The following is a 72,089-nucleotide window of genomic DNA, read 5'->3' on the forward strand; positions in this document are numbered from 1 at the left end:
GAAATGTTGTAAAACTGTGCAAAATTCACTTAACAAATGTCTTGCTTAGCAATAGAAATTTTGGGCTTAATTGTGGTGATAAGTAAAGGACTACCTGTACAAAATAAAGATTTAAAGATGTTGGCTTCAGCTATTCAATAACTTTTGTTATCTGAAGTCTCCTTCTCATTTTCAGAAGGTCTAAAGAAATAGCCTGATGATGATGATGTACCAATTGTTACTTAATGATGATGATGTACCAATTATTACTTAAACAATTTCTCCCCCCCCCTTTTAATCTCACATTTTAAGGGATGCAGTGGCTCAGTGGCTAAGACACTGAGCTTGTCAATCAGAAAGGTAGGCAGTTTGGCAGTTCAAATCCCTAGCAGTGCATAAAGGAGTGAGCTCATGTTACTTGTCCCGGCTTCTGCCAACCTAGCAGTTTGAAAGCATGTAAAAATTCAAATAGAAAAATAGGGACCACTTTGGTGGGAAGGTAACAGTGTTCTGTGTGCCTTTGGTGTTTAGTCATGCCGGCCACATGACCACAGAGATATCTTCAGACAGTGCTGGCTCTTTGGCTTTGAGATGGAGATGAGCACCACAGAGATGGAGATGAGCACCACCCACTAGAGCCAGAAATGACTAGCACATATCTGTGAGGGGAACCTTTACCTTTACACTTCTCTTAATTACCAATAGTTTCTAAGTCAAAGTGCAGAATTTTCTTACTTGTTCACAGGGCTGTGAAATTTGCTGTGCACACCCATCTCTGGTTTAGTGAAGGGGAAATTTGTCCCAATACATCAAATGACATTACCGTGATGCCATGAGTTTGACACCCCTGCTCTATCATATCACTCAAACATTCATTGTTTCTCTTTTTTAGCCTGGTTAATTTTGAAGTACTTTTTTTTTTTTGCCCTCAACAAAAACTGTGTCACCTATTTGAAACCAAGAGAGAATCAATTAATCAACTAAACATAGACTTGAGATTAAAAAATCAGGGAATAATAAATAAATAAATGAATTTCCTTTTATTTAATTTGCATTTAAATCTGATTTGATAGGATTGAAATAGTATAGCATTTATGTTTCATTTAAAAAAAATCTCAGAAATTATATGACTAGTATATTTCATATTAAAATTATCTAAATTGAAGACACAACTTCTCTTAGCGGCTAATATATAAGAACTCGACAATACACTAGGGAAAATGCATTTGAATAATTATTTTTATTGATTGCTGCCCATTATTTAGCCATGATGAAGTTTCAGAAGGCCAGAAAGCCTGTATGGATCAAGTATAAACCATGAAAAGTGACCTTCATTGCATTGTAGAATCACTACTTCAATAACTGAGGGAAGAATAGATTTAGGAAATTAAAGGAGGAGACATTACATTCGCGAAATACAAATATTGGAAAGGAATATTAAAAAGGGGGCAGTCTTTATTTTTTTCTATGCTAATAGAAAAAAATAAAATAATGTAAACATAATTTAATTATTTCATTTTATTAGTTGGTGTCTGCTATTTAGTTCACAATAATGAAGTATTTTGGGAAGAAGATACATCCCAATAACCCAGCACTGGAAGAAGAAGATGGAAAAGATCTCCACAGCCACCATGGCTTTTTCTTTGGTGCTCAGATAGGTTGGAACAAAGAAGATCCATACACTGCAATAGACCAACATGCTGAAAGTGATGAACTTGGCTTCGCTAAAGGTAAATTACATCAGGTAAATTACAGGCAAGAAAGCCACAATGAAGGTGGCAATAGCTAAGAATTCAGATATCCTAGGACACAATAGAATATGAAGATGGAGCCTTCATTGCATTGCAAAATCATGGTTTCTATAAGGGAGTGCATGTCTAACTGAGGAAATGGAGGAGATGTTGCCAACCACAGAATGCAAAGACCTGCTTGAAGAAGAGAACAAGAAAGGACAATGGCAAGGGCCAATTTTTTCCCCACCCATTTTCTCATTGAAGAACCTGGCTTAGTAGCCATAAAAGCTACAACCACGGTAATAGTTTTAGCTAACACACAAGAAACAGCAGCTGAAGATGATACCAGTTGTTGGTTTACAGAGAAGACAGGTTACTTTCCTTGGTTGTCCAAGGAATAACAAGGAAGATAAAAAGCATAGTAAAAGGGCAATGAGTAGTGTGTAAGAGAGGTCCCGGTTATTGGACTTGACAATGGGGGTATCTCTATGCCTAAGGAAAATTCCAAGCACACTGATTGTCATGAAGGAAAAGGAAACAGCAGCTGAGGCCGGACTGATTCCTAAAGGTTCTTCAAAGGACAGGAAACCCATAGTTTTGTTAAGGCATCGATCTTGTTTCATTGCTTGGATACTGATCTTCAGGACACCTGGAACAATCTTCTGTATCTAGATAAAGGATCAAAATGAAATTCATTTATTTTCATTTATCCTTTTTAAACAAATGTTTTAGTATTGTTTAATGAATTGATGTTCATCTTTTATTACTTGCCTAAATACTTATATTCCAATGGTTATTTCATTTAATACACTGTCAGCATCATCTTTTGTTAAGAACTCCATAATTGCTTGCAGGGTGCAGTCTGGGCAACTGAATAGAGTTAGCAGAGAGTTTTAATGGCCGGATGCTGTTCCTGTCACCACTGCAGAGTTTTGTCAGTAGATATATTCTCAGTGGGCCCAGAGAGAGAAATACCTGCCTCTACCTAGAATCAAACTCACAGCCTTCTGATTGTGAGATGAGACCTTCACCTCTAGACACCACTCCTCATCTAATACATTGTGATCTATACATAATATAATTTATTGTGGGTTCTTTTCCATTTTACAGGAAATATTCCAGCAGTTCCAGTGCTTTCCTAAATGGTCTTAATTATAGTTTCAGATAGTGCTCTGCATGAGTATCATATATAACCTTTTCCCAGTTCTTCTGGGGACAATGCACACTCAGTTTTCAAATGACAACCCTGAATCCAAAACAAAGGTTAAAGGTTATTTTCTTTCTTTTCTCTTTCTTGTTCTCTTTCTTCTTCTGCTCATATTTTTTCTGACAATTTGGTGCAAGTTTTCTGAAATATCTGGAATTCAATTAGGTGTTTTAAGGATTTTGAAAGCTATTGTTTATTTATTTATTTATTGAATTTATATTGCCGCCTATTTGTCCATGGTGACTTGAGATGGCTTACAGAGTGTAAAACCAAATTTAAAATAAAAAACAATAAAACCTAACAAAAAGAAGCAAATAAATTAATTAAGTACAATAGAACAAAATCTGGAAGGGAAAATCACCCCCAACTCCCACCCCCTGCCCCGATAACAGCAGATCCCATGAGCCATCTGATGGGTTCCATCCCTCTCTGGATTCCCCAGGCCCACTGGCAGAACCAGGTCTTCAATGCCTTCTGGAAGAGTATTAGGGATCTAATCTCTGGGTAATGATGTTCCAGAGAAAGGGAGCCACCATGGAGAAGGCTGATTGCTCTGTTATGATATTTTTCACATTTTAAGAATCTTACTAAATTAGACTAACATGAGTTAGTGCTTCCTATGCCACAGAATCGCTCTCAGTTGTAAATATCTGTGACAGAAGAATATCTTTTCATGAAAAATTGAAGAGTTTCATAAAATATATATTGATTAAAAGCATCCTCAATATAATAGTTACTGTATATCATGTTGAATATGGATTTTTTTCCATTCAATTTTACAAGAATTAATTAGATAATTTTCTATTTTTTCCTCTTTGATTTATGTTGTATTGTCATGCAACACTTTGGATGTCCACCATATAAAATGTATGTATATGTATACCTATATCTAGTCTGCAGATGAGATTTACAGCCCCCTAAAAAAAATAATCATGTTTGTATTCCAGTTTGTAATCCTACATCTGGGGAAAAAATGCCATTACAGAAGAGATGTATTTTAAAGGCTTCTGTACACTTTATTATGTCAGAATTTGGGAAATTATTAATAGTTGAAATTAGTAATAATTGAGATTTATATAGGTTAATCATGTTCCTTGGGTTTTTTTTTTAGGATAGAAAGCTTCAATTTTAAAAATAAATATATGCAACAGAACAAGTTGTAACATTTGATGAAACAATTCCTTTGCTACCTGATGTTCTCCTATGTTTACAGAAGTTCATAACTGACCTAACTTGCTCAAAATTTTCCCCTGTTGACATGGAACACAATTGTAGTAGTAAAAGATCTTCCCTTTAGACTTTCTCTTTCAATATCCAGGCAGACAGTATTCATTGCACAGAGAAACTGGAACAACCTGTTCATAACATGAAAAAGGTTGCACAGATAATTGCCAGATTTTTCTGTGTTTGTTTTTCTTTTTCATGAAAAAGAGGCAACTAGTCATCTCATAATGCAAGTCATGGCCCTCAGTTGGAGACATTTTAACTGAAAATTTGAAGGAAGGTGAAACCATGTAAGTATTTTCCATTTACGCAGTTTCATACCTGATTAAAGCCTTTGTTCCACTCAATTAATTTTCCATTAATGATCAAGTAAGATGCAGCAGGATCTAGGCTTCCAACTTTCACCTTCCAGATGGACTTGTTTGGAAACACAATTATATTGATGATGTCAAATATTCCTGCAACTTCATTCTTCTCACTAAAAGACACTGTTTCTCCTGCTGGGTTGTTGAAAGAAATACCTTTAAGAAATGGATGAAGCTACTTGAAAAAGAAGGAGAAAGCAAGGAAGTTAAAATAACTATAATGAGAGAAATCAACATATGTGACATTGGATGTTGCTGTAATACTTTATGCAGTTTGATTGGACAAAATGCCAATACAGAACAAAGAATATATATTGTGAAACACTTGATGTTTTCAGTTTTGCTCAATAGAGCAAATAGATAGATCTAGAGTTACTGCCTCTTATTTGCCCTCAGGAAAAAAAAGACATGTCAATTTAAAAAAATAGAAATTGCAAAGAAGGGATAATTTAGGTTGTTAAGGGTTGCCTTGGGTATATTTTGATAAGATTTACTATAGATTGGCATAAATTAGCTCCAAAATCAAGCCACATCAATCTGGAACCCACATTATATATCTGACATTAACACAGTTAAGAAGGTCCAGAAATATTTCACTAGAAGAGCTCTCCACTCCTCCACTCATTGTAGAATACCTTATGCCACCAGACTTGAAATTCTAGACCTAGAAAATCTAGAACTACACCACCTTCAGTATGATCTAAGTATAATATATAAAATCATACATTACAATGTCATACCAGTCAATGAATACTTCAGCTTCAACCATAACAACACAAGAGCAAACAATAGATACAAACTCAAGGTTAATCGCACCAAACTTGATTGCAGGAAATACAACTTCAGCAACAGAGTGGTCAATGTCTGGAATACTCTACCTAACTTTGTGGTTTCTTCCCCAAACCCCAAAAACTTTAACCTTAGACTGTCTACTATTGACCTCACCCCTTTCCTAAGAGGTCTCTAGGGGGCATGCATAAGCAAACATATGTGACTACCATCCCTGTCCTATTGTTTCTTTTATTATTTTTATTTTTCTTATATGTATCCATGTATTCATAACTATGTTTTTTCTTATTATTTTGTAAGCAATTGACAAAAATAAATAAAATAAAATAAAATACAAAAATAAAATAAAATAAAATAAAATACAAAAATAAAATAAAATAAAATAAAATAAAATAAAATAAAATAAAAAAATAAATAAAATAAAAATGGCCTGAAAATGACTCAAAATAATGGCCTGAGAGTGACCCAAATAATGGCAAAAAAAAAAAAAAAAACAGGCAGGGATGGGGGTGGAGCCAGTGGTGGGATTAGCCCCAACTAGTTAAATCCTACCTCTGCCTTTGGGGTGAGTGGCCAGGAGGTCGGGCAGGGTGTGATAAGTGATGTTACCCACCCAGTCACATGACCAACTGGCCATGCCTACAACCAGAAGACAATTCCATTGAAGACAATTCAGAATTAGGAAAGGAACAGTCAAACACTTGCTCCCCAAAATGCTTTCAAAATACATCTCTGTGCCTTGAATATGGTTTTATGGACTGAAGAAATTCCTCAAATTCCAGATTTTCACTTGAATGGATTTGAAAGGAAATGGCCCCATCAAAAATCTGGAGATTCCAATTCTTTTGGACTCCTGTTAGCATGAAATCAATTTAGCTCGTAGTAATCCACACCTTGCTTAAAGATATATTGTTCTTATATGCAGGATCCCAGAGAAATATGAAAGCTGTGAACCATGCTAATATTAAAGATTCTCCATAGATGATAAATGTATTTGCTTTAATGTCTGCAAAATGTGTACAAAAATTAACCATTACTTCATTAAATTTGCCCAAGTCATCCAAACGCAATAGTTTGGGAAATCTTTGTGTAAAAGCTAAGCAGATTCCCCACTCAGAAAGTAAGGGCTCCAATTTCTGTGAAAAATGTTCTCCACTGTCATTGTCAGTAGCAAAGAGACCAATCCATTTCCACCCAAAACTTTGAAGCAATTGAACAATCCCGAAATATTGTGGTGTCTTGCTTGGGGCTATAAAGTAAAGTGAAGATGATTTCTTCCATAGGAAATGATCCATATGTGAGCTAAAACAAAACATCAAGATATGGCACAAAGAAGTCAAGGAGAGCTTTTTTATTTGCTTATGCATTTTATAGATCACTACGAGAAATGGTTAGACAGTTTAGAATTAACACCTGATCCATGATTTCTCAAATTTTGAGAATATGGTTAAATTCCTGGGCATTTTTTTTTCAATATATATAAAGTATCATCAGTATTCACTAAGGAATCAAACCTTGATTTTGAGTCATTTCTTAAGTCTTAGATGAGATTCAATTAAGACTTAAGGATGCTCTTGAGCATGCTTAATCAATTGATTAATTCTTTCAATCAATTCAGAGGATAAATCCCTCACTTCTGGACCCACCTGTGGAATTTTGTACAAATTTACAATTTCTGCCATATGGGATGAAGTATCTGATCCAAGTCCTCAATAATGGCCAGGAGATTTTTCTGAAGTCAACATTTATAATTGGGGAGAAATCTATCTGATTTGAAAAGTAAGTCCAGGGTGGTCCGATAGGTCATCTTTGGGTTGTTGTAGCTGTCGTAGATGTGGAATCCAAGGGTAACATTGGCCAAGATGTGTATGTTCTCATTGATCTCCTTGACAGCAAAGGCCAAAGAAAGAACATGCTGGTAAAATTTTGTGATCAGACTGCAAATAAAAAAACTCTTCCATGAAACATTTCCATAATGTGTAGAATAATACTGAAAGAATAGTGATTTCTGCTTGGGATTGGGATTGGACCTTTTTTTAATATAGCCTATGTTATTAATTTATTTAATACTTTTAGTCCCAGCCCATACAGAATTTTACTGCACATTTTATTCACAGAAAGTTACTCACTCAGAGTAATATATGTTAATAATATACTCTCAGGTTTTTAACAGTGGCAAGAATCTAAACTATATCTCTCTAGGTAAAGTCTAAACTTATTCTTCTTATTTTACTTTTCAACTTCAACCTTTTTTTTAAAAAGAGAACTTTAAAAGTACATGAGGGAGGGGCATTTCAAAGTTCAAATATTTTTCTTTAAACTCATTTTCTGTCTAATTTTCTCCAGCTCACAGCTTTACAGTTCTCACTGAACACTCAAAATATGTTTGAAATTTATCTATTTCAGACAGATATTATATTCTTCTCCTACAAAAAATGAAAAATACTATTTTCTGCCCATGCTGCAAATAAAAAATTAACATTTTATACTTCAAAGTACTTATCTTTCCTTTTAGCTAATGTTGATTTATTATTTATGTCAAGTATGTTTATTATGATTTTAATTGCACCTTAGGGGAAGGATGAATTGATTAAGTACTATTAACTATTTCTATTTCAGGTGGATATCAATTTCTGCCTTTTTCATCACTTCAAATATTGTGTTATAATTTGAGATAGGCATTTCTGTTTTCAGATAAAAAATTATTGTTCTGTATTTTACACAGCTTTAGTTTCTAAATTTCCTCATTTATAATCTTTTCAGTTATGAAGAGCATCCTAGGTAAATTTGAAATTTATCTTTTAAAGATTTCTTCATTTCATTAAGTCTCCATGTCTTAGGGAATGTAATTAACTAGTCATTAATTATTAATGCATCTTAAAAATGCAATAAACTTACAACCCCAGAAGTTTTTAAGAAGAGATTGGACAACCATTTGTCTGAAATGGTATAGGTTTTCTACTTGAGCAGAGGGTTGGACTAGAAGGCACCCAAAGTCCCTTCCAACTCTGCTATTCTGTTAAAATATCCTGATGGGGGAACAAAAGTCCAGATGATAAAATTTTAATCTTCCTTATTTAAGCACCTCCTTACTCACAAGAATAGGTGTCATCATCTTTAAAAGTTGAGAAGAAAGAAGGAACATTTAGGTGAAGAAAGGTGGGGGATTTGCTTACTCTGAAAGTCCATAGAGGTCCTGAGATGGATGTTCATCAAATTTATGTTCACTGAAGGCATAGAGATTTTGTGAAGCTATCCCTCCAATCAGGAGATCACCTGGTTGGTACCATTCATGTGGAATAGGAATAGGATCAACCTCTGGACACTTGAGAGTGTTCACTTCAATCACTGGAAACATCAGAAGGAATAACACATCAGCAGCCAAAACGTCTTCCCAAAGAGGTCTCCAACATATCAACCCACACCAATGGATCTGACTTAGCATTCTGGACTTTCCAAACACACCTCCTCTGAGAAAATAATCAATCTAACCTTTAACTTCGATGGAAATAGAGACACATGCTTGAATAATGATTGAGATTTCTACAGTTCAAATCTGAAATTGGTCTGATCAAAGGGAAGAAAAAAAAACCCACCAGTTGCTAGAGGAAATGAACCCAATAGCCCTTTTAGACTCTTCCCACCACCCCATGCTCTCCATGGAACTGGGATTAGTTTATAACCTCTTTCTTCCATGCTTTATAGTTTTTGCTGCTTTCTGGAAAATCTCTGGAGCTTTAAGCAGATAAATACATTACAGTAATTTTGATCAATTCTAAGAAGAGTTAATTATCTATTAAATATTTTCCACATAACTGATCTAAAAAAAAATCCACCTAATTGTTAATTGACAATTTGAGAATGTGTTCTACTTTCTTTCTGAAATAAAAATAATTTTGAAAATCAGATTATTATTTTAATAACAATAACAATAATAAAAAATAACTGGAAAAATCATGAAATATCATGACCTGGTCATCAAAACTACGCAATTATGAATGAAACACATAAGAGTGATACCCATTGTCATCAGGGCACTTGGTACCATGTCCTAGAATTTTATAAATACATCAAGAAATTGTATTGAATACATCAATAACACCAGCAGAACTGCAAAAGAAATTGTGGTACTCAGAACATCACACATCTTCAGAAAACAATTGGTTGATCCCTAGATGCTGGCAGCAATCCATATCAACCATTAGCACCAGTCAATTATATTTGTGATACATGTTCAATTGATTGAGTTTCATGTTTAATGAATAAAAGAAACAACAACAACAACAACAACAACAATAATAGTAGTAGTAATAATAATAATAATAATAATAATAATAATAATAACAACAACAACAACAACAACAACAACAACAACAACAACAACAACAACAAAATGGACCAACTGGCTACCAAAAAAGGATGTATAAACTATGGAAACAAGAATACCCAGACTCAAGGATTAACTGAATTACGATTAGCCGATCAGCGATGATTCATCATTTGGAACAAAGTGCTCAGTGAAGTCGAACTTGAAGAAATATGGAAAAATTCTGAAATGGGAACACAGACTGCTGAACAACAGACTGCTGTGGCAGCAGAAAATACTCCAATAACATCTGGAGCAACTGAACAGCCTGAATTTGAAGAAAATGCAGATATTTTGCAAGAACAGGATCAGCAAGAGCCTGAAGACATCATTGAAATACCAGAAGTACTCAATGCCAGGCAGCAAGAACTGAAAGCTAAAATCTTGGCACATGCTGCAACAAATGCAGAAAGAAGAAAGCTTCCAACATTGAAGACTGTGCCTAGAAAACATTTGGCACCATTGATGATAGATGCAAACTATGCACTTGCAGCAGTCTAGATAACATCAATTGAACAAACAAACCAGCTTGCCTACCCTGAAACTGGGTATTCAACAGCTGTAGCCTCCTAGAAAATCAACTGGAAAACTGCAGTGGAAAATCAGGTTGGAGTTGAAAATCAAGCGCCTGCAAGCAGATGAAAGCAACTTGAAGAATTTGCAGGTGAAAAAGCTGAAGAACAGAAAGATCAAGAAACATCTGATAAAAAATATGGGCTCAGCACAAGAAAAAATGATGAAGTTTTGGAAATTGTGAAGCAGCAGATAACAGCAACAGCAAGAAAAATTGAAAGATACAAAGCTAGAATCATCCAGTACAAACAAAATCAATTGTTCCAATCAGACCAAAGATGGTTCTATCAGAGTCTGAATCAGATGGAGGATACAAAAATTGAAAAACCTGAGAAAACGGCAGCTACTCAGTTTTGAAAAGACCTGTGAAGATTGAGAAATGTTACAACAAAAATGCTGGGTTGATCAGAGACTTTGAGATGAAATTCTCCAAGAACAAAATGGACCAACTGGAAGTAACTACTGAAATGAAAAGCATCAGAGTGAAAAAAGTCAAGAACTGGACATCACCTGGCAATGATCAACTGCATGCCTTTTGGCTCAAATACCTGACTAGCCTGCATGGAAAAATGGCTTAACAATTCAGTGAGATGCTGCAGACAGGAAACATCAGTTAACAGCTGAGAAAACCTATTTGATACAGAAGGATCCAGCAAAAGGAGCAACACCTGAAAATTACAGGCCAATAATGTGTCTGCCAACCATGTTCAAGCTGCTGACCAGCATCATAGCTGACAGGACCCAGCACTACATAGAAGCAAATAACATCTTGCCTACTGGAGAAAGGAAAGGAAACAAACAAGGAAGTAGAGGCACAAAAGATCAGCTCCTGATCGATGAAATGATTTTAGAGAATTGCAAAAGCTGAAAAACAAATCTGCATACAACTTGGATTGACTCCAAGAAAGCATTTGATTCACTACCACACAGCTGGATCATCAAGTGCCTGGATGTCATTGGAATATGTAAGTGCATTGGTACTTTCACTGCAAATGCGATGAAGCATTGGAAAACAGAACTGTTTATTGGAAGTGAAAGCTACGGACTGGTCAACATCAAAAGAGGGATTTTCCAGGGTGATTCTTTGTCACCTCTGCTGTTCATCATTGCCATGACCCCCCTGTCAACAATTTTACAGAAAACTAACCTGGGTTATCAAACTGTTAAAAAATCACAGAAAACCTCTCACCTGCTGTACATGGATGATCTGAAATTATACGGAAAATCAGAAATTGAAATCCAGTCACTGACCAATACAGTTCAAATTTTCAGCACTGACATCAGCATGGAGTTGGCCTGGACAAATGCACCATAGTGGCACTGAAGAAAAGGAAGATCATAGAAAGTGATGGAATTGAAATGCCCAATGGACAAACCATCAAGTGCCACCAACCTGAAGCTTACAAATACCTGGATACTGCAGCTGTATCAAGCATGGGCTAGTGAAAAATGTGGTCAGCAAAGAAATGATCCACACAAAGGATCAGAAAACTTCTAAAAAGCAAACTGAATGGCAGTAACACCATCAAGGCTATAAATATCTGGGCCATAGGTATACTGCTGGGATTGTAAACTGGACACAGGCAGAGCTGGACAGCCTGGATAGGAAAACAAGAAAACTGATGACCATACATTATGCGCTGCACCTGTGTAGTGATGCTAATGTTGATGGGAAGCTTGCTGCCCTCTGAGTTTGGATGTTTTCTTGCAGACATTTTATTATCAAAATTTGGTAGCATCACCAATACTACTTTGGGCAATGAAACATCTGCAAGAAAAGAGTCAAGCTCAGTGTTTTCTCCAGACTATTTTTTATCCTTCTTGTATTAATTTTATGTATAAATCAAAGATTCAAAGATACTTAACACTCCTTTCTTTACATGTTTTTTCCAGGAAAAAAACAAGTCTTTGAAATGAATTGGGCCAAAAGTGTTTGGTCCAAAGTCACCCAACAGGGTCTAGAATTCACAGTCTCCTGGTTTCTAGCCTAGTGCCTTCACCACTGGCTCTTTTGATTTTTTTAAAAAGCAACAACTTTTAAGGCAAGCAGAATCTGCCAGGTTTCTAGATCTGAATCGATGCAAATAATGAACTTGTCAATTATTTCTATTTTCCAGTGAAAAAAATGGTGGGGAACATAAATGTGCTGGTGTGGATAAAAACATTTGAAACTCATTTAATGATGCATAATGAATTTGTTTATTTATTTATGTGTTTATTTATGTATGTATATATTTATTTAATTTAAAAAAGGTAATGCCCAGAAGCAGAACAGAAGAATTCTTCCAGTTGGCCATAGGTTACCATGCAATCTTGGAATAGCACTTTCATAGTTTCTGGGATATGTTATCCCTCCAATTGATTTCAGAATAGCAAAATAACAGAGTTAGGAGGAACCTTGGATATCTTCAGTCCAGACAGGAAACCCTATACCATTTTAGGCTAATGGTTGGCCAGTCCCTTTTTAAAAGCCTGTGAGTATTGGAGCACCCACCTCTTTTGAATGCAAGATGTCGCTGCTCCATTGGTTGATTGTTCCATTGGTTGATTGTTCTTACTCTCAGGAAGTTTCTCCTTAGTTCTAGGTTGCTTCTCTTTTTGTTCAGTTTCTAACCATTGCTTCTAGTTCTGCCTTCTGGTACTTTGGAAAAAAGGTTTGCCCTTTTTCTTTATGTTGGCCCCTCAAAATTTTTGAACATTCCTATAAGGTCACCCCCTACTTCTTTTCACTAGAGTTGACATACCCAATTCCTGCAACCATTCTTCACATGTTTTTGCCTTCAGTCCCCCAATCACTTTTGCTGCTGTTTTTTGCATCCTTTCCAGAATCTCAACATCTTTTTAGACTGGGGTGACGAAAGTGGTATATAAGTCTAAGTGCAATTGCTATAAATACAAGATTCCAGGAGTGGGATTCTACTGGTTTGGACTGGTTTTGGAGAATCAGATTCTAACATTAATCTGGTTTGCTGAACTGGTATTTCAACCAACCGGCTGGCCCCAGATCTGTTTCTTTGGCAGTATCACACCTGAACAAGGACTGTAGGAAGAAATAGGATTCAGAAGTTCCACGCTTTGAAAGATACCTCAAAATCCACCTTGTGCCACTGAATTCTCAGCATTTATCTGAGTCAAGGAAAACTTTCTGTTTTGTCTTTACTTTTTTAAAATAATAATAATAATAATAATAATAATAATAATAATAATAATAATAATAATAATAATAATAATAATAATAATAATAATAATACAAATCAACCTCCTTTTCAGTGAATGCTTCCCATTAGGTCTAATCAAGGCAATATTTTTGCAAAATTTACAGCTATATTTTGTTGACCATGTATTTGACAAAATGGAATGATGGCTTTAATCTTCTGGCATTTAAATTTCTTCTGTTCTTCTTCTTTCTTCCTGGCAATGAGAGGTTGAAATCAATTTGCCTTCTGCCCTCTAACGTTCCAAGAAAAAAATTTACTTCTAGAGGTAATTTTCCTACCTCTGGAGCTAAAATGATACTTGGAGGATTTTTTTTTCCTTTATAAAGACTGATGAACGTGCACAGATTTTCAAAAGAGTGCCACACATTCCTGAATATGGAGAGTAACTGCCTCATTCCTCCTTAAAATTTTTTTTTATTTGTCAAGCATGTGTTAGATAGCAGATATAAGTATAAACATGATTATGAATACATGAAATGGATACAGATAAAAGGGAACATTAGGAAAGGGACGGTAGGCATGCTGCTGTGCTTATGCATGCCCCTTGACAGACCTCTTAGGAATGGAGTAAGGTCAATAGTAGATAGTCTAAGGTTAAATTTTTGGGGGTTTGGGGAAGAAACCACAGAGTCTGTTCCATATTAACATACTTGGAATACCCTCTTCTGATTGGTCAACAGACACTGTACGATGATTGGTTCAAATAGCCTATTATGATTGGTTCACAAAGAATCACCCGCAATTGGCACGGCTGATTGCGGGAGATTCAAAGAACTGTCATTGGTTGTGAGCTGCGGGAAATCCCTATAAAAAGGGCTGCCATGGCTCCAAGATCTTGTACAGGGCTAAATAAAGAAATAAGAGCTGAGAAGTCACACTGGTCTCGAGTCTCTTTCCCGCGATTTAACACTGGCGATGAGGGTGGGATTCTGAGACAAAGGAGAAAAGTCGAGCACGTGGCAACCAGGACTGACCGACTGATGAGATGGCTGGCAGCAACTCGCCACCCGCACCATTCGACCAAACAGCAGAGGACTGGGAATCGTACATCGATCAGTTCCTCATGTTCCTCGAAAGCAACAACCTACAGGACGCAACTGACCAGAAGAAGAGAGCCGTGTTCCTGACACACTGCGGGCCCGCAGTGTTCAAAATGGCCAAGGCATTGGCAAAGCCTCGGGATGTTAAAGAGATGGCATGGCCAGACCTGGACCGACTACTACGGACCCATTATGCACTGGCCATCCCCAACCTTATCCGAAGGCATGAGTTTTACAAACGGGACCAGAAAGAAGGGGAAAGCATCGGAGACTTCATAGCGGCTCTGAGGAACATGGGAGGTGAGTGTGGATTGTCTAACATGGACGACTCCATGAGAGACTGCGTGGTTCTTAGACTAAGAGACCTCACACTCCAGAGCCGGTTGATGACCTGACCAGACATTACGGTCACCGAAGCCATCGCTGAGGCCACCACAGCCAAAGCCATGAAAAAGTCCATGGCCGCAAATGAACGCAGTAGCCCAGCAAACACCGACAGAAGCAAGCCCACCCCAGGAAAAGGGATAAGAGGAAGCCAAAAAGCCACCACCATGACCGTGCACCATGAGGACATCGACTCCCTTTCTGAGAACGATGAGCAGGAGGAAGAAATTCACAGACTCCAGTCAGAATGAGACAGATGGGAGGGGAGAGGTCATAAGTCGGGGTTCCAGTGTGCCAGGTATAGAGACCACCCCCATTCAGAGTGCCGGTTCCTAGACGCTATTTGCCAGCACTGTGAAAAACGGGGACACATCGCCAAGGTCTGCTGAAATAAAAAGAATTACAGCCTGAGGCAACATGACAGCACCACCCCCCCGGACCAGAGACAGGCACACAGAGAGCTGTTGAAGCCGTGAAGGCAGAAGCAAGTGGCTCAGCAAAACCCGCTAGAAGGAAGAACCCCACCAAACGGGCACTCAAGTGCAACCGATGCCCGAAAGGTACACGTGCAAGTCGGTATCGAAGGCCAGCAGTGTAACATGGAGTGGATTCCAGATCATATCTATCTATGGTATCCTGAGGCACCATAAAGCACCTAGTACCCAGCATACACAGACGTGACCTAGAAAACCAGAGACTGACTTTAAAGGACTACTAGGGGAACAGGATCCCCATAGTCGGAGTCGGACATTTTCACATAACTTTCAAAGAACACGCAGAAATACTCCCACTGACCATCGCAGACAGAGACCGCCCAAGCCTGTTGGGGCTAGAATGGTTTGTGCCATTGGGGATCGAAGTGACAGGCAGTAACAATGTCACTGAGACAGACTGGGAGGAGAACCTAATGCAGGACTTCCAGACGTCTTCGATGGGAAGCCATGCAAGTACTGTGGGTCCCCTATTTCATTTAATTTGAATCCAAACATAGCCCCAATCCGGTTAAAGCCAAGGTGAGTCCCTTTTGCCCTCAAACCAAAGATTGATGAGCAATTGGACAAGCTCATCGCACAAGGGGTCCAAAGCAAATAGACCATGCATGGTGAGAAACCCCAATAGTGACCCCAATTAAACCAGATGGGTCCGTGAGAATCTGCGGAGACTATAAGGCCACCCTCAACCACGCATTACAGCTGAGTGCATACCCCGTTCTGGTGGTACAGCACCTCCTACACTCGCTGGGGGGAGGAAAAGTCTTTGCAAAGCTCGATCTGGCACAGGCATACCAGCAACTGCCAATTGACCCTGAAACAGCCAAGGCACAGGCCATTGTGACCCACAGGGGGGCATTCTGTTGCAAAAGACTCCAATTCGGAGTCAGTGTGGCCCCAGGGTTGTTCCAGAGCCTGATGGAACGGTTGTTGCAAAGAATAAAAGGGCTGGTGCCCTATTTCGATGACATGCTGGTATCTGCCAAGGACAAAAACCAATTGGAAAGCCACCTCAGAAAAGTCCTGCAGAAATTTAAAGAGGCAGGACTCAAAGTTAAAAAAGAAAAGTGCCAGCTATGCACCGAAAAAGTGGAATTCCTGGGGTACCTAAATGACAAGAATGGGATCCACCCCACTGAGAAGAAAATTAAAGCCATCAAAGAAGCCCCCCAGACCACAGACCAAAACAGGCATTCCTAGGACTCATTAACTTTTATAATGTTTTCTTGCCACAGAAAGCAACAACGGCAGAACCTCTGCATAGACTGTTAAATAACACAGCCACCTGATCCTGGGGCAAGCAGGAAGAAACTGCATTTCAAACAATGAAAGACCTGCTGACATCTGAATCGGTTCTTATACAATACAATGAAACCCTGCCGTTGACTGTGACCTGTGACCCATCACCATTTGGCATTGGAGCCATCCTAAGTCACACACTACCGGATGGGAGAGAAGCGCCAATTGCATTCCACTCTAAGACATTGTGCAGGGCAGAGAGGAACTACAGCCAGCTGGACAAGGAAGCACTAGCAGTGATCACTGGAGTAAAGCGGTTCCATGAATACCTGTACAGTAGGACTTTCTCCCTCATTACCAATCACAAACACTCCTGGGAATACTGGCAGGGAACAAGGCCACCCCAAACATATTGTCACCATGGATGACAAGGTGGTCCGAGTTCCTTGCCACCCTTAACTACCAATTAATCCACCGGCCAGGGGAAAGCATATCACACGCTGAGACCCTGAGCCGCTCCCCCCTTGCTGACCTGGAAGATGACCCAGTACCCACCACATCCACACTACAAATAGAGACATTACCCAACCTACCCATGACCGCAGCAGACATTGCCAAAGAAACTGCGAAAGACAGGCAACTGGTGTGGGTTTTAAACTGGTGGAAAAAGAGTGGCTGGAAACTGATGGCGGCAAGCCATTCAAAACCTTCCGGAACCGACAAACCGAACTATCTACACAAAAGGGATGCATACTATGGGGGTACAGAGTTGTGATTCCTGAAAAAATACAAACAAGGCCATGCTACATGAAGCACACCCGGGGATGGCCAAAATGAAATCCCTGGCCAGGAGTTACGTCTGGTGGCCAGGCATGGACAAAGACATTGAGGCATGGGTGGCAAATGCTAGAAATCCAGACCCAACCCCCCTCAGAATCTTCCCTCGAGTGGGAGACACCTAGAGCCCCGTAAGTCAAGGGTCCATATAGATTTTGCAGGACCTACGAAGGGACATACATTTTTAATAACGGTCGACGCTTACTCCAATTGGCTGGAGGTCAGCATCATGCAATCCACAACAACAGAAGCCATCATCAAACAATTAACAAAACTATTCACAACCTATGGATTACCAGACTTGCTAGTGTCAGACAACAGGCAACAATTCACGGCATTGTCATTCAAGAAATTCCTAGCTGAGTGAGCCATACAGCATACCTTAACAGCACCCGCTTACCCAGCGGTGAAAGGACAGGCGGAATGCATGGTTAGGTACACCAAAGACGCACTAAAAAAAATGGACACAGGGGACATACAGGACAAAATAAATAAAATGCTGATGATACAACACACAACATCCAGCACTTCAACAAACAAAAGCCCAGCAGAACTGCTGATGGGCAGGAAATTATGATCACAATTAGACAGATTGCACCCAACATACAACCCTGAAAAACCGCCAGACTCTTCCAGTAAATAGCGCATATTTACACCAGGTGACCTAGTATATGCAAAAAACCTTACGGGGGACCCACTCTGGATACCAGCCAAAATAACCCAGGTAATGGGGCCCTGGTCATACCAACTGGAAATGGAAGATGGAAGAAGCTGGAAAAGGCACATCGACCAACTGAGATCAAGAACAACCGAAAGAAACACCGACAACACGGGGAACATAGATAAACCACACACACAAAACCACACCAAATATATGATAATAAAAAAACCAGGGGGGGGGGAGAATCCCCAAACATTAACCAAAAGGGAGGGGAAAACCCTCTGACATCACAACAACAAACTGAACACCCCCCACCAACACCAATAGACCCCAAAATAAACCAACACTACTTACCAGCAGACGACTTCAGCAGAAGGGAACCGACAGTGGATTACCAACATGAGGCCTCTCCTGGAAGAAACAGCCAAGCCTGCTCAACCAGCCTGGAAAGACCAGGTGGGAGCAGCAGCAGCAGGCCTGACTCACCCTTCCAGGAGGTTCCATTGAGGAGGACGGGAGAAACAGTGATCCCGTCCAAACCAGCCGAAGGCAACAACACAACTGAGCTGCGTAGGTCAAGTAAGAACATGAAGAGCCCCACCTACTTACGGGACTACGTTACATAGGTTGGACTGGACCAAGAGGGGAGGGTGTTCCATATTAGCATACTTGGAATACCCTCTTCTGATTGGTCAACAGACACTGTACGATGATTGGTTCAAATAGCCTATTATGATTGGTTTGCAAAGAATCGCCCGCGATTGGCATGACCAATCGTGGAAGATTCAAAGAACTGTCATTGGTTGTGAGCCACGGGAAATCCCTATAAAAAGGGCTGCCACAGCTCCAAGATCTTGAACAGAGCTTAACAAAGAAATAAAGAGCTGAAAGTCACACTGGTCTCGAGTCTCTTTCCCGCAATCTAACAGAGTCAGGTAGAATATTCCAGACATTGACCACTCTGTTGCTGAAGCCATATTTCCTGCAATCAAGTTTGGTGTTAGGGATACACCCTAGCAGAATCTGCACGTCAGGCAGGCAGGCAGGCAGGCAGGCAAAATATGTGAGATAAACGTTTTTGTAGCTTACACTCAGTAAAACACATACACTGTGCTAGTTAAATAGTTTATTCCAGTAAGAGTATTAGCATAGTCAAACAGTCCATATATCATTCACTAATTCAGTCTGTCCAGAGATTATTCAGTTGCAAATTCCAGTGTCGAAAAAGAGGTCAGTAAAACTTACAAATATCAGTCCAGTAATATATCTCCTCGCAGTAGAGATATGAAGAAGTCAAAAAAACCTCCTCGCTTCCTTCAACTCAGCAGTAGGGAAAACATGCAGTTAACAAACCATCAATCCATCAAAACAGGAATCGTCAGGAATCGTCAGCAAGCCAACAGGTTCTCTTGCTCCCTCTTATGGTGGTTTCACACCGCACCCAAAATTACATGCTTTGCAGTTTAAAGTGACACACACTTAAACTTACTATCAAAGTTTATATATTTTACCCATACTACATTAGGTAACCTTATTATTCCTAACATACTCCCCTTTTGGGTAATATAATAATATATATATCTATTTACAACCTTAACCCATAGTCATCACAACTTTCTTTGTGTTTGACTGCCCCTTGGGCTTTTGTGAACTGATCAGCAATATTTTGCTCAGTTATACAATATTCCAGTCTTATTAAACCATTTTTTACAGATTGTCTTACATTCAGATATCTAAGATCTGTATGCTTAGATCTCGTTTTCACAGCAATATTTGTAGCCATCCGTATGGCTGCTTGATTGTCCTCATACACTACAATGGAATCATTAACAGTTAATCCCATATCCAACAACAACTGTTTATACAGAATTAAATCAGTACATAATAAAGACAGACATGAAAATTCTGCTTCCATTGTGGACATACTTATGTGTTGCTGTCTAATTGACCTCCAACCAATCAATGCTTTTCCTAATAGTATAGCCATTCCTGAAGTTGATTTCCTAGTGTTTATGTCTGTTGCAAAACTTGCATCAGCATATGCACTTAAAATCAAATCATCTTCTGGCTCCAAATACAATGCATAGTGCATTGTCCTTTTAAGATATCTTAAGATACATTTTGCCGCTTGCCAGTGTCATTCAGTAGGTTCAGCGTTGAATCGTGCCAATTGATTAATGCAATAGGCAATATCTGGCCTTGACCAATTACTAATGTACGATAAACTACCAGTTAGTGACTGATAGATAGTCTTATCGAATTTTGAACTTTGAGCATCAGTGTGGCCAAATTCCTGACTCATTGGAGTTTTTGCCGGTTTACAAAGTTCCATATTATATGTTTTTGGTAATTGATCAATTTTATCCTCTTGAGATACCTTATAGCCACCATTGGTTTTATTTATTGTCAATCCTAAATACTGTTTTATCTCTCCTAATTGCTTTAATTTTATCCTCTTACCTAATAATGATATTATTTCAGTAGCTTCATTATTTTGTAATGAAGCAATAATTAAAGCAATATCATCTGTAAACTACAATAACAATGACACTATTCCATTTGTCTCTTTCTTAAATAAACATGGATCAGCTAAACCTGCTTTAAACCCTATATTGTTTAACTCCTTAACAATATATTGGTTCCATTCGTAACCAGATTGTTTTAATCCATAGAGACTCTTTTTCAGCTTCCAGCAGTCATTATTAGTTTTATCATCCTTAATACCTACAGGTTTCTTTAGGTATATAGTGTGCTGCAATGGTGCATGCAGATAAGCAGTTTCTACATCTAAATGATTTATGATATAGTTTTTCTTAGCTGCCCACACTAAAGCTGCTCTCAAGGTTGTTGCTTTTAGACTCGGTGCAAACACTTCATCATAATCACATGCAGTTTGATTAAATCCTTCAGCTACCAACCTAGCCTTATGGGTAACAGTCCCATTTTTACCTGTTTTTAATTTCAATATCCATTTACAGCCAATGGACTTTTCACCTGGAGGTAATTTAACATTCTCATAAACTTCCATTTGTTTTAATGAATTTAGTTCCTTTTCCATTGCTCTATGCCAATTCTCTTGATCCTTTGCAGGATACATTCTAAGTTCTTCCACAGTAGTTGGAACTTTACTAACTTGGCAAACTACACTTGCTTGGTACCTATCAGGTGGTCTGGTTTCACGTGTTGAATGTCTAGGTATTACAGGGCTTACAGGTGGACTTTCATGTACTACTTGTTCCTGGTTATCTATTTCTTCCTGTTCACCTATTTCTTCCTGTTCTGGTCCTATCTGCTCTTCTTGTACTTCCTCTTTAATTGGATTTTTCTTATTACTGATATGTTGTTGTGGTCTTTTGTAGGTTTCTCTAATTACATCCTTACTTGAATCTTGCTCCAGTTTTTCCCATCCTACATGTTCAAGGAATTGTGCACTAGCACTACAGTAAACTCTAGATGTACCTTTTCCCCAGAACCTATAAGATTTGTGATTGTACTCGTAACTTACAAAAAATAATCTTTTAGCCCTATGCTGCCCCTTATGTCTCAGTTGTGTAGGGATATGCACCCATGCTGGTGCTCCAAATGTGTGCGTGTAGCTTAGGTCAGGTTTTCTACCATGCCACCGTGTGAATGGTAATTCACCTGTTGTTGAGTTAACAACATTATTCAATATATGATTTACCACACATTATTGCTTCTCCCCACAAATTTTCAGGTAATCCTGAATCCGACAACATAGTACGAGCCATTGCCTGTATTGTTTGGCCTCATCTTTCTATAAAGGAATTATGTTGTGGCCTATATGGTGCAGACTTTTTATGTTCTACACCTGCCATCTTCAGTCTATTTTGGAATTTATTATTTATAAATTCCGTACCATTATCAGTTACAAGAGTTACTAGTTTCCTTTTAGTTTTTCTTTCTGCAAACTTCAACCAATTAAAGAAATTCTGATATGTTTCCGTTTTACTCTTCATTAAATAACAGAAACCATATCTAGAATAATGATCCATTATATTTAACATATAACGAGCACCTCCCACACTTGGTTTTTTAGGACCTATAATATCAGCAAATATGACCTCTAGAGGCTCTTTAGTTTTAAATCCATTAATTCTATTTGCTGATATTACCTTGCTTTTTTCTTGACTGCAAGCATTGCAGTGCAAATACTTACTGCAAGGCTTCGGTTTTATACCTTTAGACAGATCAACCATTTGCTTGAGCATTTTAAAATGTATATGCCCTACACATCTGTGTAACAAATGTATGCATTCATCATGAGGTTTAACTTTATTTTACACTGTGTTAGCCACCTCTAATAGATTATCATTTAACACATACAATTCACCTTTTAAAGTTGCAGTCACTTTTTTATCTTCCTTTTCTATTATGCAGTTTTCTCCCCTAAAGGTAACTACATAACCTAGTTTAATCAAAACTCTAACTGAAAGCAAATTAAACTTAAGTTGTGGTACATATAACATTTTTACATTTTCTTTTATGCAAGAACAATATGCAATACCTTGACCTTTTGCTTTCAGTTTCCAGCCATTAGCTAACGATATCTGCTGTGAACTCGTGGACATCTTAATAAATCTTTTCTTATCTTTGGTTATGCAGTGCGATGTTCCACTATCTACAACCCAAAAATTATTATTGTTCACAGTTTGGTTGCTATACATGGCTAAACATTTTTTATCCTTTTGATGCCTTTTTGCATTCTGGCTGGCATTGTGGTGTTTTTCTTTCTTGCAGAATCTAGCCAAATGTCCTTTTCTTCCACAATTAAAACATTTTCTAATTGTGTAGGCTGATGAAGATAATTTCTCTTCTTGTGGTTGTTCCCTTCTGAGTTGGTCCCTTTCAAGTCTTCTCCTGGCTTCTTCAATTAATCTGCCAGTAATGTAGTTAATGTGAGGTTATCTTTTGGCAGTACTTCCTGTGAAGTTACATAGTCGTCATAGCTCTCATCTAATGAAGACAAAATTATATAAACCTGATGTAGTTCAGTAAAGATAAGTTCTTTTTCATGCAGTTCCTGAAAAACCTCTTCATAGTGTTTATATGAGTCAACATGTCTCCATTCTTTTGAAGATGTGTTCTGAACAGCTTCCGTGTAAGATTTATTTATTTATTTATTTATTTTTTTATTTGTCAATTGTTTACAAGATAATAAGTATAAGTGTATACATAGTTATGAATACATGAAATGGGTACATATAAGAAAAATAAAAGAAAAATAAAAGAAACAATAGGACAGGGATGGTAGGCACGTTGGTGCGCTTATGCACGCCCCCTACAGACCTCTTAGGAAAGGGTTGAGGTCAATAGTAGACAGTCTAAGGTTAAAGTTTTTGGGGTTTGGGGAAGAAACTACAGAGTCGGGTAGAGTATTACAGACATTGAGCGCTCTGTTGCTGAAGTCGTATTTCCTGCAATCAAGTTTGGTGTAGTTAACCTTGAGTTTGTATCTATTGTGTGCTCTTGTGTTGTTATGGTTGAAGCTGAAGTATTCATTGACAGGTAGGATATTGCAATGTATGATTTTATATACCATACTTAAATCAGACCGAAGACGACGTAATTCAAGGTTTTCTAGTTCTAGAATTTCAAGTCTGGTGGCATAAGGTATTCTACAACGAGTAGAGGAGTGGAGAATTCTTCTTGTGAAATATTTCTGGACTTTCTCAATTGTGCTAATATCAGATACATAATGTGGGTTCCAGACTGATGAGCTGTATTCGAGTATTGGTCTAGCAAATGTTTTGTATGCTCTAGTTAGTAGTGTGATATTACCAGAGAAAAAGCTACGTAAGATTAGGTTAACAACTCTTAATGCCTTTTTGGCTATGTAGTTGCAGTGGGCTCTAGCACTTAGATCATTAGAGGTGAGTATTCCAAGGTCCTTTACAGAGCTTGGATCATCAACAAGATCTTGACTATTCAGCTTGTATTTTATTTTCGGATTTTTTTTGCCAATATGTAAGACAGAGCATTTATTTGTTGAGATTTGAAGTTGCTATTTGTTTGACCATTCTGATACACAGTCAAGATCTTTTTGAAGGGTAGCAGTATTGTCTGTGGTATTGAACAGCTTTACATCATCAGCGAAAAGAACGCAGTTGCTCTTAATATGATCACAGAGGTCATTTATGTAGAGTATGAAGAGAGTTGGTCCTAGAACACTGCCTTGGGGGACACCACTATTGACAGGTACAGAATTTGATAGGACACTCCCAATTTTGACCATTTGTTGTCTGTTTGACAGGAATGCTTCTATCCAGTTATGCAGTTGTCCAGAGATACCATAGGATTTTATTTTTAGTAGTAGTTTGTCATGTACCACTGAATCAAAGGCTTTACAGAAGTCTATGTAGATTGCATCTATTCTTTTGTTCTGATCAAGTTGTGCAGTCCATATGTTTTTGCAGTGTAAGAGTTGCAGATTACAGGATAGTTTTTTTCTGAAACCAAATTGTTTATTGGAGAGTAGGTTGTTTGTCTCTAAGTGGAGGATGATGGATTGGTTAATAATTGATTCCATGACTTTACAGGAGATGCAGCATAAGGAGATTGGTCTGTAATTTTCAACTAGGCTGGGGTCTCCCTTTTGGAAGATGGGGATGACCGTGGCTTGTGACCATAGGTTAGGCAAGGAGCTGGTCCTGAAATATTTTTCAAAGATTATGCTTAGAGGTTTGGCTATGGCAGTGGATAGCTTTTTTAAGAAATAGGCACATATTCCATCCGGTCCAATAGATAGAGATGGTTTTAGATTGCGTAGTGCTTTTTCAACATTGTCTTCTGTAAAATCGATATGTATTAGATCATTGTAGTTATCTGTGGTTCGGCTAGGAAATACTGGGCATGATCCATTGCTGTTTACAAATACTGAGCCGAAAAATGTGTTAAAGAGGTTGGCTTTAATGGTGTCGTCGTTGCAGTCTTTACCATTAGGTCCTATCAGGGGTGGGATGGACCTTGAATCTTTTAGTTTGTTGTTTACAAAATTGTAAAAAGCACTGGTGGAATTGGTGCTTAGAAGGTTTCCCTCTTGTTTAATGTGATAATTGGTTCATTCGGTCTTTATTTGGTGGCATAAATTTTTGTATCAGCTTTTGAAATTGGCAATGTGACCAGATTTGTTTTTCCGCCAGAGTGATCTCTTTTTGGGTTGAAGTTTCCTTATTGTTATGGGTAATCTGTTTTTTTGTTTTGTTTTGGGAGTTGTTGTTGGTACATATAGTTTGATGACTCTTTTGACTTCAAGTAAAAATATGTTGTAATGGTCTTCAACAGTATTGCATCCAGTGAATAGAGATTGCCAATCAAGGGATGAGAGATCGTTGTTTATAAGATCATAGTTGCCTTTTTTGAAATTATAATTGGGGATTACATCATTGTGGTGGTTTTTGTGTGGATGTATGTTGAGACAAAAGTCAATCATATTGTGGTCACTGCTGGAAAAGGGTTCTTTAGTTTGTATTCCGTAAATTAAATTCAAACTATTGCAGAAGATGAGATCGAGGCAGTTGTTCAGTCTAGTGTTGTTGGTTACTAGTTGTTCCAGTCCCAGATTTGTAACAGCATTGTAAAAGGTTGCGTGTATGGTTTCAGTTGTACATTCATTTAGGGTCCAGTCAATATGAGGCAGATTGAAATCACCAAGAAAGATAAAGGGTATGGGCAGGATGCTGCCCATGTTAGTAGTGTATTTAGCTTGTTTACATGTTCGATGTCATAATCAGGTGCTCTGTAACATAGTAAGAATCGAATTGTGATATTTAAGGATAGTTCACAGATAATGGTCTCAGGAAGAGCAAGCTCCTGGGTAACTTGGATATTTTTTAGATGTAAGGACTTTTTATAGAAGATAGCAACACCACCTCCTCTACAAATTTTACGATCTGATTGGTAAACATGATAGTCTCTTACTGTGGTAATGGAGTCAGGGAGAGATGCTTTGAGCCATGTTTCACAGACAAATATAATGTCAAATTTAGCCATATTTAGTAGGAGGGAGAAAAATTCAGGTATTTTATTTACAAGGCTTCTTGCATTGAGTAGCTTGCATTTAAGGCCAGCAGTAGTTGGAATTGAGGTAGTTAGGGGCGTGCGTGCCTAGTCTTGGGTGATGGTGGATTGGTTGAGGTAGGGTTGTGGTTGAAGGTTAAAGCTGAGTTGCGGGATGTGCGACTTACTTTTGATACAGTCAGCATGGTAGTCAATGTACAGGCCCTTCTCTCCATTGTCTAGACGTTTTTTGAGTTCATTGCGGAGTACACGGGAGCGGGCACGTTGCTGTATGGTTAGGTAGGGTGACAACGGAGGTTCTTATGGTTGGTGTTGGTTTTGGCGAGTGAATTTATAGTGTAAATGAATTTGCATTTGCTTGATTCATTTTTGCAAATGACCCTGCAGAAGCGTGGGGTCACAGAGCCGTCTCTGTTTTTGAGCTCTTGGCCAATGCGGGAAATGTCAAGTATTTCATCGGGGAGATGGTTGATGCTTGATAATCACTGATGATGAAAGAGAAGAACCGCCTCGGTCGGTGCCATTGGCCGGGAACATGGCACTGAACAGGAACCACTTACCCGGTGGCGGTGTTGTCCCGCCCCACGGGGAAAGGCTCATTATCTGAGAGGAAACATCAACTTGAAGAACTTTAGGAAACTATTGCAAAACAATCTTATTCAGAGACATATTGATTGTAGTTAAAGTGTTTTAATTCAGCGAGTTTTGCTCTCTTTCAAAAACCCAGTGTGCTTTGAACATCCTGTTACAGCCTTTTGTTTACAGAGCAATAACAGCAGTAATCAGAGCAATAAATTCCTCTTACCCAGTCTATCACAGCTGCTAGAAAAACAAACAACCCTTTCCTTAAAGACTCTCAATACTACCTCATTACTTTAATCAAACACCCATTAATTCATTACCTCAAAACTTACAACTTTTCTACCTCATCACCTACATCAATGATTAGATAATCAATTTCTATAAAATATTTTATTAATGGTTTAATTGATTTATTGTATTAATTGATTAGCGTGATTAGAGTGTTTAGTGCAAAGAGTGTGATTACTGACTAGTTTAAAAGATCAAGATTCATGTAATTTAACTGATTAGTAAAATCAGTGATTTAGTGAATTTAATTGAACAGTGTGACTAATGATTAGTGTAATTAATTGATTAGTAGTTAGTGTAATTAATTGATTAGGTTGATTGTTGCTTAGGAAATTATCTGACTAGAGAGATTACTGCAATTGATTGATTGGTGTGATATTGGCTATATTGATTACCCAAAATTGTTCCATTAATTAATTCAATCAACGTACTATCTTAACAAACCTACCATGCCAAGAAAAATCCAATGCCAAACCACAACCTAAAGAGAAATTAATCCCACCAATGAACCACAAGACTCCTGCACGTGCCTTAAATGCTACAAAACTCTAAAGGATAATAAAAACTCCATCAAATGTTCTCTGTGTAACAAATACGCTCATCATGACTGCTTGGGATTACCCAAGCAAATGATTCAATACCTAGAATCATCCAATGAGTTTCCATATCTCTGCAAATCATGCAGACCCAAACTGGATCTGTTGGAAAGAGTTGATACCATTGAAACACGATTAACATCCCTTGACACCATAGTAGCATCCCTGGACGCCTTAAAAGAAAGATTATCCAACCTCATAAAAAAAGACACAACGCAAAAACCTGAACATCCAATAGCTACAAACCACATCTCTACTCCACAACCACAACCCAATCCACAACCCAATCCACAAAAAAACATAACCCAGACAAAGATTGATATCCCATTCCTCATCAGAGAAGCTGTTGAGCGTGAACGGAAACGTCCAAACTCCATCTTATTTGGTCTAGAGGGCATCAATGATAATGATGACATCACAACTGTCCGAAAATATCATCAGTGATTATCAAGCATCAACCATCTCCTCTGATGAAATACTTGACATTTCCCGCATTGGCTATAGTGTTTATATGAGTCAGCATGTCTCCATTCTTTTGAAGATGTGTTCTGAACAGCTTCTGTGTAAGATTTATATGTGCTCCTACACTGTCTCAAACATAAATCTTCCATAAATTCTCCCAACACTTAGCAGCTGTCTCTTCTCCACGAATATGGACAAGCTGCTGGTCACACTCTGTCCTATTATACAGAGAGCTTGCTCATTCTTCAGTTTATATTCATGTATTTTCTGGGCATCATCTTCATCCTCCGGATCCCAAGCATCTACCTCTGGTGGGTTTTGAATTATACTCCACAAACCTTCTCTACGTAGAAGTAGGCTGCATTTCATAGACCATGAAACATAGTTTGTTCCATCCAGTTTGGATATTAGAGACAAACTTGGTAAATTGACTTCTACCATCTTTCTCTGGATATTAAACTATAATTAATAAAACACAGCTGTCTGTTTACAGTATTGTGTAACTACACTAACTCTCACTTTATACAAGCCTGTTATATCCTGGTTAGTCTGACTGTGCAGCTGGGCCCATAACCAGTGTTAGGGATACACCCTAGCAGAATCTGCACGGCAGTCAGGCAGGCAGGCAAAATATGTGAGATAAACATTTTTGTAGCTTACACTCAGTAAAACAGATACACTGTGCTAGTTAAACAGTTTATTCCAGTAAGAGTATTAGCATAGTCAAACAGTCCATATATCATTCACTAATTCAGTCCGTCAGAGATTATTCAGTTGCAAATTCCAGTGTTGAAAAAGAGGTCAGTAAAACTTACAGATATCAGTCCAGTAATATATCTCCTCGCAGTAGAGATATGAAGAAGTTAAAGAAAAACCTCCTCTCTTCCTTCAGCAACTCAGCAGTAGGGAAAACACGCAGTTAACAAACCATCAATCCATCAAAACAGGAATCGTCAGGAATCATCAGCAAGCCAACAGGTTCTCTTGCTCCCTCTTATGGCGGTTTCACACTGCACCCAAAATTATATGCTTTGCAGTTTAAAGTGACACACACTTAAACTTACTATCATAATTTATATATATTATTTTACCCAAACTACGTTAGGTAACCTTATTATTCCTAACATTTGGTGTGGTTTATCTTAAGTTTTTATCTATTTTGTGCTCATGTATTGTTGTGGTTGAAGCTGAAGTAGTCATTGACAGGTAGGACATTGCAATAGATAATTTTATGTACTTTGCTTAGTTCAGACCAAAAGCGGCATAGTTCTAAGTTATCTAAATTTGTAAGTCTATTGGCATAAGGTATTCTGTTGCAAATGTAACAAAAATTATAAATAATAAATAAATTAAAAATAATTTTAAAAATGTAATATAGATTCAGAGAAAGGTGATAGAATGTAGAGAAGAGGTAAATTATTCTGGTTCAGCGCTAGCACAGCTAATTTGGCTCTCATATTTAGAGATGTTTGGCATGTTGAGCATAGCTTCTATGGCTAAGAGATGGCCTTTAGGAAAATATTTTGAAATAATCATGGATATTTGAAAAAAAAAAAAAGCTTCAACGCTATTCCTCCTTCCATCTCCAAAATGGAAGTATCACAGAATTCATGGGAAATGAGGTTATTACCTCTCCATCTTTTTCCACATAGAAAACATTGAGAGCTTTCTTTCTTCTTCTTTTTCACAATCAGAATAGAGTTGGAATGTCCCCAAAAGGTGCTTGTTCAAGAGGCAACTGGATTTCCTTGTTTTTTCTTTGAAGACATTTTGCTTCTTGTCCAAGAAGCTTCCTCAGCTCTGAAATGATGGTGGGGAGTGGAACAATTCATATTTCTTGCAGACAGCTGGCCATTTGCCTCCTTTTTGAGGGCCATTGAAGATCCTTGGAGGTTTATCTGTGTTCTCAGGGTCACTGGAATAGTGCTACTGGTTCTATAGTCTGCATTTTTTCTGGAAATCCATTCATTTTCCCACATCATTCAAAGGGTGTTATCCCAAATTGCATAGATAGAAGTCGGTAGAGAGATTCTCTACAGACTAATAGAGCTGTAAGGGCCCTTGTAGATCTTCTAATCCAACCTCTGCTTTCATATCATTTATATGATTGGGAATTCATAAACTGAAATTCAGGTAGTATAATTCTTTCTAGTAAACTATTACTACACTTGACCTTAGCCAAAAGGCCAAGAAGTTATTACAATCACATTCTTAAATGAATTCAGTTCCAATAAGTTCTAGGAAGAACTAGATAGCTGATATATTTTATACAATCTTGAATATACCTTTACTATAAAAGAAGGAAGCTGCAACATAATCAGCAAAGTATGAACAAAAGGTTTGTTTTATAGACCTTACTACATAATTTACTGTGCTATAGTTATATATAGACCCAAGAAGTTGATATGCTGGTGTTCCTAAGACTTTCAAAGACAAATACACCCTCTGTCAGAAAATGACTTTACAGGTCAAGTGGGGCATCTCCAACTGTTAGGAAATGGACTTTTAACCAGCCTCTCCAAAATTCTAACCTATAGGTATAAGTCTTGCTGAAAGTCTACATAATTAACAAAATTATTTTTTATTAAATGGTTAAGATAAATTTTCATTGCATCTATAATAGAGAATAATAGAGAATAAATCTGATTCCAACCTTGTGTCCCAGATGGAAAATCTACTGCTTTTCATATGTGCCAAGAGGTGGAGTTTTATAATGGGTACAGTCTTGAAATAGAATTTGCCATTATTTAAATCACTGCTGAACAGAAAGAATCTATGCTCTATTACAAAGGATTCAAAGACATAGCTCCTATTTTATTGCTTAAAAATCAGAGGTGGTCAGAATAATGTGCAAATCACAACAGCTCAATCATAGCAAATATTCATCACCAAATTCAAACCAGCTCCAGAAGGAACTATGTTTTGGGGATCTGCTTCTTAGTACTATTTCTGGCTGGGAAATCCCATTAATGTCATCAACCTCTGTGCAAAACTCATACCCAATTTCTACCAAAATTTTAATACACAAAAGTAAAATGGTTTTTGAAATGGTATATTCAAAATTAACCTCCTTTGCATAAATTGCTGAAATTGCTGATATTGTTTATGACAAGATTTAGTTCTTTTGCGATATAATTATTTGAACTTGTGCACTTTTATTTCAGCATGATACCAAAATATGCCCAGCATCCTCTTTCTATGTATTTTGCCATTGATGAGATCAACAAGAACATCCAGTGGTTCCTCAACACCACACTAACAGTGGAGATTTATGAAAATGGTTTCAGTGCCTGGAAGGCCAGTCAGCATATTTTGGATCTATTGTTTGTAAATCAAGAGAGTCCAATCAACTGTATCACAAAAAAAGAAGCTGGACTTCTTTCCTAATGTTGGTGACCTCATCTCCCTCAATTCCATTCAGATGGCCCACATTTTGAACATATACAAGTTTCCACAAGTATTACCATTTTTCACAGTTCATCTTCTTTAACAAAAGGGGTCAAAGAAGGCTTCTGCTTTTTGATAAACATTAGCTTCTATCAGTTTTAGCCAGGCTAACATTTCCCAATTCTGAGTTCCCAGAGTCTGTTATTGTGAAGCTGATGATCTCTTTCCTCGTGTAATACTTGATGCCTTTGCCATTATGTAATACATGTCCCAGTAGAATCCAATATTTTATGGAAGATGGAAAAGCCTGAATCTCTTCAGGATCACAAAGGGATGTTTAATTTGATTTTCTATGCATCTTTCTTCTAAACTGCTCAGTTATAGTTCCTCCGATCCAGTCCTGTGTGATAAAAAGCAGTTCCCTTCCTTCTTCAGTATGTCTCCCAATGAAAATTTGCAATATGAGAGAATGGTTCATTTACTGAAACATTTTGGATGGAATTGTATTGGCCTCTTGGCATCAGAGGATGAGAGCGGGGAAGCCTTTATTCAAAATCTCCAGCCGAAGCTCTTCTGGAATGATATTTGCATTGCTTGGATGGGGTTAATCCCAATTATAATGGATGCAGTCATAAATAAACATGTCCTTTTTGATTGTATAACAAACATAATAGACACTACTTTAGTAAAGAATATCAGTATATTCCTTGCCTTTGGCACTGCCCACTCTATGGAGATTTTACAATGGGGTTTTTATTTATCTGAAGTTTACCATAAGAACCCAATAGATCACAGAGTTTGGATCATGACTTACCAATGGGATTTCACAGTGAGGTTATCATCACTAGAAAGAGTTTTAGTCCAGACTTTCTTGGCATCAGAAGGTTATGCATCCTTCTGAATTTACTATTTTCTCCCAATAAAATGGAAAAGTGGAAATGAACCACTATGCATTACATGTTTCTGGATCAAAAGGATCGGCCAGTTATAAGCTATTGCCTAGGGGATACCTGAATGTGTTAACAGCACACGGTCTTCAGGAGGTTCCCCTCTCATCCTCCTAAAATAGAGGACTTGCATGACATTTGATAAATCCTACTTCTAAAATTCCTTGTTGTTTTTATTTCAGGTACCTCCTTATGCCAGATATGTAGAGAGCTGCCATCAGGGTACAGCAGGGTTGTTCAGGAGGGGAAACATACTTGTTGCTACCATTGTTCAAAATGTTCTGAAGGAAGAATTTCAGTCAAAATGGGTAAGTAAAGAAATGGAGAGTTGTAAGCTTCCACACTTATATATTCTTCATTCTTACCATCTTTGGTATGCTCTTTATGGGAATGGGATTAGGGTAAACTGCACTTGATTTTTTTTTTAAGGGGGTGTAATTTAAATACATGTATAAATCCTAACCTCCTTTTCTAGCTTGAGAGATGCAATGTGAGAGATGCCCAGAAGATCAGTATTCAAATACAGAAAAAGTGCCTTCCCAAACATTTCAACTATTTATCCTATGTTGAACCCTTGGGAATTATTCTGACTTCCTTGATCGTTTTCTTTTCATCAATCCTCATTTTGGTGGCAGTGACTTTCATTCTGCACTGGGACACCCCCATTGTCAAAGCCAACAACAGGAACATGACACACATCCTTCTTTCCACTCTCCTGCTGTGTTTTCTGTGCTCTTTGCTCTTCATAGGTCAGCCTGGGGAGGTTATTTGTTTGGCACCATTTTCTCTCTGTCAGTTTCTTGTATCTTGGCCAAAACCATCACAGTCATTGGGGCTTTCTTGGCCACTAAGCCAGGAAACCAGATGAGGAAATGGATAGGAACCAGATCGGCAGGATACATCATTGTCTTCTGTTCATGTTCTCAAGCTCTTATCTGTATGGTATGGTTGATCATGTCTCCTCCCTTTCCTGAGAGGCACATGCATTCACAGATTGAAGAGATTATTGTACAATGTAATGAAAACTCAGCTGTCATGTTTTACATTGTCCTGGGCTACTTGGGGCTAATGGCCATCATCAGTTTCACCGTGGCTTTCTTTGCCAGAAAACCTCCTGATACTTTTAATGAAGCCAAGCTGATCACCTTCAGCATGCTTATGTTTTGTAGCATTTGGGTGTCCTTCATCCCAGCCTATCTCAGCACCAAGGGGAAATACATGGTGGCTGTGGAGGTCTTCTCCATCTTGGGCTCTACTGCAGGCCTCCTAGGTTGCATCTTTCTGCCCAAATGCTACATCATTCTCTTAAATCCAAATCTAAACACAAAATAACATCTAACCAGGAAGACAGATTAATAGTTAAATCTGCTAGATTATTATTCAGCCTTTACCTAGTGACCCAATGCATCCATATGAAACGTCCAAATATTCAAGTTGGCACCTGTAACCATGTTTTCAATGCTATCTTCTTTCTTTTCTTTGTGTTTGTATGCAATATACATAATGATGGTTAAATAGTGAAATCCTACTTTTTTTGGCACTGCCACAAAAATGGGGGAGACATGAAATATTGGAGAAGACAGGAAGAAACATATTGTCCTGTTCCAGTCCCTCATGCACACACACACACATATGAGGAATTTAAAAACTTTATTGAGGCACTGTGTAATTTCTCCAGATCCCACTCACATCAACTGCAATTTCTATTGGGTCTAATTCTGCTCAGTCTACACCCAGGGGTGCAAAGTCTGATAGCAGAGACAAAAGTTTTCAAGTTCATACAGATAAAGTGTGAAGTATAGGCACAGTCCAAAGTCCATAAACAGTAGTCAAGCTTAGGTTCCAGGCCAACATCCCAAAAGCAGTCTGAGCAGGGGTGGGATTCTACTAGTTCGCACCTATTTGCTAGAACCAGTTGTTAACATTCTAAGCAGTTTGGAGGACCAATTGTTAGAAGAAATTACTGGCCTAATTCTGCAAGGAAGACAGGAAGGAAACATTCTGGTGTTCCTTACAGAAACTGCCTTATTACATTCTTGGCAGGACTAGACTTCTTGTCTCAGGAACATCTCTGGAGTTTTTTTCCCTCCTTTGCTGGTACTTTGCTTGTGTGGAGTGACAATTTAACGTTACAGTGGCACTGAAAAAAGTGACTTATGACCATTTTTCACACTTACAACTGTTGCGGCATCCGAACAGTCATGAGAGGCCAGGCGAGAAGATGCGTGTTTGGATGTGAGTGATATTGAGTTGGCCACACCCAGCCAATGACATGATCACCAAGCCATGTCCACCCAGTCACATGACCACCAAGCCATGCCCACCACCTAAGCCATGCCAAGAAATGGTTGTTAAAAATTTTGAATCCCACCCCTGAGTCTGAGGTACAAATACACATCAAACAAAGTACAGGTTTGGAATCAATAAAATAGGAATCATGAAGTCAAAGTACATACATGACAGGGAAAATGGGCAGTTGTATCCAATGTCTCATTTCTCTATGTATCAAGTTAAGGATGTGTGTGCTGATGTAACTCATTAGGAGGAGTGACGCTGCCTCCTGACAAATAGCCTCACTGACCTCCCCTGCACTTCCTTCAGGCAATTCATTCTCTTCCCTACTGACTAGCTACAGATGCAATCCTTGTTAATTTTGTGTTCTTGACTGAGTCTCTGAGCTTTCTAGCTGCAACTGCATCCCTCCCCAGGTGCTTGTTCTGTAGCTCCCCTGAGGGCCTCTCCAAAGTTCCTGACATCTCTACTTCCTCTGACCATTTCACTCCTGGTTCAGAAAACTCAACTCCTCTGAAGTTCCCAGAGTCAGTACTTCCTCATTGGCCAAGCTAGCATCCAGAGAAGCTACTTGAATCTTTCTCCTTTTATTTTTGTGACACATGTAAGAAAGGAGATTGTTTGCTGAGCCAGAACTGTTATTTTCACTTTCACAGGTCCCCACCACATTCTCTATTGAAAGGACTATACTCAATTTGTGCTTTCGTTAAACTTGTAGTAGATAGCAATTGCAATTAGACTTATGTACTACTTTACAGTGCTTTAAAGCCCTCTTTAAGCAGTTTACAGAGTCAACCTATTGCCTCCAACAATCTGGGTCCTTATTTTACCAACCTAAGAAGAATAGAACACTGAATCAACTTTGATCCTGGTGAGATTCAAACTGCCAAATCACAGGCAGTTGGCAGGCACCAGAAGTAGCCTACAGTACTGTATTCTAACCACTGTGCTACCACAGTTCTTAGATATTCTTCCATAAGTACTCCATAGTTTATTGATAGGTAACTTTAGTATTAAAACCAGGACTAAGTACAGGACCTCAAGATCCAGAAAAAGTTGCAATAGGTTCATCACATGAAGTTGTGCAAAGGGTTTCTTATCACAACTGCCACTTGCTCTTTGAGTGGAAGTCAGGTGTGTAAGAGAACCCTCTAGTTGTGCACCATCAAATTGATTTTGGGAAGAAAAGAATGATAGAATAGTCTATAGCAAGGCAGGTGTGTTTCAAAGTTCTATAAAGCAATTGGTGCTATAACTTTAGTTCAAGGATAGGATTCAACGGGTTTGATTAAATTCTGTATTTCTACATTTCTATACTATCTAGGAGGCATTGCGTGCTGGTTCCACCATGTGCCATTATATGCTTGTGCTTCATAGTTGCTGTTTGTATGTTTCTTTGTTAAAAAAATAAAGTCCTTTCTGTCAATAAATGGTCACATACATCTAGAAAAGAAACAAATCATTTTGTGGGGGGATTATGCAGTGGGGTGATGTATGAGATTCTTGCAACGATAACTATTTCAGAGTAAATTAGAAACTCATAGAGAAACTCAAATATATTTGGAGAAAGCTCCAAGTCATTTGTATAATACTCTTGCCAGTACAATTGAAATATACATATTGACCTTTAAAAAGATCTCCCTTCTTCATTCAGACTGTTGCTCACATTTTCATAAAACTCATTCTGGTTGTTTCATTTTCCCTATTCAATATTACCAACAATATTTTTCATGTTTGCTCATCAGAAAAAAAAGAATAAATTCATACCATCTCTCATAATATTTTAATCATTTTATTCATGAATTACCAGCATGTATGCATCATCCTCACAAATTTATCCCACCTTCATTTAGATTTATTACAATCTTACCCATTCTTCCACTTTTACAGATACCTGTGATTTTTTTTTCAAACCAAAATGTATTACATAGACCAAGCTGGGTCCCAAAAATGGGTGAAATTTTAGGAGATTGAAGTTATTACGAAGTCACTTGGATGAGTAACAAAACATCTCATATTAACAACTATAGCTCAACCCACCAAAAAAATAACTGTAAAAGACAGTCCAGAAATAAAAGTTAAAAATAAGCAAAAAATAGAAAGAGAACACCTGTCTGATCTTGATGAAAACAAATCACCAGGGCCTGATGGATTGCATCCCAGAGTTTTAAAGGAGCTGGCCGAGGTCATCTCAGAACCACTGCACCATATTTTTCAAAAATCCTGGAGCACTGGGGAACTACCAGAGGACTGGAAAACAGCTGATGTGGGTCTCATCTTCAAAAAACGGGGAAAAAAACAGACCCAGGAAACTATAGACCAATCAGCCTAACATCAATACCTGGGAAGATACTGGAAAAGATAACAAAAAAGCAGATATGCCAACATCTAGAAACAAGTAAAGTAATAACTAGCAGTTAGCATGGGTTTGTTAAAAACAGATCATGCCAAAGCAATCTTATTTCATTCTTCAACACAGTGACTAAATTAGTAGACCAGCAAAATACTGTGGACATAATATATTTAGATTTCAGCAAGACATTCGATAAAGTAGATCACAACCTACTTCTTAGTAAGCTAGAAAAAAGTAGGATAGCACCACCACTAGATGGATTCGCAACTGGTTGGTAAACTGTACTCAACGAGTAGTCCTTAATGGGTTTAAGTCTACATGGAGGGAAGTAAGCAGTGGGGTGTCACAAGGTTCCAACTTAGGCCCAGTACTCTTCAATATCTTCCTTAACGACTTAGATGAGTGAATAGAAGGGGAACTTACCAAATTTGCAGATGATACTAAGCTGGAAGGAATAGCTAACACCCAAGAAGATAGGCTCAAGATCCACATGGATCTTGACAGACTAGAACACTGGGCCATATCTAATGAAATGAAATTCAATATAGAGAAAAGTAAAGTCCTACACTTAGGCAAGAAAAACCAAAAGTACACATATAGACTAGGTGAAACCAGGCTCAATAGCAGTAACTGTGAGAGGGATCTTGGAGTCTTAGTGGACAACCTGCTAAATATGAGCAAGCAGTGTGCAGCAGCAGCCAAAAAAGCTAATGCAATCCTAAGTTGTATTAACAGAGGGATACAGTCAAGATCAAGGGAAGTATTAATACCACTCTATAAAGCCTTAGTAAGACCACACCTAGAATACTGCATCCAGTTTTGGTCTCCACATTATAAAAAAGATGTTGAGACTCTAGAAATAGTACAGAGAAGAGCAACCAGGATGATTAGGGGACTGGAGGCTTAAACATACAATGAATGGTTGCAAGAACTGGGCTGGGCTAATCTAGTAAAGAGAAGGACCAGGGGAGACATGATAGTGGTCTTCCAATATTTGAGGGGCTGCCACAGGGAGGAGGGGGTCAAGCTATTTTCTAAAGCTCCTATAGGCCAGACAAGGAATAATGGATGGAAACTGAACAAAGAGAGATTTAACCTGGAAACAAGGAGAAACTTTCTAACAGTGAGAACAATCAACCAATGGAATAGCTTGCCCTCAGAAATTGTGGGAGCACCATCAGTTGAGACTTTCAAGAAGAGTTTGGATTGCCATTTGTCAGAAATGGTGTAGGGTGTCCCGCTTGGGTGGGGGGGTTGGACTAGATGACCTATAAGGTCCCTTCCAACTCTGATTATCTGTAAATCTGTAAAACAAACTTTGGTCCAGTTGATGTGATTTAACTTTTTAGAATACTTTTTGCATGGATGATTGAGTCTTCATCGATACACTTTAGGAGATATGACCAGCTTGGGTTCAGATATGACATCAGTGGAGATCCTAGTGCAGGCTGACAGTATGATTATCACCTTCCAGGAGTTTCTTAAGACTTCAGGGATGCTGTATCACAGATTACTGGATGTGAGACTATTCAATATGTCAAACTCAAGAAATCAGTTGATGTTCTTGCTGCTACATAACTATTCCTCATGTATAGCGAACTCTTTGCTCAATATCTAGGTTTCCTAGTGGAGTTTCCCCAGATTCATGGACTTGGGGTTTTTAAAGGAATGCATGGCTACCATGGCAACAATGAGCCATTCCCAATCATCCAGAGCCTAGCATAAGAAAGTGATCGCATAATTAATTGGATGTTTCAGCTGAAGCTAAGGCAATCTAAAATTGGGGAAGCTCTTGGCTCAAGTGTTGCAGTCACATTATACCCTGATTACTGTGTAATTCTCTGGCACTATTAAATGAGTTCACCTGTAGTAACTAATGGACCTCAAAGTATTTCAGAAGGTGGTAGGAACTATACAAAACATTTGCTAGACCAATACTCGAATATAGCTCATCAGTCTGGAACCCACATTACGCATCTGATATTAACACAGTTGAGAAAGTCCAGAAATATTTCACAAGAAGAGTTCTCCACTCCTCTACTCATTGCAGAATACCTTATGCCACCAGAATACCTTATGCAGAATACCTTATGCCTTATTCTAGACCTAGAACATCTAGAACTATGCCACCTTCAGTCTGATCTAAGTATAGTATATAAAATCATACATTACGATGTCCTACCTGTCAATGAATACTTCAGCTTCAACCATAACAATACAAGAGCAAATAGATACAAACTCAAGATTAACTGTACCAAATTTGATTGCAGGAAATACGACTTCAGCAACAGAGTGGTCAATGTCTGGAATACTCTACCTGACTCTGTGGTATCATTCCCAAACCCCAAAAACTTTAACCTTAGACTTTCCACTATTGACCTCACCCCTTTCCTAAGAGGTCTGTAGGGGGCGTGCATAAGCACACCAACATGCCTACTGTCCCTGTCCTATTGTTTCTTTTATTTTTCTTTTATGTATCCATGTATTTATAACTATGTTTTTACTTATACCTATTATCTTGTAAGCAATTGACAAATGAAATAAAATAATAAATAAATAAATAAATATTCAAACTGATTAGCTGCATGGTCCACCTAAATCCTTGGTCATCACAAGAGGAATAACACTTAGACTTATATATACTACTTTATAGTGCTCTGTAGCACTCTCTCAATCATTTACAAATGTCAGCGTATTGCCCCCAACAATATGGCTCCTCATTTTACTGACCTTGGAAGGATGGAAAGCTGAGTCAAACTTGATCCGGTCAGGATCAAATTCTTAGCTTTGGACAGAACTAACCTGCAATATTGCATTCTAACCACTGTGCTACCATCACACAGTGAATAGGGAATGGATTACTCCTATACTATCTCTTCTATCACAAGGATCCAATCATTCCCTGAAATTCACAGATTTACAGAGTTGGAAGAGACCTTGTAGGTCATCTAGTCCAACCCCCTGCCCAAGCAGAAAATCCTACACCATTTCTGACAGATGGCAGTCCAGTCTTTTCTTGAAAGCCTCCAATGATGAAGCTCCCACAACATCCAAAGGCAAGCTGTTTCATTGGTTTATTGTTCTCACTGGTAGAAAGTTTCTCCTTATTTCCAGGTTAAATCTCTCCTTGATCAGTTTCCATCCATTATTCCTTGTCTGGCATTCAGGTACTTTGGAAAATAGCTTGACCACTTCCTCCCTGTGGCAGTCCCTCAAATATTGGAAGACTGCTATCATATCTCCTTCTCTTCACTAGACTAGCCATGCCCAGTTCCTGCAACCATTCTTCATATGTTTTAATCTCCATACTCCTAATCATCCTGGTTGCTTTTTCTAGATTCTTAACATCTTTTTTATAGTGTAGTGATCAAAACTGGATGTAGTATTCTAGGTGTGGTCTTACTAAGGCTTTATAGAGTGGCTTTATAGAGAAAAGACAGAAGTGACATCTAGGATGTTGCTGGCAGTTGACAGGAAACAAATACAACAACAAATATAAATATTAAGATCTATCTTAGGCAAAAGAAGCATCAGAGTTTTTTCACCCTTATTAACCCTGCATATAGCCATACTACAGCACATTTTTTTGTGTCACATGCCTTCTTAAAAGCACTTGGAGAACCTACTTCAGGAGCATGCAGAAGAAATTGTTCAGCATTTAACAAATAAAATAACTTGAATTCACTAATAGTTTGATGTTAGTTGAGGTCTAAGGGAGATGCCTGGAGTGATTTGAATTTATAGGTGCATAATATGCATCTGGTTTCCCAGAAAAATCCCTAGACATACCACACTAAATCTGTGAGACTTCCTTGAATATTGTTGGGGAAAAGTTTAAACACGATAGAATTTCCCAAACATCTAGATTTCAGAAACACAAATAAATCAGAATGGTAAGTACCACTTCATATGAATAACTTAAAAATAATGTTTAATTTTGTCCTATCTTTCTCTTACCAAAAAAGACATATAGAGAGAAATAAATTTAAGAAGGTCTCTTTATTTATTGTTCCTTGTTGTTTAAATCAGGCCTCAACACAATAATGTAACACTTGGGTGGAAAGATGCAACCTAGAAGCCCAGCACTAGAGGACAGAATTGAGAAGATCTTCACAGCCACCGTGGCTTTTCCCCTGGTGCTCAGGTAGGTTGGGACAAAGGAGACCCACACACTGCAGAAAGCCAGCATGCTGAAGGTGATGAACTTGGCTTCATTAAAACTGTCAGGCAGTTTATGAGCCTGGAAAGCCACAATGAAGCTGGCAAGTGAAAGGAGAGCCATATAGCTCAGGACACAATAAAACATAACAACTGAACCTTCATTGCATTGTAGAACCATTTCTTCAATGATTGAGTGGACATCTAACTCTGGGAATGGGGGAGAAGTTGACAACCACACAATACAGATGCTAGCTTGGAACAGAGAGCAGAGATGGACAATAGAAAGAGCCAGTCTTTTCCCCACCCATGTCCTCATCCGAGATCCTGGTTTGGTGGCCTTGAATGCAACAGAAACAAGGATGGTTTTGGCCAATACACAAGAGATGGACAATGAGAAAATGAGACCAAATGCAGACTGTCTGAGGAGACAGGTCACTCTCCCAGGTTCTCCAAGAAAAAGCAAAAAGCAGAGGAAGCAGAACAAAAGGGAGATGAGGAGAGTATAGGTGAAGTCCCGGTTGTTGGCTTTCACAATAGGGCTGTTTTTGTGCTTAGTAAATGTTCCTAGCACCCATGTTGCAATGATGGAGTACACAGCAGCAAGACAAGCTAAACTATACCCTGAAGGTTCTTCATAAGACAGAAATTTATCCTTTTCAAGACACATCCATTTTTTTCTTGGTTTGCATATTGATCTTCTGGACATTGGATGCAAGTTGCTGTATCTGAAATTGAAAAAAAAAACAACCCACCCATCTTGCATTGTATAAATGTAGAGTAGCAACAATGGCTAAATTGATTCCTAAAAGTTATCTGTAAGACAAGTAGCTGATTCTTTTAACAATGCATTCCTTTTTGTTATAATTTATGTACAGATCTCCAGGATATTGAAAGCAAATAAGACTGTGAAAATAAAATGTTTTCCCTAAATTTCAAGTGAAAAGGGAAGACAAACTATCAAGGAAAGGGAAGACAAACTATCAAGACAAACTATTTCAAGTGAAAAGGGAAGACAAATTATCCAAAAAGATCAATATTTTACACATATTTCAAGGACAAACTACATCAGAAACAGAATTTTCTAATGCTTCAAGATATTATTTTTATGTAATATTTTTTTCTATTTTTTTTCTTTCTTCACTTTTTTTAAAGTTCATTTTTGTGTTAATCCCTATAATCAGGGCATCAGAAGAATGAATGCACATATACCATACTCTAGGGAAAATATGAAAAACAAGGATTTTCCAAAGAAGTCAGATAGTGAAGAAATGGAACATAATAAATATAATTGGGAAAGGGAAATAATTAGAATTTAAAACAAATATTATTGTTGTTGTTGTTGTTGTTGTTGTTGTTGTTATTTCTTTAAAATAAATGTGTCAAAATTAAACCACTTTGCTTCTTTCAAACCTAATGCTTTACAATTTTCCAATGAACTGGTGAAAGGAAAGAGAATGTGTGCGTGGACTGTGGGATCCTGGCAAACATCAAGGTCACCACTGCAGGTGCTTGCGAAAGATGTGGACTGTTCCCATAACAAAATGATGTCTCATAATTGGACAATGTGATCTCCCAGGGGTGGAGAGGAACAGAGGTGGTGGTATTCAGCAGATTCTGACCAGTTCTGGAGAACTAGTACTGAAAATTTTGAGTAGTTCAGAGAACCGGCAAATACAATCTGGAGATTTTACAATATCCATCCCCTGCCATGCCCACCAAGCCACGCCTACAGAACTGGCAGTAAAAAAGATTGAATCCCACCACTGAAGAGGAATTGAAGCTATTGTTTAACTAAGTAAGCTTTTGCGTGAGAAAACCAGAGCTAGTTTTGATGCCAGCACCAAAATTGTGTATCCAATAAAGATTTACTTTGGGGGATTCAAAGCTCCCAAGTATGTTTCCATTTTTGGGGTTCACTAGTCAGACAATTGACAAAATGTTTCATTAGTTTAATAATGAAACATTAGTCTTTCTTTCCTTCCTTCCTTCCTTCCTTCCTTCCTTCCTTCCTTCCTTCCTTCCTTCCTTCCTTCCTTCCTTCCTTCCTTCCTTCCTTTTCCAATGGAGTTTACATGAACATCATTCAGATTTGACTATTAAAATGTGCTCTACATAGGACTGCCCTTAAAATGTATCTGGGAACTTAAATTGTTTAAAAATGAGGTGGTCTGCATGGTTCTATGAAGGCCTAGATCAGTATTTGTGTTACTTCTTTTACAGGAGTTACATTGGATGCCTTTTCAAGGTTTTGCCTGTCATCTTTAAAAGTCCTACACAGCTTGGGGGGCAGGTTATCTGAGAGACTGTCTTTTCCCAGTTATACCCAACCTGAGGTGGGAGGCAGGATATGTTACAAGTTCACTTTCTTAAGGAAGTCCATCTGGAAAGACCAATGTGGTGGAATCATAAAAGAGGACTTTTCCATGGTGGCTCCCTCCCTGTGGAACAACTTCTCTGTAGAATTAAGACTTGTCCTCCTTTGACACTTTATAGAAAGGCCTTGAAAACACTGGTTTTACCAATGAGCCTGGGGTCTCCAGTGTACCATGGAGCTCATCAATTTGGGGTATATTGGCTTTTGTGTTGGGGGTTTTATTTTTGGAAAGTTCCCAGAGTCACCATGAGTGAGTTAGGGAGTCATATACATTTTCTAAATAAATAAATAAAATCATCTAATTGTTTAGCATTTGGGTGATGCAGTGGCCTAGAGGTGGATCATGAGCCTCACAATCATGAGGCTGTGAGTTCGGTCCTAGATAGAGGCAGATATTTCTCTCTCTGGGAACAATGAGACTATATCTGCTGAAATAACTCCGCATTGGTGACAGGAAAGGCATCCAGCCAGTAAACAGTCTGGTCCATTCAGTTCCCCAGATTTCACCTTTGAAGGGATTATGTGGTTGTTAAAAAAGGATGATCTAATTGCTTAGAGCTTGGTATCCCTTTCTTCCTTTCCTCGTTTTCAGATACTGTAATATATCTAGATGTTTTTTTTATATTTTACAATCACTTTTATATATCTTTGCTGTTTTCAAATAAAAACTAATGAATATGCAACCTGAAAACTAATTAGCTGAAATTATATTGCAGAATACCTTCTCAAAAATACCCACATGGTGTACTTATTTGTAATGGCACTCTGGCTGATATTTCAAATTCATCCCTATAGCAACAAATTAAGTCAAGTTGTTAACATACCTATCATACTTGAGATTTTCCCTTCTGGGCATGGAACACAATCATAACAGCAGAATTTTTTCCCTTCATCCTTCCTTTTCTGAAAACCAGGCTGACAATATTTATTGCACAGAGAGATGGGGAGCACCTAGATTTCAATATCATAGACATTGGAAAATGAGGATTTCTTGTTTTGAATAAAAATCAGTTGTTAATTGTGTTCATTATTACACTAAAAAGAAAAGTCCTATCCATCATATGTATAAAAGGGTCAAGAAATAAATAGGATTTCAGAATGTATTTCAAATCAACCTTAAATCTGCTGTTGGAATTTGTGAGCATATTAGATCTGGATTTCCAATTTTGTAACATACCAGAAATTGAATATGTGATTCATTCCATCAATTCATCCATTTAATCAGAAGGAATCAGTCAATCAAATTTGCTTTAAATTACACTGAAGTTTCACTCAAGTAAGGAAATATAGTCACCTAAATGCATTTATTTTCTTTCACATTTTTAGTTAGCTATTTGGAGGAAGTCTAACAAATAATGTACACAATATTAGTGAAGTTACTTTTCAACAATTAAAGTGAAAAAAAATGTTTCTTTTGATTTGGCCTTAGGATTTGCCTGGAAGGAGAATAGAAAATTTCCAATCTAAATTATCTATGAGAATGGTCATATAACCTCTCTTTGAACTATACCTGGTTAAATGATCTAAGTCAAACTATCATGTCTTCATTAATGACTAATTCCTGTCCTTTGAGAGCATCAGGATCCACTTTACCAATCTTATGTCTCTGGAAAGTGGAATTGGGAAAGGTGACGATATTGATGATATCAAATCCACCTTCCATGTTCTTTTGATCATAAAATGTCAAGATGTCTCCAAGAGAATTATTGAATTCCATGCCTTTAAGAAATTGGTGAAGCTATATTATTGGGAATGGAAAAAAATAGAAATAGGAATAGAAATTAGTAATTTTGTCTTAGTTGTACTCTATATCAGAGGGAGAAACTCTGAAAAAATGGAAAGTCCATTTCTCCAACTTCTTGAGAACCTGTTTGCTTCTCTGCATTTGGGGGATAATTTCAAGGATCAGATACTTCTGTCTGCATCATAATAAAATGACAGAAGTGAATTGCATCAAATTTGTTCCCAATCCCACATAGCCTAGGAAATAATGCGGAACTAGAGAAAGTTTCCAAAATCACATTCCCTCTGATCATTTCCTCATTTTCTAACTAAGCCTCGCTTGACTGATCTGCTTCTGACTTCCCACCCATTTTTCATTTCATTCAACTCTCACAGACATAAGGCTGCTATGAACATGGTAAAGATAGCTGAAAAATGGCTGACACAGCTAAATAGAATTTCTGTATTATCTTCAATAATAGGTAAAAAGCTAAAGGAATTTGAAAACCAAGACCTTGGATCTACTTCATTTAAGCTTTAATCATTTCATTCTGAGGCTGTTCAGGAAGTAAAATGGAAAACATATTGAAGTATGGAAATAAAGCAATAAATATAAGTTTTGTCAAAGTATTTTAATAGTTGCTCCTTCCCTGTTTGAATTATATAGCCTCACTTTGTATTTACCATTGTTTATTGTTTAGTTTTATTTATTTATTTATACAACACAAATCACCTACCATGGCTGTGCATCTTCATAGTCTAATAACTTATGCCTCCTCAAATGCCTGTGATTAGATTGAAGTAAGAAGAGAGTATGTAAAGCTTGAGCCAATACATAGGCAGCATTATAGATTCCATAACTGTGCCCCATCAACTGCACCTCAAAAGGAGACCCGGGAATGCCCTCCAGCTTTTTCCTCCCCTGTACAAATGTAATTTTCCACTAGAATCAAATGAGAAGATGGTAATGAACAATCAAAGACTTGTTCCCAGAAAAGTGGGGAAAATCCATCTTCTTGAATCCAAGGAGATTTGATCAACTTCAGAAATTCCTTGAACCCTCGAATTTGTTTTGAGTGAATTGTGAAAAAAATGGCACCATCCAAAAACTGTCGATCCCACTTTCTTTGCATTCCTGTTAAGACATAATCAATCTGGGCAGTCATGATCCACAATTTCCCCAAGGAACTCTGTCCGGCATCTCCAGGATCCAGCATGAATATGATAGTAGTCACCCATGCAATGGTCAAAGAGTCTCCACACACAATAAAGGTATTGATCTTCTCATCATTTATGCCATTATAAATAATTGTTGGTTTTCCAATCATATCAAACAATTTATCCCATTGTGTTAAATATGGAATTCTTCGAATGGAAGCAGAGCAGATTCCATGTTGGGAAAAAAGGGACTCCATGATCTGCCGGAAATGTTCTCCATTCCAATTATCAGTAGTAAAGAACCCAATCCAGGTCCACCCAAAATGTTGAAGCACTCGAACAATCCCAATGTCCTGAGAAGATTCATTTGGGACAATGGAGAATGAAGATGACATTTCACTGTTATAACTATTCTGAGGGGTAAATCAATCATAAGTCAGCTAAAAGAAAAAATACGTTTTGTGGAAAGATATTGCCAGTAACAAATTCACCTTTTTTAGTAAGTTTGTTTCAAGCTGAAAATTCTCTTATATCTCTTCTTCAAATGCCTTCCTGTGGTATCTTGTATAAACCTACAATGTCTGCTATATAGATTGATGTTTCAGAAATGAGTCCCCAATAATGGCCATAAAGCTTTTCATAGTGTCACACTTGTAGTTGGGGACAAATTGCTGAGATTTGAAGAGTAAGTCCAGGCTGGTTTGATAGGTCATCAGTGGATGATAATGATTGTCATGGATATGGAAGATAAGGGTAACATTAGACAGGATTTGTGGATTCTCATTGATCTCCTTCACAACAAAGGCCAAGGAAATTCTACATGTTGGTAGAATTTTGTTAACACCCTGTGTTAAATAAAATTTACACAGTGTTAACAAAAAAAAAATCACTGTTTCAGAAGTTATCTTTAAAGGACATTTTATCTCTGAACAATAGTTATCTGAGTTAAATATACCTTGTTATCTGAGTTAAATATATGCAATGGTTGCAGAATTAATCAGCATATCATCAGTTTTCATGAATAAAATGTCTTCCTATTTCAAAACCTAAAATTGTTCTTCATTCTTCCCCACACACTTAAATTCTTATAATGATATAATAGCTCACTTTCAACTTGTAGGCATGATGTTAGATAAAACCCCATGTTATTTTTCTCTATCACCTTGCCACCACATAAACTAGGTTACCTGATCTAGTTTCTTGTGCATTCAGCAGACAGAATTTTCATTCATTAAAAGCTGTCTGGAATTCAAGAGATGTAGTAACACCCTCCAGGAAAAAGAATTGCCATTATGTAAGAAAATAGTCCACTTTTCCCTCTTTCCCTCCATGCATTGAAACTTTCCTAACTGATATAGAGGAGCAAGATAGAAAATCTATTCTCTTGAAATGCAAAAAAACTCTTGAGAAGGATGTTTCTTAAATAAAACTTCATTAAAATGATAATGTATCAGAGAGACCATCCCTCCAAGATAAGACTCTCCATAAAGAATAAATATGTTTGCTTTAATATCTATGAAATGTATGTAAAAACTTTTAATTAGATCGTTGAAGGAATGAATGTGATCCAATGGAAGCAATAGGGGGATTCTTTGTATGAAAGCTGGACAGATTCGATGCTGGGAAACCATCACTTGTATCTTCTTCAAAAAGTGTTCTCCACTCTCATTTTCAACAGCAAAGAGTCCAACCCATTTCCATCCAAAATGTCGAAGCAATCGGATAATCCCGATATATATAAGACCTTCATTTGGTGCCATAAAATAAAAATAAGAAAAATTACTGATATGAAATTCTTTTGGGAGAAAGGATCCATATGGGAGCTAAAAGAAAACAAAAGAACTTTCATCAGGGGATTTTGTTTTTTCTGTTCATCTTCATGGATTTGTTTAAAAGCTGGTCAAATGAATTTATTGTTTAATTTATATTTCATTTTTCCTAGACTTATCATATCTGTTACTATTTATATAAGGATTCCAGTTGAACATTGTTGAAATTATGAGAATCATTATTTTTCTCTTTTTTAAAAAAAAATTCTTAAAAAAAAATCTCATTTCCATCAACAGTTATTATGTCATTGTATATACATGTTTCGTATTTTGTGACTATACATTATTTTTATCCTTATCCTTCACCCATTAGTACCACCTCTCCCATGTTGTGTAGTCCATTATTTTTTGAATCAAAATTTCATCTGGTGGTATTTTATCACTTTTCCAATTTTGTGCTAACATGATTCTTCTTGCAGTTAAGTTGTGTACAATAAGGTATCTTTTATCTTTACACAAATTCCCTTTAATCATACCTAATAAAAATGTTTCGGGTTCCAATTTCAAATTATATTTTGTAATCTCAAAAAGCCATCTCTGTATTTTCTTTTTGACCTCTATACATTTCCACCACATGTGGAAAAACTTTCCTTTCTTTTGTTTGAACTTCCAGCATTCTGGTTTCAAGGTGGATATATTTTTGCCAGTTGTGCCAGCACTAAGTGCCATCTACAAACATTTTATATTGATTTTCTTTGAATGCCATTGACAAAGTCAGCTTCCAGTTCTTGGTCCAAGTCTTTTCCCACTCATCCAAATTTATATTATGACCCACATTTCTCACCCAGTCAATCATTGGTCCCTTAACAATTTCCTCCTCTAGGTCTACCTCCAGTAAATAATTATATGTTTGTGTTATAAATTTTATATCCTTGCCTGTCAAGATTTGGTCCAATTTTTGTAAATCTTTATCTATCCCTAGCTCCTTTACATCTTTCTGAAATTTAGTTTGAATTTGCAAATATACCCTCCAGTTCAATATTATCCCTTTTTCTTTTAGTTCATCCAGTGTTTCATCTACCAATTCTTTATATCTAATCATTTTTTGAATGTCCCTTGTATTTGGATATAATATAGCTTCCATAGGTGAGATCCAGTTTGGTCTTTTCAAATGATGCTTTAAAAAAAAAAAATTCTCCTATGTTTGTAAAAGTGAGTCCCTTATCAAATGTCTATGGAAATAGGAGTGGATGTTATTCTTTTTATCCTATAGAAAGGCATGCCACCCAATTTGGAGGTCATGATATTCTATCACCAAAATTCTTTTATTTTTTAAGTTTATCCACTCCTTAACCCATAATAAAATTGCTGCTTGATAATATGTTTCCCATTTTGGGAATCCAAGGACGGCTCTGGTTCTATTATCTTGTAACATTTTCAATTTTATTTGTGCTTTTTGCCCCATCCATATAAATTTCATTACCATCCTATCTAATTCCTGAAAAAAATTATTATCCAATTTTATAGGTATAGTTTGAAAATTGTATAATAGTTTTGGTAGTGTGTTCATTTTTATGGCCGCTATTCGGCCTACTAGTGATAGTTGTAATTTTCCCCAATTGGCCAGATCTTTCTTTATCTGTAAAAGTAATTTCATATAATTATCCTCTTTTATGGAAGAGCATCTTCCTGTTAACCAAATTCCTATATATTTAAGTTTTTTGACACTTTGTAATCCCAATTTCCTTTCCAATTCTTTTTTTTTAACTTTCTGTCAAGTTTTTGGTTATTACTTTTGTTTTATCTTTATTAATTTTTAGTCCTGCTACCGCCCCATATTCTTCTAATTCTTGAATTAGATAGGTCCCTGACTCCATTGGATCTTCCACAAAAAACATTAAATCATCCGCAAACACCTGTACTTTATATTCTTCTTTTTTGTTCTTCAGTCCAATTATCTCCTTACTTTGTCTAATCTGATTTAAAAGCACTTCGATGGTCAAGATAAAAAGCAGAGATGACATTGGACATCCCTGCCTAACACCTTTCATAATCTTAAAGTTTTCAGTAATCTCCCCATTTATAATTACCCTAACTTTTTGGTTCAAATAAATTGTGCCAATCATTTTCTTGAATTTAGATCCAAATCCCATATTATTGACCTGTTGGATGAAGAACTGCCAGCTGAGATTGTCAAAGGCCTTCTGAGCACCCAAGAAAATCAATGCTGCCTGCTTTCCCGGGTGGGCCTCATAGCATTCTAATACATTTAATACTATCGTGATATTGATCCTTATCTGTCTAAAAGGTAGAAAGCCGTTCTGGTCCATATGAATGAGTTCATTTAATATAATTTTTAATCTTTTCAACATTATTGTTACAAATATTTTATAGTCTATGTTCAGGAGTGAGATTGGTCTATAATTTTTAATCTGTTTGTGATCTAAATCTTCTTTAGGAATTCATGAGGTATTCGCTTCTCTCCATGAATCGGGTAATTTGGCAAAGTCTAATACCTCATTGTACACATCTAACATCACTGGTTCAAGACATTCATAAATACATTTATACAGTCCACTGGAAGACCATCCAGCCCTGGCATCTTATCTTTCTGCCTTTCAACCGCCCTTTTCAATTCCATCACTGTTATTTCTTTATTTAATATCTCTTTCTGTTCCTCTCTAATTTCTGGGAGACCTTTCCCTTTCAAATATTGTTCTATATTCTCAGGGTTTATTCCATCCTCCCTGTATAGTTGTTCAAAATATTTTTGTACTATTTTCTTTTTCTCAGTCATTTGATATTCTAATTTTCCATCATATCCTCCAATTCTTGTATCACCCTTCTTACTCTTTCTAATCTTAATTTATGGGCTAACCATCTCCCTGGTTTATTTGCATGTTCAAAAATATTCTGTTTTGCCCTTTTCACCTCTTACGTTCTCTTCCTGATTTAATAATGTTCAATTTATGCCTAGTAAGAATCATCTCCACATTTTTTCATCTTGGTTTGTGTGTGTGTGTGTGTGTGTGTGTGTGTGTAATTACTTTCTAGGTCTTTAATCTCCTGTAATTTATTCTGATTTTGCCATCTTTCCTTATTCCTTTCCCTGTTTATGCTGTTACCAGCCCCCTCAAGACTGCCTTTGCTGTATCCCATATATTCTGTAATAATGTTTGCTCCGCTGTATTTTCCTTTTAAAAAAGTTCCATTTCTTTCTTAATTTTCTCTACAAAATCTTTCTCCTTTAAAATTTGGGGATTAAGTATACACCTTCTATTCTTCCTTTTCCTTCCTTTCCAAATTATTTTTAATGGGTTATGATCAGCCCATACATTTGTCATAATCTCTATCGTATCTAGTTGGTTTCCTAGTTCTGCATTCATCCATGCCATGTCTAATCTAGACCATGATTTGTGTAGGTTAAAGTAGAACATGAATTCTTTTTCCCCCAAATTTATTCTCCTCCATTGATCTATCAAATTTAGTTCCTGTGTCAGATTAAAAAAGGATCTGGGCAAAATTTTCCTTTTCTTTTTGTTCTTTGCATTACTAAAATAATCCTTCCTTATATCTACTACTGCATTAAGACCTCCCACAATGCATACATTATCTTGTCCCATCTCAATGATTCTCTCATGTAAATCCTTATAGAATTGACTTTAATTTTCTTATTGGAACATGATCAAATACCAGCAAGTTAAAAGCCACCTTTACCAATCCAAGCTAATTTTAATTTTCAATCTCTTTGCTAAGTATTGATTGAGATTTTGTTACAATCATGTTTCTGTGGAGATAAACACATGACAATAAATATTTTTAAAAAGTTCTTAACTAAGATCTGTAGAAATTTCCTCATTCATGGACATACCTGTGGAATTTTGTAGAACTCTACAATTTCTGGCATATGGAATGAAGTATCTGAACCAAGTCCTCCAATGATGGCCATGAGATTTTTCTCAAGTCCACATTTGTAGTTGGGCATAAGTCTATCTGATTTGAAGAGCAGGGTGGTCCCATAAGTCATTCTTGCATCATAATAGCTGTCATGCATATGGAACCCAAGATTTCCATTGGACAAGATTTCTGGATTATCATTGATTTCCTTGACAGCAAAGGTGAAGGAAAGGACATGTTGGTAGAATTTTGTAATCATACTGTAAGTAAAAATATTAATGAATTAGCCAATCATCAAGAATAGCCATTTGTGCCTGTGATTGGAATTAAAAAGATTAAATTCCTTTTATACTGCTTCAAAGTATCATGGTGTGGGTGTTGTTGTGCATTACACTATATAATTCATTAAACAATACACTAATTTATATTTTTATATTTTCTATTAATTGCCAATGAGAAGGATGATATGTTCTGTTTCATTTAAAGGAAGCTAAACTTATTCCGCTTCTTTACTTTACACTTATTTTAACCATTTTTTTTCTCCCATTTCTTCCTGTTTCTGAGAAAATCTGTTAAATGTGAAGAACATTTTCCCCATTTTGTATTGCTTGTATGCTTTTTATGGGGATACGGGATCATTTCTGAACATCTTATATTAGGAATTCCTACTTTTATACATTTAATTAACTATTTTTGTTCTTCCATTTCCTCCTTTTTCTGAGAAAATATGTTAATCGTGCAGAACATTTTTTTCATTGCTTTGATGAGGAGTGGTCATTTCTGAACATTTTCTTCTTATATTATGAATTTCTACTTTTATGTATTTATATTCTTGGTATTGGGAAATGTGTGGGTCTTTCAGATCTTGAATGCTCTCTTTCAAATATTTTGCCTCCACAGTACGTAGCATAATAAAAACTTTGCAATGCTCTTCACAATACTAAAAATATTAACTAAGCCGATAACAAAATAGCCAACTTAGATAGCACCAAGAATTATATAGTTTATATCTGAGCTATACATGTTCTCATTAGTAATCTAGGTATTTCTTATGCATTCAAATTCATACTTGTATCACTTTTTCTATAGAGATATAGGATCTGAACTCTCAGGAAAAAAAAATCAAGAAATCTTGGCCTGACTTATCTGCCTCCCTTGAAACCATTGTGAGTCAGAGAAACTGATGTGGATATCTATAAATTATCATGAGGTGAAGAAAGGTATGGGATTTGCTTACTCAGAAAATCCATATAACTCCTGAAATGGATGCTCATAAAATGAATGCTCACTGAATACATAGATGATCTGTGAAGCCATCCCTCCAATAAGGAGATCTCCTGGTTGGTACCATTCATGTGGAACCGGAAAAGGATCAACCTCTGGACACTTGAGTGCATTCACTTTCACCACAGGGAAGATCAGGAAGAACAGTACATCAACAGCAAAAAAATCTTCTAAAAGAGATCTCCACCATACCAACCTACACCAATGGATCTGACTTAGCATCCTGGATTTTCCCAACACACCTTCTAAGAGAATAGCATCAACCTAAATCTTTAAATTCAATGGAGATGCAAAAATAAATAATGACTGAGATTACTACAACCCAAGTCTAAAATTGGTCCAATCAAAGAAAGAACAGATGCTGGAGGAAATGAACCCAATAGCCCTGTTTGACTCTTTCCACAGGCTCAAGATCTTCATGGAACTAATTAATTTACAACCTCTCCCACCTATGCTTTTTATTTTTCACTATTTTCCTGAAAATCTCTGGAGCTTTAAGTAGATAAATACATTATAGTAATTTCAATTCTTTAAGGAAAATTAATTACCTACTGAATAATAAACAAGATGTGCAATAGGAAATCTTAATGCAATTACTAATTCAGCATGAAACCAAAGAAACCATTTTTGCTCAAAAAGGAATAATGCTGCAGTTTTCATTGAACATTGCAGTATTTCCCAGCTACTTATAGAATCAAATATACACTACAACAAAGTTAACTTGGTGTATCAGTGTAAAAAAAAAAAAAACACCTTAGCAATTTTGAAAAATACAAGGCCTTATAGGGATAGTACTTATTGTAGATTGGAGGTCATGAAAAATTCAGAGAATATAACAATGAAAAATCACACATAGATGCAAGCATTTCACTAAGAACTGAGTGTGAGTTTAGGGAATCTTTCTTTCCACTTGTGTCAAAATGTTATAAGTTATACAAGTTTTACAGAGAGAGTTATTCAAATAAGCATCTCATTCCATCCTTAAATCTATACCTTCAATAGGGAAACCTTTGATCCAACATGAAAAAAATATTCTGTATCATGAGCTTTTTTTCAGTGTTGAACCCATTAAAACAAGAGATATTTCCAAAACAGAGCATGGATCCAGGAAATGGACTGCCTGTCAAATCAGAATATTCTCCACCACTGAAAATAGGAGGCTATTTTATGACTATGTTATTATTCCTTGGTCAGAAATAGTAACTTTATATTAACTTTACTTATTACTTGTGGAAAATTATAAAGACTCAGAATCTCAGCAATGGGATTGAAGGCATCAGTGCCAAGTGCACCAATGATATCCAGAAAGATTTCCTTGGTGCCCCATGTATAGTTGGGGATGAGTCTACCTGAGCTGAAAAGCAGATTTAAAGTGGTCTAATAACTCATCATTCCAAGTAGCTGTTATAGATATGGAACACATGGGTGATGTTAGTCAAGGATCTGGGATTCTCATTGATTTCCTTCACAGTGAAGACAGCAACATGCTGATAGAATTTGATTATGACTGTGTTGAAAAAATAATTTAAATTAAATTACTATTATAGGAATTGACTTTTTAAGACATTTTATCACCCCAATTTATGACGTTCATCTAAAATCTTTGGAATGTCTTTGGAAATCCTGATAATAGTATATTTTTTAAAAAATATACACGTTAAAAATATGGCCCTAAAACTTCAAGAAAAGTGGAAATGCCATTTGTTTATGAGCATAAACTATTTTTTCAATGTTCCTTTAAAATAGGCAATTAAAACAAATGAATATTTAAACATATGGGCTCTTCTGATTTCCCTTAAAGTGTGCAGTCTGTCTCTGGAATTCTGCTTCTAATATTTTTTTTTTTACTTGTCTTGCGGCTTATGAAAATAGAACACTGGGCCATATCTAACAAAATGAAATTCAATGTAGAGAAAAGTAAAGTCCTACACTTAGGCAAGAAAAACCAAAAGTACACATATAGACTGGGTAAAACCAGGCTCAATAGCAGTAACTGTGAGAGGGAACTTGGAGTCTTAGTGGACAACCAGCTAAATATGAGCCAGCAGTGTGCAGCAGCAGCCAAAAAAGCTAATGCAATCCTAAATTGTATTAACAGAAGAATATAATCAAGATCAAGGGAAGTACTAATACCACTCTATAAAGCCTTAGTAAGACCACACCTAGAGTACTGCATCCAGTTTTGGTCACCACATTATAAAAAAGATGTTGAGACTCTAGAGAAATTACAGAGTAGATCAACCAGGATGATTAGGGAACTGGAGGCTAAAACATACAATTAACAGTTGCAGGAACTGGGCTTGGCTAGTCGTAAAGAGAAGGACCAAGGAGACATGATAGCAGTCTTCCAATATCTGAGGGGCTGCCACAGGGAGGAAGGGGTCAAGCTATTTTCTAAAGCACTGTAGGGCAGACAAGGAATAATGGATGGAAACTGAACAAGGAGAGATTTAACCTGGAAATAAGGAGAAACTTCCTGACAGTGAGAACAATCAACCAATGGAACAGCTTGCCCTCAGAATTTGTGGGAGCACCATCACTTGAGGCTTTCATGAAGAGATTGGACTGCCACTTGTTAGAAATGGTATAGGAACTCCTGCTTGGGTGGGGGGGTTGGACTAGATGACCTATAAGGTTCCTTCCAACTCTGATTATCTGTAAGCCCTACATCACTACTGGCATTGGGTTCATGAGCTTCCAAGAAAAGTGTTAGAATTGATTACCTGAATCTATCCCTGAGATGGTAGAACATGATATTCATCAAAGCTTCAAAATTATACCACCATTTATTGAGTGTGGATTTCTTTATTGTTCACAGTTGATGTTAAGAGAAAAAATATCTATCCACCAATTCAGTATTTTGTTTATTTTTTAAGGCTGCCACAAAGAAGAGGGGAGTTAATTTATTTTCCAAAGCACTAGAAAGTAGGACAATTTTTTTAATTAACTGGGGATGGGCAACCATTTACTTGAATAAGCCATTTACTTTTATCACTTCCCCATCATAACAAATTCATTCTGTCCTCAGAAGCTTTGGGTATTCTTCTAAAGAGCAACAAACAGAACACTACATCTTGATATATCCACAATTTGTTTTTCCACAATTCCATGGAAAAATTACAGAGGAAGAATGTATACCAAAGCAAATTAAATTTTATAAGTACATGTGTCAATTAAAGGATGAGACAGAAAAAAAACATTTCACATCACTTTATTTCATTTCATTTCCAATATTTTCAAAATTGAATAACAGATCACATTGGAAATAGAATAACTGCTTCTGACCTACAAATTCAATTAAATGTCCAGGATTCAGAAACTTTTTAAATTTTACATTACAAAGAACCCTAAACATTTGAAAACTGTTCCAAATATGTATTCATAAAATGTTAATCAGCTTTTTACTATATTGATACAGTCGTTTATTTATAGAAAGTATAAAAACTGTGAGTTTGAGTCATTATCTGTAATCTCCTAAGAGTACCCAAGAAATGTAGATTCTCAAAATCTTGAGGTGAGGTGTTGAAAGGGTGAAAGGGATTGACTCTTGATGAATGTATCTTTTCTTTTATGTATACTGAGAGTATTTGCACCAAGACAAATTCTTTGTGCATCTAACCACACTTGCCCAATAAAGAATTCTATTCTATTCATTGTTAAACAATCTTCAAAAATATTTGAAAATGCAGCAACATGTACACTTCTTTTTTTAATGGGTGACAGTAATAAATCTTAATAATCAGAAGCTTTCAAAAATCTTCCTTTCACAGAAATAGTTTCTATAAGTTTCATATACACAACAAATAGGCTTTTTATTTTTATTTTCAGTATAGCAAGAAAAATATATGAAGTACTAAGCCCTCTTTATGAGTTGCTCCCTGTGGTTTAGCTGAGGCCTGAAAACAATGATGTAGCATTTTGGCAAAAATATGCATCCCAGTAACACAGCGCTGGAAGACAAGATGGAGAAGACTTCCACAGCTACCATGGCTTTTCCTTTTGGGCTCAGATAGGCTGGAAAGAAGGAGATCCACACACTGCAAAAGGCCAACATACTGAAGGTGATGAACTTGGCTTCATTAAAGCTGTCAGGGAATTTACGGGCAAGAAAAGCCACATTAAAGCTGGAAATAGCTAAGATACCCATGTAGCCCAAGACACAGTAGAAGAAGGAAGTTGCCCCCTCATTGCATTGTAAAATCATTTCTTGGGACTCTGAGTGCATGTCCAGTTCAGGGAATGGGGGAGATATTGACAACCAAAGAATACCAATATATATTTGTAAGAGAGAGCAGGAAAGGACAATAGACAAGGCCAGTCTCCCCCCCACCCATTTCCTCATCTGAGATCCACAGTAGTTTTGGCCAGAATACTAGAAATGGTTACTGAGAAGGTGATGACAAACACTGATTGTCAGAGAAGGCAGGTCACTTTGCCAGGTTGGCTGAGAAAGAACAAAGAGGAGAGAAAACAGAGCAGAAGAGAGACAAGCAAGGTGTAGGTGAGGGACCTGTTATTGGCTTTGACAATGGGAGTATTCCTGTACTGATTAAAAGTGCCAAGTACCCAACATAGTGAGGAAGAAGAAAGATAGAGCAATTGAAGCTAAACCAACTCCTTGGGTTTCTTCAATATTTAGAAAGACCACCGGCTTCACAATGCATTCTATCTTTTCCTTATTTGGATAGTGATCTTCTGAACATTCAAAACAGTCATCCATATCTGGGGGAAAAAAAGTCAAGGAATTTGTCATTATGCATTCCCTAGTTTTATTAATAGTCACATGCTATTCTTTTTGACTTGTTTCCAATTGTTCTAAGTTTGATTGTGTTTCTATGTATGCACAGTTTTAATTCTATTGCATCATTTAAGATTGGCCTAAAATAAAGTGCAATTACTCTTAAAATGCAGTCTTTCTAACATTTTTTGAAAATTACTACAATAGAGACAATTTCCAAAAATGGAGAAGAAAACTCTGTTGATAGATGTAAGATTTGAATAACAGAGCAGATGGAGAATCTCATAGATTCATTCCAATATAATTCTTTAAACCCTCTAGCTTTTCTCCTTCCTAAAGAGTATTTTTATTTTGAAAAAGTAGTGTGGTTTAATAAGCAAAACAAAAAATCACATAAATTTACTTTCAATATTGTTGTTGTTCAGTTCCTAAGTCATGTCTAACTCTTCATTGCCTCATGGACCATATAATATCATCCCCTGCTATCCTCACTGTTTCCCTAAATGTGCCCAAACTCATACCCACTGTGATGTCAATGATGTTATCTACCTATCTCATGCTCTTCAGTCTTCTTCTCCTTTTGCCTTCAATCTTTCCAGTGTGTCCTCTCTTCTTATTTGGTGGACAAAATATTTGCGCTTTAGCTTCAGTACTTGTCCTTTCAAAGAACAGTCAAGGTTTATTTCTTTTAGGAATGAATCTTTAATATAGGAAAAGTACATTACTGTAGTTCATGAATTTTGTCCTGGCCTTTGTGATGTTTCTATGAGATAACATTAGTAGGTTCTACAGGCAATACCCTTTATATGAATATTAGATCAATTCACAAATCTTCCCATGTCTAATGAAGCTTTTTTGGTTTCCCTTATTTTTATGGTTTCATGGAAGTAAAAGTCTGGAAAATGGCAGAACAAGTGACAGTTCATTGGCAGTTAAACTGACCTGAGCCATACAAATATTTGTTAGTTGTACTTTACAATTTTAACAATGGTTATTGTTAATGTTAATTTAATTTATTCCCCTTATTCATTCAGCTTCACAGTAGAATTTATTTAAATTGCAACTAGAAGTTTAGATTTAACTTGATTCTTATTTCTCTGCATTGCTTAAATGAGGAAAATTGTGGCCCTCCAGTCATACTTTTATATGAGCAAAAAGAAAAAGAAGAAGAAATGAACAAATTTCTGAATCAGGTCAATTAGCATAAATTCCAATGATGTGTTCAGGTGGGTTTTTTGGTAGATATTAGGTAAATTGTCCTTGTTTTATTCAGTACACTTTCTTTTTAATTCTAAACTATGTTATAAAATGTAATTAGCTGGTGAGCTCTCATTTAAAGCTTTATTAGGTTAGCTGGACTTTTAATGAGTCTCTTATAAGAAGGTTGTCCTCACAAGTTATGAAGGTAACATCGTAAGACAGGAGAAACCAAGATATTAAATGCTGAATATATTCTGAGCTTACACATACACAAAAAAAACAATATTTTGTTACTAGACTTAGGGAGAAGTACAACTTATACAAATAAGGTTGAAAATTCATTTATTTGTGTGTGTGTGTGTGTGTGTGTGTGTGTGTATACACCAGCCTACCACTGGCCTACCAAGCACTAAAACATCAGGAAAGACTCTGCAGGAGGAGCAGAGACAACTTCCCATTGGGGAACAGAGACCGATGGCAATCCCCCTCCGATCCCTGGGCATGTGGACTCATCCAAAGCTGCCTCAAGTTATAGCAGACAGGTATAATGAAGAACGAGCTGGTCAACCACAAGGTCACGAGCAAAGCAACAAATTACAGTAGCTGGCAGACTAACATCACCTCCTAGAGATAAGCATTCTAGGATGGGTCGGACACAGGAGGAAGTAACAACAAGAGATAAGACTCCTTTGACCAAAGTGACAGAAGCAAAAGCAACAGAGCTAATTACTGATGGGAGGCAGTTGAAAGGGCCTATCACACATGCAAGAGCTAAACTGATTAATGATATATAAAGGCAGAGATCTCTGTAATGGTAGCTTAATACTCTAACGATGTCAGCAGAGGCTGACGAAAGCTTAGTAAGTACATTAAATGTAATTTTAAGTTCCGGAGATGCAGGATATATATTTCTTCTTTTACAAGTATATCTGGAACTTGTATTTTAGAATAGTTTAGAATATGTGTGTGTGTGTGTGTGTGTGTGTGTGTAAAAGAAGAAACAGACATCTTGTGACCTCTGAAACTAAAAATATATTTACTTACCAAGTTTTTGTCAGCCTCTGTTGACCTCATCAGAGTATTAAGTTATCATTACAGAGATCTATGCATTTATATAATATTAATCAATGTAGCCCTTGTATGGTAAACCACCTCCATTCATTCATTCATTCATTCATTCATTCATATATATATTTTATGTGTGTGTGTGTGTGTGTGTGTGTGTGTGTGTGTGTGTATATATATATATATATATATGTTTTCTGAGGTTCTCGCGGGTATTTGTATGTGGATCTTTGGTTGTTCGGGTTTTCTCCCGCGTAAGATTCGAAGTATCTAGGCAACGCTTCGATGAAGTCTCATTCATCATCTTCAGGCTTCTGGCTCTGGCTCTGTGCTTCTCAGAGTAATGGAGATTGCAGCTGCTTCCTCCTTTAACTGCCAGTGGGGTGGGACTTGATTGGGTGGGGGCTTGGCTATGTTCTGATTGGGTGGGGTGTGTTCTCATTGGTAGGGGGTTTGGCTGTGTTCTGATTGGTTGGGGGTTAGCCGTGTTCTGATTGGTTGAGGCATGTTCTGTTCGGGTGGGGGCTTGGTTGTGCTCAGGTTAGTCTTAGTTGCTGGGGGATTTGAGCTGGTGAGCTGTGATCTTGCTGTTTGGCTTGAGTTCGTGGTCGTGCTGCATCTTCATAGTGGGTGTCGGTTTGCTTCATGTATGGCTCGGAGGGTTTGAAGTGGGTAGTGATGCAGCTGCAGTGCAGCTTCTGGTCCATGGTCGTGTCTCATCTTCTGAGTGGGTGTGAGTCTGTTTTCTACATGGAAGTGTGGTGGTGGCATCTTGTGTGGCTCTCATGGGTGTGGGTCTGGTGTCCTTCTTCATGTTAGGTACTCGTCTGTTCATGAGGGAGGGTTTCCAAATGGCTGGAAGGCGGAGGTGTCATCTCGTTTGTTCATGCTGTGTGGGCGTTTTTCTATCTCTATGGCTTCTCTGATTATTCTGCTGTTGAAGTGTTCGGTTTTGGCGATGGTTCTGGTATTTTTAAAATCAATTTCATGTCCTGTGGCTTTGAGGTGTTGGACCAGGGAAGAGGTCGTTTCTTCTTTTTTTGATTGAGTTCTTATGTTCTTCAATGCGTGCACTTATTCTTCTGTTAGTTTGTCCAATGTATGTGGTAGGGCAGGCAGTGCAGGGGATTTCGTATACTCCTTGGTTTTCTAATTGATTTTGTCTTTGGGGTTTCTTAGGATGGTGGATATTTTTCTGTTTGTGCAGAATGCTGTTTTGATGTTGTGTTTTTGGAGGATCTTGCTAATTTTGTCTGTAGTGCCTTTTATATATGGGAGGAGGGCTTTGCCATTTTCTTGTTCTCTGTCTTGGATTTTGGTTGGGGTTTCTTTTTGGATTAGGTGGGTAATCTTCTTTCTTTGGAATCCATTGGCTGTTAGTACATTGGTGAGAGTGTGTAGTTCGGTTTTTTGGTGTTGTTCATCGGCTAAGCATTTTGTTCTGGAGATGAGTGTCTTGGCTACGGAATTGATCTGTGCTGGGTGGTGGTGTGAGAGTGCATGTAGATAGCGGTTAGTATGTGTTTTCTTCTGGTAGATGGTGTGTCCTAGGGAGCCATTGGATCTTTTGTATAGAGCAGAGAGACCAGAGAGCAGGGCTGTTACGTTTCTCTCACTGCCTTTTATTGCCGCTTGTAACCGCACCCTTAATTATCTAATTACATTGCAGTTTGGTGCTTAAAGCTACAAACACTTAAACCTTGGTTTATATATTTATTCACCCAAACCTAGTTGGTGTATCGATATACCCAACATTCTCCCTTTTGGGTGATATAAATATATAATACCCTTAATCTAAACCCATACCTTACACAACTGTCTTGGTGCTTAATGGCACTTGGGCTTTAGTAAAATTATCAGCTATATTGTCCTCCGACATGCAGTACTCCAGCTGTATCATTTTACTCTTTACAGATTGTCTAACGTTTAGGTACCTTAAATCTGTATGCTTGCTCCTAGTTTTTACTGCAATATTTGTGGCTATTTGAATTGCTGCCTGATTATCTTCATGTACAATTATAGGATAATTTACAGTTATACCCATGTCATTCATCATTTGTTTATACATAATTAATTCAGTACATAATAAGCGATAAACAGGAGAATTCTGCCTCCATAGTAGACAAACTTATATGTATGTTGTCTTATTGACTTCCAACCAATTAATGTCTTACTCAGCATTATGGCTGTTCCCGAAGTCGACTTTCTTGTGTCTCTTTCTGATGCAAAACTAGCATCTGCATAAGCACTCAGTATTAGATCACCTTTGGGTTCTAGATACAGTGCATGGTGTAATGTTCCTTTAAGATATATTAAAACTTTAATGCTATCCAATGATATTGAAGTGGATCATTATTATGTCGTACCAGTTGATTAATACCATAAGCTATATCTGGCCTTTGACTAATTGCTAATGTATGATAAGCTACCAATCAAAGATTGATATATTACCTTATCAAATTTGGGACTTTGAGCATCCATTTTGCAAATATCCTGACTCATTGGAGTCTTTGCAGGCTTACAAAGTTCCATCTTATAATCTATTAGCAATTTAGATATCTTATCTTCCTGAGATATCTTAAAACCTTTCTGTGTTTTCAGTATATTCAAACCTAGATATTTCTTTATCTCCCTAATTGCTTGATTTTTATTTTCTTTTCTAATGATGCTATTATTTTATTGGCTTCATCATTAGTCTCAGTAATCAAAGCAATATCATCAGTAAACAATAATAATAATGATATTTTCCCATTTGTCTCCCTTTTAAATAGACATGGGTCTATAAAACCAGCTTTAAACCCTATATTGTTTAGTTCCTTTACAATATACTGGTTCCATTCATAGCCTGATTGTTTAAGACCATAGAGGCTCGTCATTAACAACCAACAATCAAGCGAAAACAGCCGCGGGAACAAAACAAAAACAAAGACAAAACAAAAAAAAAAAAAACAGACACACCAAACAAAAAAACCAAACAACCCCCCACCAAAAACAACCCCCCCCCCCCCCCCCCCCCAACACACAACAACACCACCCCCCCCCCCCCCCCCCACCCCCCCCCCCCCCCCCCACCCCCCCCCCCCACCACCCCCCCCCCCCCCCCCCCCCCCCCCCCCCCCCCCCCCCCCCCCCCCCCCCCCCCCCCCCCCCCCACCCCCACCCCCCCCCCCCCCCCCCCCCCCCCCCCCCCCCCCCCCCCCCCCCCCCCCCCCCCCCCCCCGCCACCGCCCCCCCCCCCCCCCCCCCCCCCCCCCCCCCCCCCCCCCCCCCCCCCCCCCCCCCCCTCACAAACCTGGCCAATTCCTCGCCAAACAACTACAACCCTATGGCGTAGAATCCATCAACTCAATACAATGTAGAAAACTCATTCCACTATCGAGATCATAAAGAAACAAAACTTACAACCTAGCTGACTACTGCAGTAAGCTTCTTCAGGTCATATCCTCTTCACCCAAAGTGCTACATAAAAGAAGCCTTGACAGCCATCCAAAACAAATACAACCCCCACACATCCTAGATCTAACCAACTCACTGCCTATCCAATACATACTTCACCTTACAATGGACAAAATATACAAACAAATAGAAGGAGCACTCCATGGGATCACCCCTCTCACCTGTCATCAGCTAACTCCTACATGGAACACTTTGAAACACAAGCTCTAGAAAAATACTACCAAACCCAAACTCTGGCTCAGATACGTGAGATGACACCTTCATAATCTGGGTAATTAATGGGAAAGAAAAAACTGAACAACTTCCTCACATACCTCAACAGCCTACACCCCAAAAATACAATTCACCATGGAAACAGAAAGCCAACAATCAACTTCCTTCCTAGATGTCTTTGGTACATGCAAAAAGATCCAATGGCCCTCAGGGACACACCATCTACCAGAAGAAAATACATACTGCCAACCGCCATCTACATGCACTCTGTACACCACCACCCAGCACAGATCAATTCCGTAGCCAGGACACTCATCTCCAGAACAAAAATGCTTAGCTTCAATGAACAACACCAAAAAATCCGAACCACACATTCTCACCAACGTACTTTACAGCCAATGGATTCCAAAGAAAGAAGATTACCCACCTAATCCAAAAAGAAACCCCAACCAAAACTCCAAGACAGAGAATAGGAAAACGGCAAAGCCCTCCTCCCATATATAAAAGGCACTACAGACAAAATTAGCAAGATCCTCCAAAACACAACATCAAAACAGCATTCTGCACAAACAGAAAAATATCCACCATCCTAAGAAACCCCAAAGACAAAATCGAATTAGAAAACCAAGGAGTATACGAAATCCCCTGCACTGCCTGCCCTACCACATACATTGGACAAACTAACAGAAGAATAAGTGCACGCATTGAAGAACATAAGAACTCAATCAAAAAAAAAAAAAGAAGAAACGAATCTCTTCCCTGGTCCAACACCTCAAAGCCACAGGACATGAAATTGATTTTAAAATACCAGAACTATCGCCAAAACCGAACACTTCAACAGCAGAATAATCAGAGAAGCCATAGAGATAGAAAACGCCCACACAGCATGAACAAACGAGATGACACCTCCGCCTTCCAGCCATTTGAAACCCGCCTCATGAACAGACTAGCAGTACCTAACATGAAGAAGGACACCAGACCCACACCCATGAGAGCCACACACAAGATGCCACCACCACACTTCCATGTAGAAAACAGACTCCCACCACTCAGAAGATGAAACACCACCATGGACCAGAAGCTGCACGGCAGCTGCATCACTACCCACTTCAAACCCCTCTGAGCCATACATGAAGCAAACCGACACCCACTATGAAGATGCAGCAGGACCCACGAACTAGAAGCCAAACAGCAAGATCACAACTCTCCAGCTCAAATCCCCCAGCAACTAAGACTAACTGAAGACAACCAAGCCCCCACCTGAACAGAACATCGCCTCCAACCAATCAGAATGACGCTAACCCCCAACCAATCAGAACACAGCCAAACCCCTACCAATGAGAACACACCCCACCCAATCAGAACACAGCCAAGCCCCCACCCAATCAAGTCCCACCCCCACTGGCAGTTAAAAGGAGGAAGCAGCTGCAATCTCACATTACTCTGAGAAGCACAGAGCCGAGAGAGACAGAAGCCTGAAGATGATGAATGAGACTTCATCGAAACGTTGCTGCTAGATACTTTCAATCTTACGCGGGAGAAAACCCGAACAACTTAAAGATCCCATACAAATACCATGAGAACCTCAAGAAAACAAATATATATATATATATATATATATATATATATATATAGTTTTTATAGTTTTTTTCTTAAGTTTTCGTGGGTACTTACATGGTATTGTATTCAGCTTTGTTCAGGCATTTTCCCCACGCTAGTCATTGTAGCTGTGCTTCTAAAGTTGTAGCAACGTTTCAGCAGAATCCCATCTGCCATCATCAGGCTTCTGTATTGTGTTCGTATGGGAGTCAGACTATCACAGCCATTTCAGTTTTAAATTTGGGGCAGCCTACTGCTGTGCCAGAATGGCTTTTTCTTCATCCTGATTGGTTGGGAGTCTTGGTTTGTGTTTATTGGTCTTGGAGTTTGCTGTGTTCTGCTTGATTGGTGTTTCTAATATCTTCTATCTGTTTTGTGGCTCTTTTTGTGTCTTAATTGGCTGGCAACATTGTGTTCCTTCATTGGAGGCCTTTAATGCAGCTTGGCTCTGAGTAAATGGATGGCTATCATTTGTTAGGAAGCTCGGTTTCATCTGGGTGCCTGGTTGGGGTGTGTTTGAGCTGGAGGTATCGGGGGGATCTGTTTGTGCCCAGGTGATTTGCCTGGCTTGTGGTGTGGAGATTTTTTTGCTTGTGAGTGCAGGCTTCCAAATAATTGACAGCATGGTGGAATCATCTCTTCTATTCATGCTTTCTGGTCTTTTTTCAATTTCTATGGCTTCTCTGATGATTCTGTGGCTGAAGTTTTCTATAGTGGCTGGGGTTTTGTTGCCATTGAAGTTGATGCTATGACCTGTGGCTTTCATGTGTTGTACTAGTGAGGAAGTGTGTTCCAGCTTTTTTACTGTATTTTTGTGTTCATCCAGGCAGGTACTTATTCTTCTATTGGTCTGTCCAATGTATGTGGCCGGTCATGATGCATGGGGGACTTCGTATATGCCTTGGTTTTCCAGGTCAATTTTAATTAGGTTTCTTAGGATGGCTGCTATTTTTCTGTCTGTTTGGAAGGCAGTCTTGATGTGATGCCTGTGTAGTATCTTATTGATTTTGTCTGTAATACCTCTTATGCAGGGCCGGACAGCTGTTCCATAGGTCTGTTCACCTCTTCTAGATCTCCATTTTGTCTCAGTGTGTTTTTGTGGATCAAGCCGGTGATTTTGCTTTGGTGGAAGCCGTTGGCTGGCAGTACTTTAGTCAGGGTACATAGTTCAGTCTTTATGTGTGTCTTGTCTGCCAGGCGTTTGGTTCTGGTGATTAGTGTGTTGGCCATAGAGTTTATCTGTGCTGGGTGGTGGTGGGATTGGGCATTGAGGTAGCGGTTGGTGTATGTTTTCTTCTGCTATATGGTGTGTCCTAGTGTGCCATCTGTTTTGTTTTTTTGTAGATTAGTACATCTAGGAATGGTAGTTGTTTGTTTGTTTCCATTTCCACGGTGAACTTTATTTTAGGGGTGTGCTGTTTAGTGTATTAGGAAATTGTTTGGGGTTTTCTTTTCCATGGGGCCAAATCACGGAATGTGTCATCGATGTATATAACCATAGTTTGGGTTTATGGTGGCATTAACCAGGGCACTGGATTGAGATTCTTCCATGAACAGGTTTGCAATGACGGGTGACAGTGGTGATCCCATAGGGCTCCTTCAAATTTTTTGTATCTTTGTCCTTTGTATGTGAAATATGTGTTGGTTAAGCAGTGTTCTGTTAGTTCCATGAGGTGTTTAGCTGGTTGGTATTTATTTTTGATGATTTCAAGGGTTTCTTTTATCGGTACTTGAGTGAATAGTGAAACCACGTTGAAACATACAAGCAGATCTTCTTGCTCCATGTGTAGATCTTCGATCATTTCCAAGAAGTGGTATAAGTTTTGTCCACGTGAAGCTGCTGTTTCAGCATGGGGCTGTAGCTGTTTTGCTAAGTGTTTAGCTAGGTTTTTCCCCTGGAGCTGACTATGGGTCAGAGAGGTATGCTTACTTTGTGTATTTTTGGGAGGCCGTATAGATTGGGGCATCTGGAAGATTTTTCTCTTGGGATGATCGTCTGTTGGATCTCTTTGCTCATGTGGCTGGTTATAATTTTCTTCTTTGTTAATTTTTCCAGATATGTGGTTGGGTCCGTGATTATGGGTTTGTATGTAGAGTCTTGGAGTAGGTCTGTTAATTTTGTTTCATAGTCTTTTCTATCCATTACTACTGTGGCATTCCCTTTGTTTGCTGGAAGTATGATTATGCTGCTATCTTTTTTCAGGGCTTGCAGCGCTTTTATTTCTTCTTTTTGCAAGTTGCTTTGGGTGGTTTGCTTGTGCATAGGCTGTTAGTAACTTGGTGTCTTATTCTATCAGCTTCATCTGTATTTAATTTAGTTAGGCTGGATTCTACTGCACATATGATGGATTCTGTGGGGATTTTTTGGGGTGCTATAGCATAATTGAATCCTTTGGTTAGGACATCTGTTTCTGTTTTGGTGAGTATTCTGTTGGAAACGTTATATACTAATTGTTTCAGGTGTTGTTGTGAGTTGTTGGGGGCTTTCTTGTCATTTCTAATTTCTTTAGTTTCTTCAAGAGATTGTCATTTTTGTAAGTGGTTTCAGTTTCAGCTCTCCAAGTTGTAAGATGTTTTATCCTGTCCCAAAGTAGAGGGTGGATTTTGCTGCTCAATTCCAGGTGTAGTGGTAGCAAATCTTTGTTTAGCTGATCCATTTGGAATCTCTTTCTGTGGAGCTTTTTCCTGAGTAGAGCCATTTCAGTACTTTTCAGGATATGTTTAGTACCTGCTGTGCTGTGATGAAATGTTAATTTGAAGCAGGTTGGTGTTGCATTGTTGTCTCTGCAGCTGCTTAGGAATTTGAGGTCACATAATATTCCTGCTCTTTTAATTTCCAGCTTCTCATAGGTTTTGGTCTGGCTGTTTATTTCCTCCCCATAGAGGTCTGATATTTGTTTTCTTAGGTTTTTGCTAACAAATGATAGCCGTCCATTTACTCATTGCCAAGCTGCACTAAAGGCCTCCAATAAAGGAACACAATATTGCCAGCCAATTAAGACACAAAAAGAGCCACAAAACAGACAGAAGATATTAGAAACACCAAACAAGCAGAACACAGCAAACTCCAAGACCAATAAACACAGACCAAGACTCCCAACCAATCAGGATGAAGAGAAAACTATTCTGGCACAGCAGTAGGCTGCCCCAAATTTAAAACTGAAATGGATGTGATAGTCTGATTCACAGACGAACACAATACAGAAGCCTGATGATGGCAGATGAGATTCTGCCGAAACATTGCTACAACTTTAGAGGCACAGCTACAATGTCGTGGGAAAATGCCTGAACAAAGCTGAATACCATATGTGTGTGTGTGTGTGTTTTCTGAGGTTCCCGCGGGTATTTGTATGTGGATCTTTGGTTGTTCGGGTTTTCTCTCTCACTCTGAGAAGCACAGAGCCGGAGACAGAAGCCTGAAGATGATGAATGAGACTTCATCGAAACGTTGCCTAGATACTTCGAATCTTACGCGGGAGAAAACCCGAACAACCAAAGATCCATATACACACACACACACACACACACACACACACACACACACACACACACATATACATATACATATATATATATATATACATATACATATACAAACACAGAGACACAAAAATAATAATTAAAAATATAGATCATGTCATCATATAAACTCTATGGTTCAATGCATATATAGCTTGAGTTTGCATAGGAAACATGACTTGTAAGAATCTGATAGACAAATGGATTGTGATTCACAGGTAAAGAAATGAATATTTGCCCTGAAGTACTCATAAATTTAATAATTATATGCATCCTAAAGTAACATGTTACAACTTGCTTACGCATATCTGTTGAAAGCTTCTAGGAATGTCTAACCTACCCATTTGATATGAAATCTTCCCTTCCAGACATCGGATGCAATCGTAGCAACAGAATTTTTTTCTTCATCTCCTTTCTTACCATATCCAGGAAAACAATGGTCATTACACTGAGAAAGTTGAAGAAGCTGGTGATAAACATAAAAAGTTTTGAAAAGGGAGATCTTTAAAACAGTTTCTGATTGTTTTCCTTTATGGGAACAAATACTATTTTACCTCCCAAAGGCTGCTGAATCTTATCAATTGGGAATTTTACTGTACATTAAAAAGATGTTGAAATTACAAGGATGTGTAAGAGGTCTTGAAGAGGGGCAGTGTTAATTATTAAATAAATTGTCATGATGGCAAAATACTATGGAAAGGATACGATCCTTGTAATTTCAAATGGAATTGTAATTCTCATATGTAAATTTGGTTTTAAAATCATAAATCCAGTTTTTCAATGTCATAAATGAACTATTGTACAGAACATGCCTTTTTCCCTTTTCAACAACAGAAATCAGATTTGGAAAGTGACTATCTTCATTATGGTTTAACAGACAACAGATTATATTAGATTAAGATGAAATTTATGCAGGCTTTTATACAATTGTGATTACCTACCTGATTAATACCAGGGTGCCAAAGGATTGTGCTCCTCTCAATGATGAGTTATTTTCCTTTTGGGGCATCGGACCATAATTCTCCAACTTTAACTCTTTGAAAAGATCTATTCAGAAAGGTGATCATGTTGACAATGTCAAAACCACCTTGACGTTGGGACGATATGGTTGCAATCTCGGGGTTCTGAGATTGCAGCTGATATCTTTGCCTCTGGTCAGTCCAAACGGACCTAAACCATCCTGTAGAGATGGTGATAGTGAAGGGCACATCCTGTGGATCCCAGGGACATCGCAAAGTCCCTGGTTGATTCAGGAGAAGCCCTTTTGCCAGCAGCGGAGAGGCAGCCATTAAGCTGATGAAGTTGGGACAGCTCCGGAACGGAAGAGGCTGAAAGAGAAAGTGTGTCGGTTTGGTGAGAACTTTTTTTTTTACTATTATTCTGAGACTTAAAAGGACACCCTAAGAAAAAGAAAAAATCTGTAAAAGTTTTGACAGAACTGAATAAGCGGCGGCTTTTAAATGGAAATTTCAAACTGAGGCTTGGCTTTTTACTTTTTTACTTTCTTTATTACTGGGCTTCTATTGTGACTTAGCTTTGTTAACTGGACTGGTTTCTCTTTTATGTATATTTATTTTTCTTCTCTTTTTGATTTTTCAATCTTTTAGATTAGAGGCTCCCTTTAGTTAATTTTTATATATATATATATATATATATATATATATATATATATATATATATATATATATATATATATATGTAGATCTTTGGTTGTTCGGGTTTTCTCCCGCGTAAGATTTGAAGTATCTAGGCAACGTTTCGATGAAGTCTCATTCATCATCTTCAGGCTTCTGTCTCCAGCTCTGTGCTTCTCAGAGTAATGGAGATTGCAGCTGCTTCCTCCTTTTAACTGCCAGTGGGGTGGAACTTGATTGGGTGGGGGCTTGGCTGTGTTCTGATTGGGTGGGGTGTGTTCTCATTGGTAGGGGTTTGGCTGTGTTCTGATTGGTTGGGGGTTAGCCGTGTTCTGATTGGTTGGAGGCGTGTTCTGTTCAGGAGGGGCTTGGTTGTGCTCAGGTTAGTTTTAGTTGCTGGGGGATTTGAGCTGGAGAGTTGTGATCTTGCTGTTTGGCTTCTAGTTCGTGGTCCTGCTGCATCTTCATAGTGGGTGTTGGTTTGCTTCATGTATGGCTCAGAGGGGTTTGAAGTGGGTAGTGAAGATCTACATATAAATACCCGCGAGAACCTCAGAAAACAAATATTGCACCTCTACGGGGAGGAAACCCACCATCTGACCAGGACTTATGAAAAACTTGAAGTCCAAAGAGCCTCCATTTTATGTGACCTTGCATTCCTATGCAACTGCCGAGATCAAAATTTAATTCCCACAAGCTTCCAATTGAAATTCCACACCAACAGAGCAGCCACCAAACGCATCCTTAAAAGAACAGAACTGGCCCTAATTAGAAATGAACTTCACACAAAAAGGTTTCTCCTAGACCAAATCAACAAAGATCTCCTCACACTCCACCTCAAACTCAGCAACAAGATTCACCCTCTACTTTGGGACAAATCCAAACAACTCGCTGTCTGGAGAGCCGAAACACAGACCATCCTCAAGACAGACACACAGACCAACAAACTCAGGAAACTACAACAATGCCAGAAACCAACTCTTCCCCCACAGCCACACATGAAACAAACAGTGCACAACATCTCAGACAAGATCCTCACTGAAGCTGAAACCAAGATCCTCTCAAAGGATTCAACTTTGCTGTCGCTCCCAAACACATCCCCACAGAAACCATCATATGTGGAGTTGAAACCAGCCTGACCAAAACCAACCCTGATGATGCTAACAAAATCAGACTCGAAATCACCAACATCCTCTGCACTAGCAAACCACCCAAAAGCAACTTATCCAAAGAAGAACAAACTGCACTAC

The 72,089-nt window shown here is 37.8% G+C and overlaps 1 long non-coding RNA gene and 2 pseudogenes across 2 annotated transcripts; 2 read left to right on the plus strand and 1 right to left on the minus strand.

The window, feature by feature from the left end:
* Positions 1-4,153: 4,153 nt before the first annotated feature.
* On the plus strand, positions 4,154-42,259 carry LOC113452085 (uncharacterized). 2 transcript variants are annotated; one of them, XR_015740167.1, is made up of 3 exons: positions 4,154-4,433; positions 32,588-32,713; positions 42,087-42,259. It is a non-coding gene; the product is annotated as an uncharacterized LOC113452085 (long non-coding RNA). The 2 variants fall into 2 exon arrangements; XR_015740168.1 differs by lacking the exon at positions 42,087-42,259 and adding an exon at positions 39,321-39,562.
* On the minus strand, positions 6,860-8,742 carry LOC148124331 (vomeronasal type-2 receptor 26-like; annotated as a pseudogene).
* LOC148124332 (vomeronasal type-2 receptor 26-like) lies at positions 32,889-33,737 on the plus strand (annotated as a pseudogene).
* Positions 42,260-72,089: the final 29,830 nt, after the last annotated feature.

Source organism: Pseudonaja textilis, chromosome Z, assembly GCF_049901715.1.
Source record: "Pseudonaja textilis isolate UNSWEBS1 chromosome Z, rPseTex1.2, whole genome shotgun sequence".
Lineage (NCBI taxonomy): Eukaryota > Metazoa > Chordata > Lepidosauria > Squamata > Elapidae > Pseudonaja > Pseudonaja textilis.